The 67,072-nt window shown below is 47.3% G+C and overlaps 3 protein-coding genes across 7 annotated transcripts; 2 read left to right on the top strand and 1 right to left on the bottom strand.

Annotated features, from left to right (window-relative positions):
- Positions 1 to 11,157: 11,157 nt before the first annotated feature.
- Positions 11,158 to 38,944, bottom strand: LOC144178262 (PTB domain-containing engulfment adapter protein 1-like). 4 transcript variants are annotated; one of them, XM_077705981.1, is made up of 13 exons: positions 38,787 to 38,925; positions 34,612 to 34,752; positions 28,990 to 29,108; positions 28,434 to 28,498; positions 26,764 to 26,835; positions 26,602 to 26,700; positions 25,517 to 25,654; positions 24,358 to 24,474; positions 20,232 to 20,354; positions 19,568 to 19,672; positions 17,909 to 18,053; positions 16,421 to 16,572; positions 11,158 to 12,585 (listed from the first exon to the last, which is right to left on the bottom strand). In XM_077705981.1, exons 3-13 carry the CDS (start codon positions 29,048 to 29,050, stop codon positions 12,505 to 12,507), a joined length of 1,158 nt encoding a protein of 385 aa, XP_077562107.1. In that variant the 5' UTR covers positions 29,051 to 29,108; positions 34,612 to 34,752; positions 38,787 to 38,925; the 3' UTR covers positions 11,158 to 12,504. The 4 variants fall into 4 exon arrangements, with proteins under 4 accessions (XP_077562107.1, XP_077562108.1, XP_077562105.1 ...); XM_077705982.1 differs by lacking the exon at positions 34,612 to 34,752 and adding an exon at positions 34,914 to 34,984 and having other exon boundaries at positions 38,787 to 38,916; XM_077705979.1 differs by lacking the exon at positions 34,612 to 34,752 and having other exon boundaries at positions 38,787 to 38,944.
- Positions 38,945 to 39,212: 268 nt separating this feature from the next.
- Positions 39,213 to 58,940, top strand: LOC144178261 (uncharacterized). 2 transcript variants are annotated; one of them, XM_077705977.1, is made up of 11 exons: positions 39,213 to 39,536; positions 39,635 to 39,697; positions 39,941 to 40,069; positions 42,227 to 42,400; positions 44,965 to 45,095; positions 47,639 to 47,704; positions 48,495 to 48,537; positions 49,405 to 49,632; positions 51,107 to 51,217; positions 52,108 to 52,376; positions 56,625 to 58,940. In XM_077705977.1, the coding sequence occupies exons 1-11, from the start codon at positions 39,453 to 39,455 to the stop codon at positions 56,890 to 56,892; spliced, it is 1,566 nt and encodes a 521-aa protein (XP_077562103.1). In that variant the 5' UTR covers positions 39,213 to 39,452; the 3' UTR covers positions 56,893 to 58,940. The 2 variants fall into 2 exon arrangements, with proteins under 2 accessions (XP_077562103.1, XP_077562104.1); XM_077705978.1 differs by lacking the exon at positions 47,639 to 47,704.
- Positions 58,941 to 62,623: 3,683 nt separating this feature from the next.
- Hinfp (Histone H4 transcription factor) lies at positions 62,624 to 64,471 on the top strand. The gene has a single exon (XM_077705975.1). It carries the CDS (start codon positions 62,745 to 62,747, stop codon positions 64,206 to 64,208), a length of 1,464 nt encoding a protein of 487 aa, XP_077562101.1. The 5' UTR covers positions 62,624 to 62,744; the 3' UTR covers positions 64,209 to 64,471.
- The last annotated feature ends 2,601 nt before the right edge of the window (positions 64,472 to 67,072 follow it).

The following is a 67,072-nucleotide window of genomic DNA, read 5'->3' as shown; positions in this document are numbered from 1 at the left end:
AGTGACGGCTACATTGTCACTCTGACAGCAGCAGCCTGTTCGGCCGAGATCTATACTAAACTAGATCCCCTCTCGACCGACCCTCGACAAAACCCCACACTCCGGTTTTGATACGAAAAACCCCGCTCAAGAAGGGGGCGTACAAGAAAGAGAGAAAAAAAACATTTCAAACAATTAATAGAAACCATTGATTGGCCACAGGAACCAGCCAATCAAACACATGTCCCCACCTGCGGTCACGTGACCTAACACTCTCTCTCTTACACACTCATAGTGCGTTTCCTACGCACGCTGTTGCACCCGGCCAGAAAATACAGGCCATCTGCGGCCTAAAGTGAACCATCCATTACGTTCAGCGGGCGGCATCTGCACAAACAACAGCCAAGCCAAGGGCCCGGAGCGGTCCTCGCGCGGCTGACCTCCCTCCGCGCGGCGCCTCCCGCGACGCCCGCGTCACGGGACAATGAGGGTTGCTAATTCCCTCCCAGACGAAGGGGCGCCGCCGGCCACCTGAACAGACCACGGGGAGAGACGCTGCCAGCCGAGGCGACCATCGTCGAGGCGAACGACCCGTCGACGAAGAGCGCCCGCCGCCGGAGTCGAAGATTTTCCAAACTTACACCGCGCGCGCTTTCAACACTAAGAGATACGATCATCTGGCCTCTCGTCAGCTTGTTACGCCGAATGACCCTGCCACCTTCGACGCGACAGAGGTACTCAGGCTAATCGCCCCCATCCTTTGACACACAAAAGGACGGCCACAAAACACGCTCTCCGCGGCTCCGAACTTGGCGTCCATGCGGCTACATGAAAGGGACACGGAATAGCCGCAACCAGCGTACGCGACGCCGAACATGAGCCACCGGCGGCTTTCCTTAATTAAATGAGGAGCCCGAACATAACACCTCCGCACTAAGAATGTTGTCCGTACACTAGCTGTACGTACAACATTAACTCTCACTGCACGTTATGTCTTACTGCAGAGCCAGAACTAAAAAAAAAAACACTCAAGCCGTTACGCGAGTACAATACAAATTACAATACAGTACAACAATACAAAATTAACCTGGTACGCACCAACCCAACCAGCACAAAGCGCCGGCCAACTGCACCAAAAACGGATACAACACGGCATACTCAGTGCCTTGGCCTAGCCATGGCTTGCGCAACATCAAACAATAAACGAAAGCGCTCAGCTACAAGGCCCGTTAGAACAAACTCGCGGCACCCTCTACCATTAAAGGCAACAAACCCCCCGAAGGGTATAAATGTTCGAACTTGACAACTGAATGAATGACACCATCCATTCTTAAACGTTAAGCGCATGCAGGAACATTCTTTCACTCTAAGGAAAGAAAAAAAACACCCGAACAAACCCAAACGTACCAAACGAGGCTACTCCTGTACCAATAACAAAACGTTAAAAGAAAGTTCTCTTCACGCACTCGCGGACGCCGGTCCTTTTGGGATGCGACACAGATTGTTCGTCCCTGTTGCGGTTCACTTGCTGTCCACATTCGATGTACTGCAAGTTCATTTTTCAGTACTTCAAACACTAGTTCGCACACAAGCGCCACAAGTGGGCCCTACCTGCACATTCCATGGCCCACCATGACCATATGCCAACGAGCGCAAATAAAGGAAGGCACTCGCCATTGTACCCCAAAGGTAAACTCCCCACAGTGCTGTAACCGCGGCTCTACTTCCCAAGAAGACAGAGTTAAAACCGCCAAGCTGCGCTACTCGCTAATCACACACCTTACGACAGCTGAACGCAACCAACACATGCACAAACAAAAAAAACTAACATCAAGGGGAAGAACTACAATACAGGTAAAAACTAACAATAACGCTCGTCTGGGCGAACCCTACACATAAAAAAAACAACAGAAAAAAAACGCAAAACGCTAACAACTAAGTGTGCGGCAAACAACGCTGAACCGTCCCCTGTCTCGCACTGCATACTATTCAGCGCGTACACCTCCTTCCACGGTGGCACACACCGACCGTCGCACGGAAGCTGATTCCGTTTTGTGCGCCACCAGCTGATTCTACACGAACCCTGGTTTGGCTCGCGGTGTCCTCTGCTCCCGGGAGAAAAGGAACACCCTACTCGGCGGTAGCGCGTACGACGATGTCGCACCTGCTCCGCCGCACCTGCCCCCGCGTCCCGCGTTCTCGGGCCCGTCGGAATCGGCCTACGCGCAAGACGCCGCGGGCCGCTTGCACATTCCTGCTTTGCGCACGGAAGCTCAACGATTAGGCACGCCGTTCCGCTGCCCTTGCATGCCCCTTGTGCTGCCTCGGCGACAGACGGCTGTTCATTGTCCGCCTCCACAGAAAGAAGTTCGGCAGCTAGGACATCTGCCTCGCGAGATATCGCGATCTCATTTGTAGCAGTGGGCACGCTACGGTGTTGCTCAACAACTGGGGTGGCTTCGGCCACCTCAACTGCCTTCCCACTCTCCTTATCTCGTGGCGCCCGAAGCGCCCATGAGGGGACAAAAACTGTGAAAACATTAGTATCCTCCTCGAGTTTACCAATCCTGCGGAGCTTCGCTTTTTCGTAAGCGATCTCCGCTCTCCCTTGGGCTAATTGAACGCTAAGCTCTTCAGCTGTCCATTCGGACCAGCTACCCGCGCCCCTGCTACCCGCCAGCCTTGCTTTTTCGAAAGCGTGCTGCGCATTTCTGAGAGCTAACTCCGCTCTCAACTCCTCAATCTCGAGCACAATGGCACTAACCTTCCGGCCGGTGACGCGACATCCCGTTAGCATAAGTGGCCATGGTGAACCCGGAGAAAGTAAGTCAGGGCCTACCTGTGCCCGCTCCGGGTTCGGCCGGGTCGCAGTGTCGCTGGTGCAGCAGCTCGTGGACCCGATGCGCCGCTCTCGCCGCTGGGATGGGGCCGTGCTCCCTGGGCCAGAGCCCACGAGGCCTCCCGCTGAGGTGTCGCCCCGTTGAACCGCGGCTTACGCCGCCCTGGGCCGAAGCCCCCGAGGCCTCCCGCTGAGGTGTCGCCCCGTTGAACCGCGGCTTACGCCGCCCTGGGCCAGAGCCCACGAGGCCTCCCGCTGAGGTGTCGCCCCGTTGAACCGCGGCTTACGCCGCCCTGGGCCAGAGCCCACGAGGCCTCCCGCTGAGGTGTCGCCCCGTTTCCGTTGAATCGCGGCTGCTGCCGCACTGAGCCGGAACTCACGAGGCCTCCCGCTGAGGTGTCGCCCCGTCGATGCTTGGAGTCTGGCTCGTCGTTAGTCGGAGCCGAACCTTGCGTTGAAGGGGTCTCTCCGCAATGCCCCACCAGCTCCAGCCGATGGTCGTGGTCATCCTGTCGACTGCGCCAGTTAAATTTCGCCTCTCCATCTTCTTGGCGAACTGATGGAGACGAAATAGTGATGTTCTTTTGATGCGCGAGCCGAGAGGACGATCTCGACTCGCTCCGATGACCGACGACCGATGCTTGGAGCGGGTGAGGGATGAGGACTGCCTTCCTTGCTAGATATTAGGTTTATTTACATTATTTACAAAACTCCAACTTTACATCAGGTCAGAGTGACGGCTACATTGTCACTCTGACAGCAGCAGCCTGTTCGGCCGAGATCTATACTAAACTAGATCCCCTCTCGACCGACCCTCGACAAAACCCCACACTCCGGTTTTGATACGAAAAACCCCGCCTCCAAGAAGGGGGCGTACAAGAAAGAGAGAAAAAAAACATTTCAAACAATTAATAGAAACCATTGATTGGCCACAGGAACCAGCCAATCAAACACATGTCCCCACCTGCGGTCACGTGACCTAACACTCTCTCTTACACACTCATAGTGCGTTTCCTACGCACGCTGTTGCACCCGGCCAGAAAATACAGGCCATCTGCGGCCTAAAGTGAACCATCCATTACGTTCAGCGGGCGGCATCTGCACAAACAACAGCCAAGCCAAGGGCCCGGAGCGGTCCTCGCGCGGCTGACCTCCCTCCGCGCGGCGCCTCCCGCGACGCCCGCGTCACGGGACAATGAGGGTTGCTAATTCCCTCCCAGACGAAGGGGCGCCGCCGGCCACCTGAACAGACCACGGGGAGAGACGCTGCCAGCCGAGGCGACCATCGTCGAGGCGAACGACCCGTCGACGAAGAGCGCCCGCCGCCGGAGTCGAAGATTTTCCAAACTTACACCGCGCGCGCTTTCAACACTAAGAGATACGATCATCTGGCCTCTCGTCAGCTTGTTACGCCGAATGACCCTGCCACCTTCGACGCGACAGAGGTACTCAGGCTAATCGCCCCCATCCTTTGACACACAAAAGGACGGCCACAAAACACGCTCTCCGCGGCTCCGAACTTGGCGTCCATGCGGCTACATGAAAGGGACACGGAATAGCCGCAACCAGCGTACGCGACGCCGAACATGAGCCACCGGCGGCTTTCCTTAATTAAATGAGGAGCCCGAACATAACAATCCGTGTTGGTTCGCATCCTGCGGGTTTCTCCGGAGGTCATCCCTGAAACGCCTCGACACTTTCGGGCTGTCCTGAGGTTGAAATGGGGGAGGGGGCTGCACTTGCAATATAGTTCAACCCTAAGGGGGATACGGCCCGTTCGTCACATGGCGTTTCGTCATAGGCCGGTTTGTAATAGGCCGTTTGGTCACATAGGGTCATTTGTCATAGGCCAATTCGTCAAATGGGAGAGTTTGTCATAGGTGCACAAAGCGAGTGTCCACGTGCTGTTTTATTTGTACGCATGTGAGTCTTGGCAAGTAGGTAGGATTCAACTCAAAAGAGAGAAGCGAGGCACAGGTTTTCTTTTTTTCTCTCTTTTCAGCCGTACATCTGAAAAAGTTCAGCAAAGAATGCAAGCCAGAGTGGGCAAGTAGGGCAACCTCGGTTGATCAAGAATATCGATACGAGCTCTACAACCTTAGACAACAAAGTGAGTCAGGGACGTAGCCTAATAAAGTTCTTGGATGACGGGCTACAAAGAAGAACGCGTGGCCCCCTTTTCAGTATTGCGGCCAGCTTGGGCACCCATCATGGGAACAGGCCCACTCACCCCAGCCGACTCGCCACGAGAAAAAAATGTCTGGAAGTTTCATTTTGGGCGGATGTCGAAAAGAAGGGGAGGGGGTTGTTAGCTGCTTCAAATTTGATAATTTGTACCAGGTTGTGCCTTCGGCATTTGGTGGGTTGGCCTTCCCTTTTGCTTTTTTGCAGGTGGTGGTTGAAATTAATATTTTAGTTTAACACGCTGTCTCTTACTTGTCTTACTTCTCCTTCAAAAGAAACATGTCACACGGGTAGGGAAAAATATAGTACAAAACATCTTAGCTCCACATTGCTGAAAAAGGATTGCGAGAATCACATAGTTTGTGAGAACGCGTGCAAATGAGTTATAATAACACTTTCTTACTCAGTAACCAATACACAACATGTACAAACGACAATGAGTGATGCCTTATCACCACTTACGTCGAAAAACACACCGCAAATTTTGTTTTACCGTTCCTGTGATGAACTTGCCTAAGTGACAAAATGTCCTATGACGAATGATCCTATGTGACCAAACGGCCTATTATGAACTGGCCTATGATGAAACGCCATGAGACGAACGGGCCTACACCCACGCTAAGAATCCTCTCGGACGCAGAGGAAACCTGCAAAAGAAAAAAAAAACTTAATAAATTGCATACCTGGCATTTTTTAACAGCGGAGCTGTTGTAGCTGGCCGTAATGTGTAGCGCGTAACATGTGTGGTGTGTAACGCATTAAACATTGCCAATAAATTACCAATAATTAACTACCAATGAATAACTAAATTACCAATAAATTGCCGAACGTTGGTGAGCACGTGCCTCGCGGCGACCGCCGAGCGTCCCCAGCACACACAAAGGCTTTAGCAATAAATAAATAAATCAATAAATAAATAAAATTGCGAAAACCTTAAAGAGCGAGAAAGTGCCGAGCGCTCGTGAGCGCGTGCCTCGCGGCGACCGCTGAGCGCCCTTTGCTCGCGCCGTGGACAACAAAACTGGGTGCACACTACCGCTTGGAAAATTCCGCTTGAAAAATTTGATCTTGGGAAAATAGGCTACGGGCGAACAGCAGGCGACGAACGGTAAATGACCGATACACGGAATTACTACGTACGTTACTTGCGCTACTCATGGCGCTACATGAAGGTTGCAACTCTCGCGGATCCCTTATTTCCTGTAACGTTTGGCAAACAAAAGAATGCGTAGTACTTCCATAAAAACCTACCGAACGTTCAGAATAAAAAGAAAATGCGGGCGTGCAAAGCACGAACAGCAGACTCACGATAAAGTACGAGCTGACCGATGCAGTGCGCCTTAACTACCAGCAGGGAGGAGTGCTCCGCGGCAAATACAGGGCTAGAAAATAGCTCACTTTGGGACCCTTTTTAGTCCTGCACATATTATTCGTTTCGTGACTATGCATGCGATCTAACTCTAATATTACTGCGCGAAGGGAAGTCGACACCCGCAAGCAACTTCACGCAGGGCTCGAATCATGTTTCCGTTGAGAAATAATAATAAAAAAAAAAGATGTATACACTATTTCCGTGGTCGTCCTCGTTACATCTTTGTGCACAGCAAGTTACACGGCAGTATTTGGGCATCTTGGACAACGATAAATGCCGACGTGCACGTCAACCCCGTGCTATAGATCATGTACACAGCGGTATCCGGAGATCCGGAAATCCCCCGACATAGCCAAAGCGCACGCGGTTCCCGCAAGAGGGCGCCAGTTTTTGCATAAGGTCTATAGTGCATGCTAACGCGGTCCACTTTGGGAGAGATGTGAAAGGCAGTGGACCAAAAAGTGCAGGCCTGCACTCATGGAGAACTATCAGCGGCAATTTCTGACGTCTATGTGGGGTGCAACAGCCGGGTCTCCAACGAAGGGAGAGGGGCCACCCGCTCTGCTGTTTTTCAGCCTTGCACCCCTCGTGCAAGCTGCGCTAATTCCTTTTACACCGGAAGCGATCTGAAGGAGGTCTTCGAGGTGTTGATCAGTGTGCTGGCGTTGCCATCCGTTTGCAAAAAGCGAGAAGCCTGGAGCTGAAGCTATTACAATGAAAGGGCACGCGAAGAGAAAGGCCATTGGCGACGCGGCAAAACTGGAGCTACAGCAGGTCTCGTTGAGGGTTCCACATGGCCTCCGCTGCGATAACCACCTGCAGCATTGATGATGCTCAGCTCCTGGCCAGATATAGCCACTGCTCTCTGCACCGACAGGAGGTTACAATTAGCAATTCATCGCAGGATGGGGTGATGGGAATGCTGCTTGCACACATCAGCGCTTATTCGGAGGGGGGAAGGGGGACAACCCTGCTGCACTCCTGCACAATGGTAAGGCCTACGTGAAATGGAAAGCACCAAGGGGACAAAAAATACTGGAAGTCCACAAGGGGTGCTGCTGCCAAATGATTAGTTCATTGCACTAGAAGTTTGGCATTTGAATTCCAGTATATGGCGAGCTAACTTTTTTCTGCGACGTTTCATAGTGAAGTTCAAATCGATGCAGTACTCCGACAGACAGCTGTTTTCATGGCGATTCTGGTACAAGAGCAGTCTTTCTTTTGCCACTGTTACTTCATGCAGTGGTGTAAAGCAGCATAAAGGTTGCTTCATAAGCACGGTGCAAGCACCCCCTTACGCATGGTGCCTATATGCAGAAGAACCTTTCAGTGGTCCTCTTGGAAGAATAAAATTCCCACTTGGCAAGACAAGCTCTTTTGCCAATACTCACAGCCCTTCCATCTGCAGTTATTTTTCGTTTTATCTATCCACTGATCACGCCATGGTTAGCCTACTAGTACCGGTAACACTTTGTAAAAGATATGTTGGTCAGCACTTGATTTTTTTTTGTCCCATTTTTTTTATTTCTGTTTTAACGCGTAGGAATTCCCCCAACTGCAGAACTTGCTGCCTAGACCCCTCCTACTTGTTTACAAACATGATCACCACAATTGCTGCACCACCTGTTGATGCATTTCTGTGGCACCAGGAGGTCCCTGTTACCCAGTTCTCCAGGATGCCCTTGTGCGATGTTCTGGGTTTCTCTCGCTTCCGTGCGCTCATGGATTACAAGATTTGGTATGGTCACACATGTAACTAAAAATGTTTGGGGACATGCCAAATTGCAGCATTGTGGGATGGTCAAACAAAGAACTGACCTGACATAATTCCGACTGACGTGGCTGCGTCTGCAACAACAACGCGATTCTGGTTGTGTGCCACATTTGTAATGAATTAAATTCCCTTCAGCCCCTCCCCTTCCTTGCACAACCTTTCCACTGTACCGCTGTCCACTTGTGCCGAGGCTTTGAAGCACTAAAGCGGCCACCTGGTTTTTGAGATGACCCTACTACTGCTACTTTAGCTTGAACTTCGGTGCAACAATAACAGCACACTGCTGCCGTCCAGCTCAGCATGCATTTGCCAATATTTCTGCTTAGTTCAGTAGCTGGGCCCATGTGCACTGCATGCACAGGAGGGGTTAGCTCAGATATCGATGCCAATTTACCCCAGTTGTTTAGCATTCCCTTGTTTAGAAAATTGTAGCTGTAGAAAAACCTATTTCAAGGCTGTGATGAGCTAATAGATGAACGCCACTTGTGCTTTTTCTGAGCAATGTTAAAGGGGCCCTGAAAGGCATTTTGAGAGAGAGAGAGAGAGAAATAACTTTTATTTACATAGTGGATTAGGGCGCGGTGGGCGCAACCCTGAGGGTTGCGACGACTTCAGCCGCTCGAGTCACGAGCTCCTTCTGGAGCTGGGGGTCCGAGCGGCCCAACGCCTCCATCCACTGGTCAGGGGAATTAATGAAAGGGAATGGGTCCTCTGCACAAGCCCACATTTGGTGCTGGACCGTGGCCCTTTCACCGCAGCGGGGGCAGAGGGGGGATGGGTACAGGGAGGGGTGGATGTGATGCAGGACGGCTCTGCAGGGCAGGGACTCCGTTTGCAGTTGACGCCAGAGGCGTTCTTCCTCTAGAGTGAGGGATGAGTGGGCATTTTGAGCACACTAAATGAAGTAGCGCAATCGTTAGATTGGGTCGTCAAGGTCATCTGGGCCAAGTATTACTCTTTTACGCGCAGCGGAAAGCTCACACTTTTGTTGCAAAGTTTGTCGCTTTTTTCTCACCCTTTCCTTCATGTTGTTGGACGCCGCCATCTTCACATGTCTACATCATCGATTCCCAGATGTTCGTCATGAGCTAGACATCCTGCTATTGGGCGGCTTTTTCACGCACTTCCGGCAAAGAGACGAGTCGTCTGCTCAGTGTCGACTCGCCGGCTGATCTGCCAGCGTAGTGCCGGAGTGCTTGGACATTTTACGACAAACGAAACAAGTGTAAACAAACGCTTAACCGTTCGTATTGAATGCAACACGGCCATAACACGACATGGATATTCTCTTACCGGAGTACGTTCCATAAAGAAAGCGTTGAAGCCCCGTGGCACTTCTTTCGCGCAATCGCAGAGAACGCCCTGAGCGGAATGCCCGGGTTTGACGGATGCATTTTTTTCCACTTCAAAACAATCCAGAGATGCGTTTCGAACGAACACAACGTCACAACATGCGTTGCAAGTCTGAACCGCGATTGACAGACGATGGGTTGCCTCCTCCTGCCCGTCGTAAATTCGGCACTCGCCTCGCGCGCGGTTTGCGGGGACGAACAGCAAGTCACTTAACTCTGGTGCGCAAGCCGAGATGGCTTTTAGCCACGCACACTGCACATACCCCATGCGAGGTTGAGTCGTACGTCGCTCGAGAAAGATAATCCAGACCATGGGAAGCACTATCCACCCGCAGAAGCACAACGTCGCATTTCATCGCGAAACAAAGGCGTCCACAACACACCCACCATCGCCTCCTCTAATGCCAAACGCATCTCACACTTCCTAATGAGAGTGAGTGGTACGTCTGCAGTGCCCACATGTCGCGAGGTGGGGCCCCGAGCTAAACCGGGATCACGCAACCGTAACTGACCTTTGGGGCGGTTTGTGCCTTGTTGCCAAGGCAACCGACATTTGAGATCGTCAAAGAAAGGCGCTCGCTCCAGCGCTAGAAAGCTCGAGCCGCGCCGGAGCATGTTTTGCCAACGTTGCCGCTCTCCACCACGCGTCGCCCCAAGCTGAACTGGTCACATGATTGAAGCGTTTTGTGCACGGGTTCTGTATCGGTTTAAAATGTCTTTTTCACATGGCGCCGGCAGGAATTACCACCACCGCAAAATAAGACCCGGCACCAGCGGGGCCAGGCCACATCTGATACGGTGCTTTTTGGATAAACAGTGCGCGGTGCATGAAAGGGACCGAGCGCAAGATCCTCCCCAGCAGCTTTGCGAGTTCGCCGCCGATTAAAAGTCACGTGCTGCACTGCAGCAACGCACACCGCGAAAGAACAAGGCCAGGCCACCGCACACATGCGGCCAGATTTTTCGTTCGCTTATCCATCCATGAGCGGAGTGCGGAATTCATGGTGTCAACAAAACTTGCCCGTAGCAGACGGCAGTCGGAGGAGCGTAATGCGGAACTACGTCACCGCTGACTAGCGCAGCATCATGGGAGGGAGTGCTCGCGCGCCGTCAACAGTTGAAAAGAGGAGGAAACGCGGCGCGACGATAATGCGCGGTTTTTGATTTACGATTTCTCAGCTAATACTCATCGCTTTAACAAAATTCTTGCGGGAGGAGATTGCTAATACATTGTCTTATTTGGTTACATGTACATCCATGCATCGGCGGAAGGTATTTCAGGACTCCTTTAAGGTGTTCTACATTGCTATACTAGACTGCAACGCAAACTTTGATCAGCGTTTCGTTGCATCATGACAATTCAAACAAGCAGGTTGCACCAAATACTGGTAAAAACATCCGTAAAAACACAAAACAGTTATAGCATCAAACAAGCATTTAAGAAATGTTTAAATCGGAGCCGCTTTCTGAGCCCTATTCAAACTGTATACATTATGCAATTACACAGCAGTGGTTTTGCCACTAATTTGCTATCACTAAATCTGACATGCAGATTTAAGTATAAAACTATCGTAAAACATACTATATAGCAGGAAAGCATTCACTTTGCAATTTGCCACCAATGCTGCCACACACACGAAAATCAAATTGGACTTAAAAAAAAAAAAAAACAGCTTTATTCTCAACAAACAATGTTCCGTGTTACAGTTCCTTGAACCAGCAGCCAAGCAGTGCTCTGTTTATGTGTCAACAGCACAACCTGGCTCTCTGACTGAATTCAATGTTCCCTTTGGAAGGCTGGGGTGGAACAGTTGGGAGATGCACTCACTATCAAGCACCAAGATAAAACCAGAGTACAAAATTTTTCCTACACTCAGGTATACAACTGTCACACACTGTTGCTTCCAAGTTGCATAGCAAGTGATTAGCAGTGACCGTGTTCGGGACCATTCACACGACGCAGGCCTAAACTCAAACACGAACAACAGTTGTCAAACAATACATTGCTACTAAACGTAGCTTTCCTTAAAAAAGAAAAGCTTGGCACACTGAATGTCAGTCAATCAGCGTAACATTGCGCAATCAGACTTCCGGGAAAAAGAAGCAAGTGGCTAAACACAGGTTTTGCATATACAACTGGACTGCCACGGGCCAGCTCAGACACGAGCTTGCTACAAGTGATCTTTCCACATGCACGCAAAAGGCAACGGGCCTATGGGGATGCAGCCGACGTTATTGCTACCATTCTACATGGGCCTTTGGGGCTGCATTCTGGGGGGTGTATAGTATTTGTACAAAGTTGCATTTCAGTACCCCCTAGTTCAGGCGTGGCATTGGTAAGGGACTCAAAGATGAGGCTGTGTACGTCAGTAGAGTAGATATGCGTCTTGTATTGGGTGCAAGAATCCGTGCGATAAAACGAAATCATCACAGCTCTAATGCCTGGCTTTGTCCACTTGTCTTGGCAAAGCTAACAAGCTAAAAAAATACTATCTGGAGCTGAAAAGCATCTAACGTATTCTTCCCTGGCATAGCTCCAGGACCACTAGCGATGGAAACAAAGGATACAATGAAGTGTGCCCATAGCCAAGGTCCCTTCAAGAAGTGCCTCGCCGGCCGCAAGTGCAACCCCCCCTCTACTTAGCGGCCCCCCACACACATGAACAACTGGCACAGGGCACAAACTCAAGTGTGCAATATATTGTTAGTGACGATAATTTGTTCACGTAAAAAATAATGCAGTATTAAGGCATTGGGGAACAAAATATGCAATGCGCCGGCTAAGTTGCCGCCGATATGTGAACCTTTAACAAGCGCACTGAAACTTAAAAAAGAAACTAAGCGAGAAGCTTACGTTCCATAGCAAAACACGGGGCTTCGTTCCGCCATGCACGGGAAAGTGAAAAAGATTACGCGCGGATAATAATCTTTCACGACTCCGCAGTGCAAGCAATGTGTTGTTGACTCAATTTTCACACTCATCATCTGTAGCTGTGGGGAGGATTCAGGGCTTGCTTCCCAATGGGTCCAACTGCTCCAGAAGAAAATCATCCTTGCCGAAGGAGAGCCCTCGACTGAAGCCATCCTGAAATTGCGCAAGGACAAAATGCAATCAGGACAAATTTCGGGGAGCAGGTTGGAGCAACACATCATGTAGGTCGCAAGCAAGCACCTCGGTCATAGCGCCGGCTTAGCTGATCCCCTTACGCACCAAGCCAGGCTCCGCAGAAGCCAGAATTACCACAGACATGGCGAGGGAAGGGCCTTCAGCTACGCAAAGGAACAGCTGAGTGATGTCATTGGGCCTAATGAACCAATTTAACTCTTTCGCAACCGCGCCATAGGGCATCGATGCGATGGTATCGACGTTTTGAATCCGCCGCCAAAAATTTGTTTCAGAGACTACGGACAAGTGGCGCCCTCTGATGTGTTCAAAAAGAACAAAAGTATTGGTTTCGATTTTGTTTTGCTGTTTTCACCGCAAGGAGGCGCCGAGAAAAATAAAAGTTTGAGTCGGGGTGACGGCGTTGTTTGGCAATCATGGCGGCGGCGGCTCCGCGCGCTACTCGAAACCAAAAAGCGAAACCAAGCACTTCGGCCGCTTCTAAGTCCGATTCTTTTGACGAGAGCAGCAGCGAGGAGTCTAGTGATGATGTCGAATCGTTGGACTTCAGTTCAGACAGTGACATTTCATCGCAGCAGCCGGGGACATCAGCCACTGTGCGCACGTAAATTTCGTTTCAGCGCTCCCATTGTATAAATACAGTCTGCGGTCTTTATAACTGACGACAGTTGTTTATTCTGTTTTCTTAGTGTCTCGGCAACATACGGTGGAGATATTTTGCCCAATGCGCCACGACGTGTGAAGTTTGAGCCCAAGCGACAGCCCGGTGTCCATATCGACGCTACACGGCGGAGTGGCACCCGGAAGTTCGCAAGAGCGCTGGATTTTTTTATGATGTTTTTTACGGCCGAAGTGATCAGAATGTTGTGTGACAACACAAACAAGTACGCCTGGATGAACATTCTTGACAAGCCGACCTATGCTCGTCGTGACGGCTCATGGGAAGAAGTAACTCCGCTGGAGATGATGCGTTTCATTGCGATCATCATCTACATGGGAATTGTTGAAGTACCACGACTGCACTTATACTGGAGCACGGGGAGTATATACAGTGGCCTTCTCCCATCAAAGATTATGCCCCGCAACCGGTTTGTAGCTCGACTAGCCTTTTTACACGTATCGGACCCGGACGACTTTGCAAGTGAAGCCACTGTTGGCAAGATCTGGAAGGTGTCCTGGCTTCTGAAGCACATCAACCAGACGTCAGCAAATTTTTTTCAACCAAAGCGGGACCTCTCGGTGGACGAACGTATGGTGAAATCAAAAGGAAGATCAGGAATGAGGCAGTATATCCGGGACAAAGTGACTAAGTGGGGGTATAAACTTTGGGTACTAGCCGACTCCGAAACAGGGTATACCCTCCAGTTCTCTGTATACACAGGCAAGCGTGAAAGACCAGGACCACATGGCCTAGCTTTTGATGTGGTCAGCAGCCTGTGCTCAGAGTATCTAGACCAGGGGTACAGAATTTACATGGACAACTTCTACACCTCTGGGAAACTTTTTGACCATCTGCTGGAGCGCAAAACCCTTGCCTGTGGTACCACCCGGAAAGATCGCCGATGTTTTCCAACTGAGCTGAAGGATGTTGGGTGGGAACGAAGAGCTCAGCGCGGAGACGTTCGGTGGCTTCGCGATGGCAACATTTTATATGTGCAATGGAAAGACCGGCGCGCCGTGAACCTGATGAGTACCATTCACACAGCCAACAAGTTTGTCCCAGCCACGCGAAGGCAGAAGACAGGTGACAGATGGACTTTGATTACCATCAAGAGGCCTCTGCTTGTCCAAGACTACAATGCTGGCATGCTGGGTGTAGATAAATCGGACCAAATAATTGGAACCTACAATGTCTTGAGGAAATGCGTGCGCTGGTGGAAAACCCTGTTTTTTCATTGCGTGGACATAGCGTGTGTGAACAGTTTCATCCTCTACCAAGGCCATCGAAAAGAAAACCCAGGAGTCCCAGAGCTAGCCCAAAATGCCCGATTCGACCAGCTTGCTTTTAGAGAGCAGCTCATTCAGCAGATCTTGGATTATAATGACATCGAGCAAGACCGTGCCCCATATCCAAGTCTAGAGCCAATTCGCCACCAACCCCAAAAAATGCAGAAGTCGAAGAACTGCAAGCTGTGCTATCGAAAGAAGAAAGTAGAACAGAAAACATAACAAGTGCAGCACATGCGAAGTGCCCCTATGCTTCACGTCCTCCCGCAACTGCTTTTCTGAGTGGCACAGCAGTCACCACCCCTAGCTTGAAGGGCCATGAAAAATAGAGTTTATAACGTACAGAAATGAAACTTTCCAGAATGTGAGCTGACATTATGTGTAACGTTTTGTATATTCCAGAACTTCGAATTTAATTTTGCAGCTTTGTTCAGCTGCATGTGTATGTTTTGTTTACTTCGGTTTGGTGTGTTTTTTCCTTTGTTAACAGCTAAAATAACAAACAGTTTCCTACCTATCACACTGGAGTTATTTTTGTTCGAAAGCTTGATTAAAAATGTACAATTTGGTATATAACAATGCCAAATGCAATAAAAATTACTCAAGAAAAAAAATGTGATTGAGGATGTCGAAAATCGGCCCTTTTTTCGCGGTTGCGAAAGAGTTAAGCCAACTAAAGGGTGCAATCGCTTGACTCCTGCCAGGACTACCATTACTGGTAGTTTTCATCAGTCTTCGGTTATGGGGGGGGCTTATAAACAAGTCGCTATTTGGAAAGGCCGGAGATGCTGCAATCCAAACAACTGCTTTGGGTGAGGATAAAATAGTTCAACTCAATTTATTTTTATGCACATAATTTGCACGAGGTAAATCCCGATATTAATGCTTTGCAGTCATTCACTGAAACTAGTGTGGCATTTGGCAACAACTTTTTTTACACCCCCTGCACGAAGAGCTGATAGCCACTTGGCTCAAAGTACAAACAGGCTACACAGAGCTATGCTATGCTAAGCACAAGCCAGCGCAAAAACTTGCAAAGTACTAAGTTACAGCACCCAGTCCTTGTCACAACTTTCAATCCAGCATGGTGTCACATGTGGCAAAAAGGGGAACAAGCAAAAGTGTTTGACGATGTGACTACAACGGACAATCAACTGCCGATAACAGGAACGATTACAATACTATAATGATCCCTGCACTGCAAAAAATGCTTGTGCGATAAATATTTCACATTTATGCACAAAATCAAGCTACCCTATGATGTAGTGCTGCCTCTGCAGAGTACAAAGTACTCCATACTGGACAGCTTTTCTCGCTACCATATAGTAAGCCCCCGTTACAATTAAATCACTGAACTCTGGCTCAAGTGTTTTACGATCCCCACAGCAGTGCATCTGTTTCTAACGAATATTGCTTGCCTATAATGTGGCCTCTTTCCTGTCCTAAGAACTTTGTTATACCGAGGGTTTGGTGCACTTTCTTTCCTGTACTATCACACGGTTTCTGAGTGGCTGCCAGATTATGCCCCCACTAGCACCACAGGGGTTCCGGACAGTGTAAGCACAGCAGCAACCAAGAGGGGTCTCAGTAGCTAAGGCGTTGCGCTGCTGAGCATGAGGACGCGGGTTCGATTCCCAGCCGCAGCGGCCGCTTTTCCGATGGAGGGGAAAAGCAAAAACGCCCGTGTGTACAAGATTTCGGCGCACGCTAAAGATCCCCAGGTGGTCAAAATTTATCCGGTGCCCTCCACTACAATGCGCCTCATCGCCTGCATTGCGTCGGCGCGCTAAACTGTACAGCCAAATCAAAACCCAGAGGGGTGCCTTCCCAGCAGCCCGCAGCAGCACACCTTCATTTCGTTGAGCCTGCGGTCGATGATGCCAATGGCATTCTCCAGCTCCTGGGCGCCAAGGTCCTCGGATGAGAACTCCCCCATCCCAAAGGGGTCCTCCTCCTTGCTGGGCGAGAAGGGCTCCTGGCCGAAGAGGTCCTTAGCTGTGCCTGCATTTCCCCAAAGGGAATATTCACGCTCCTTCCAGTGCTCCCCGTGGGTTGGCCAGCACCAAATCGTGCGTTCCCTCGAGTGAAATATAGGGCCAACACATGCTGTGGCGTTCCTTTTGGAGCACAAACAGCCAGCAAACATGGCCATCTTGGACATGAAGGCTGTCCTTCCCATTTCCCACAAAAATTATTTTTTACCAAGAAATCAGTCTGCTCCTGTAAAGAGGGAAACTTGCCATCTACACATGAATCATTACGAGTGCCATAGTGTTAGCCATTTTATATTTTAATGCGCTAGCATTCTTTTACAACTCACCCCTGATGTTGATCTGTCTATCAATATTACATGAACAATTTTAATGGCCCTCTCAACATTCTTTTATTAAGTAACCAGCCTATTTGCAGGTGATTGCTTAACTTGCAAAAGTAACTCGATTTAACGACAGCCTGCTACTTCAATTTCGTGTTGCAAATAATCAGAGCTTAATGAAACCAATGACAATCGGATAGGCGTCGGCTTCATAACACGAGGGACCCAGGTTCGATTCCGACCATGGGAAACGGATTTTTCTCGGAGTGTTTGTGTAAATTGGCTTTCCTGTAGTGCGTTTTGCCATGCGCCGGATGCCATCAATGAGGCAGGGAAAGCTTGGCTTTAAAACCCCCTGCCTGCTACCCTTGCATAAAACAGTTCGCTGGCCGAAGCACAAGTGCAGAGCCAAGAGAGGCCTGAAATTTTAAAGGCAGGTCTGCACGGAAGCTCACACATGAGGACTGGTAAATCTTAGCTCATCCCCGCCATGGACTTCTACAAGCCTTCACCACATTCATAACCCGGTTGATACGCCACCCTGCCACAGTAACCTGCTTCAATCCCTCGATTCCAAAAACTGTACCTGGCTGAAACCACCTTTTTGCCTCCACCACCACTGCGTCTCTCTCCTTGCTTCATTGTTTCAACACTTTCATCTGCACAACCCTCCCTTCCAATGCCATCCAGGTGAGTTCAGTGATAGCAAAGGCTCACTGCTGCTGTGCAGCAATGTTTTCCCCAGGCACAGACATGAAAACTTGGCTGCGCTGGGAGTTGCTCTACGCGGGAACACTTCAGCAGCTGTTCACTGCAGAGATGACCATTCCCACATCAGCGTGAATGCCACGGAAGCCAGCAAAGGGGGGGAGCGTGTACTTACTCAGGCTGCTACATTGTCTTCTTCCTGCACTCTGGGAGCAAAAGAGGTGCAATCGGCTCATTTATTGACACAGAAGCCCTCCTCCCCCCCCTGAGAAAAGTGACCACCCCAGCCAAGCGGGCCCCCACAGAGCGGCTCACCGTTGGTGGTGGCCTCGTCTGCGCAGCCGTTGACTTTGGTGGCCGGCTCCGCCCGGGGGTTGAAGTCCTCCAGGTCGTCCATGGACAGGTTCTCCAGGCGCGTGCCCACCGTGGGCACCATCAGGCCCAGCAGGTCCTGCGAGGGCTGCAGCCGCACCGGGCAGCTCATCAGCGTGCCATTCAGGGAGCCCCCTTAAGTGGCCCCTTTTACCGCAAACGGGTTTGCTCAAGGCAGCTGGGCTCTGCTTAGGACATTTCAAACTAGTGGTACTGCCGATAATTTCATACGAGTACACCCCCAATGGCTTGACATTGATTAATAAGGAACAACCAGCCCTTATGTGTCAACATGAAGTGAAAAGGAGCACTTGCTAGGTTAGGGTATGAAGGCCAGGCATCTCATTGCAGGCATGAACGACGACAAACCTGTTTCCAGACGGCATTACTGACAATGTACTTCTCAACGCATAACAATTTTGCTAACTACAGCATTCTAGTGTTTTAGTTAACCTGCACCCAGAGTTCACCCTCAATCCTTTCAGCCTGTTTGCACCCATTCTAGGCAGAGGCTTCTCCTATAGGCTTCTCACCCCTTCTATCCCCCAAGCAATAAGTCATCACTGGAAGTACACACTTACAAATTTTTAAAATTTTAACAACCACTCAGGAGCAACAACCCACCCGCATGTCTGCGCCTTATGGTGTCCAGTGGCAAAACAGATGAGAGCATGCGCAAGAAGCCCTCGGCTCTGTGAGCATCGTCTACAACAGCGTTTCCCTAAGAGTGATATACCCCACTTGACTTTTGTTAACGAGAAAGTAGTGTTATTTGAAGCACATGCTCATCTCCAATGCATGTTTCATTTTTCTTTTGTATTGCTTGCCTGGCACGTGCGTCAGGAATGTTTGCGTTGCATAGCTACCCTTGGCAGATAGCAAAACGGCCTTTGCAGATAAGAAAACCAGGGGGTGTGTTGCTCTAAGATATGCATGAGTGCGAAATAGGCATGCCCAGCGGCGGGCCCAAAGCCTTAGCACATCGTCCAGAGGCGAAATAGGCGTGCGCCTATTTCGCCACTGGACACCATGATAAGGCGCTGACATACCGATCGGTCATAGCTTCTGTGATATTATTAAAAATTTGGAAGGGTGTACAGATAGATAGCAGGCCTTTCTTTTTAGTAAGGGTAGCTTACTGTTCACTCCTTCTGAGTGCTGGCCAAATGCTCCTCAGCCCAAGTTATCGACACTCAATATCTTTCTCATGACTTCCACACCATTTCTTGCAGCAAAAAATAGATGGGAACACTAGAAAAGAATGTGATGGGACAGGTGCAAAATTAATAATTTCTAGCTATAGCTGAACAAACAACAACAGGGTGTCACCTAAAAACAAACGGCTATGAAAGGCGTTTCCAGTTAAGAACAACCAAAAAGTATGTTCATCCTATAGTGCTCCTCCAACATGGCTACGCCATGCCTCAGCAGGACTTGTGTACAAGCACACCATGTGCAACATACAATCCCACAACCTGTTTCTTTTACTAATGTACATTTGGTTTAATTTCAAGCATTTGAGGTTTCTTTCAAGCTTTTACTGCTGCCAAGGAGCTTGTGCAAACATTTCTTGTCAAACCAGGATGAACAAGCGAGGCTCACATGTTTCTGGTCCACACTCCGAGGAGGCAAAGGCGGCGGCAGGGGCTCTGGGATCACGTTGCTGGCACTGGGCTTGCTGGTGCCATTGGTAGAGGCACTCTGCACCTACGGGCACATACCATTCAAGCAGGCCGCAACGGCACAGCTAGGATACTACACGCAGCCAAAGAAGTGACAGTAGCAATGAGGTGTCCTAAAAAAACATCATGCACTCCGTATTTAAAACTTCCACAGGTACATGGTCATGAGTGAGCTGAAACCACAAAGAGTTGTAGAGCGTCTTAAAAAATTGTACAATTTCCTTTCAGATAGGTGCATTGGAGCAATTTATGGCCTATGGGGCCGCACTCTTACAGGAGTTCACATACAAGGAAGTTTTCATAATTTTGAACAAATGGTTCATCAGAAAATTGTTAAGCTCTGCATGGTCTGCGGTGGTTTCAGTGGACAAATGTCATGGTATGAGCACCCCTGCATAAGCTAAGCAGTTTTCCCAGAAAAGGCATGTGAAATGGGAAGTACATGCTACATGAAAACTCCCAACATCACTTCACCAGAACAATTTATTTTAACATACGTGCAAGAGACCCCATGAGACAAGCAAGGAAGAAGATATACTTGGGCACACGGATACCTCCCACAAAGCCTCAACACCTGCACCCACCTTCACTTTAGTGGGCTTGTGGTTGTTGGCTTCCGTAGGCGAGTGGAGGTCGTCCCCGCGAGTGTAATCACCCTCCCGCAGGCACTTCCGCAGTCTGCTGTTCTCCTCTTCAAGGTCTTGGACCTAAACATGCACGGGATGAGGCCCCTAAGGCTACACTTTTGTTTAATTCAAAACAACTTGACTGACAACCTGCTCAACGCCATCTTGGCCCCCGCCAGACCTAATCACACACACAGAAATAGGTTGCACACATCCATAAAGTTAGAAATTTCCTGCAACACAACGATAGCAGGGTCATCATTGGTGAGGTGCAAACAGCAGTAATCAGTGTGTTCAAGGGACACTGAAGTCAAAATACAAGTTGCTCTGGATCGATAGACTAGCCCACCGAATACGAAGAAAGGTCCATTGGCTACACTGCACAACTCTCACTGGAAGTGCTTCAATGATCTAACATGCACGTCTTTCCTGGCGGCCGCTGAATGACACTACTCGTCCATACTTGGGACGACGGTACCGCTTTTCGAGTAAGCATGCCAACATTCGCGGGGCCTCAAAGAACAATGTTTTTCTTCAAGAAAACGTCAATACTAATCACGGGTCCCATAAAGGGACATTTTGCTTTGTGGTTCGGAGCTGCAAAGCCTGTAAGAGTCTGGGAAAGCACGACTGATTAAACTGACACTGACCACACTGCTCGGGGGTGCAATGGTAGCGTTGTATTTGGTTGCTTCAATACCGCTGTACATCACTGCTGCCCCACTTGCTTCCAGTTTATCATGATGCAAAAGCAACTGGAGTTGCTGTTTGCGCATCGTTTGACCAGCATTCGATTAATTTCTCAGCAATTAAGGCACCTTTCGGTACCAAATCAATGCTAGAATGGCTAGGGAAGGTCAGACTTCCCTTTGAAACCAACTTGCTGGTTGCCTTCAGTGTCCCTTCAACTTCAAGCAAGGGGTGCAATAAAATGTACACTGACCCACCAATACAAGTGCACAATCTTGTCTTATGGCTGTGGCTTTGGTATGGCTTTCCCGCTTAATTTAATCCAATTGCCATACAATTTAATCCAAATGTGTGCCAATTTAATCCAGATGCCATGTGATTTAATCCAGGTGCCAGCGAATTTAATCCGAGTGCCAACCAATTTAATCCAGCTACCAGAAGAATGTACAGGAGTGTTTTGGGCAAAATTAGGCACAGCTTTGCAGACTTTGTTGTGCATGGTGTGGCGAAAACGTGGTGTTTCTTGATCCATCATGTGCAAAATATCTTGTGCGAACAGCTTAACGTACATTTACTAACACAAGCAGACCGTTGGTGCCGTGTGCTGTGAGCTGATCGTCTCCGAGAGCGCCGTCAACAACAGAAGTCAGAAGTATCGCCTGCTCTTCGCGTAACAATGCCTTCAGAAGCTCCTTTGATAAAAACACATTACTTAAATGCCCTTTGAATTATGATTTTCAATTGCTGAATGCTTTGCTGCAGCATTAAACATTATGTCCACATTATAATATTGTCTGCGAGATCGTCCGAAATATTGCCTGCTAACGATAGAAGTGTCGTCTGCTGGCGTAACAATACGCTGGCAAATCTGCTGGTGTAACAATACGCGAGCAGACGATACTTCTGACGATCTCGCAGACGATCAGCACATGGCACCAAATGATCAAACGAGACCGCTCTCCTGGTCTGCACGTTGTTAAATGTCCATTAACTCTTTCGTTACCACGCCTATTCAAATCAATCAGCGGTGATCGATGATTTATATTGCCTATTTCGACATGTTGTAGTCGTTTCTCCTACACATCGTTACCACATCTATTCAAATCAATCAGCGGTGATCGATGATTTATATTGCCTATTTCCACGTGTTGTAGTCGTTTCTTCTACACATCATTACATTTATTCAAATCAATCAGCGGTGATCGATGATTTATATTGCCTATTTCCACATGTTGTAGTCGTTTCTCATACACCTAATGTGGCTAGTGGTTTGTCTAGGCACTGCACTTAAAGAATCAGTTTAAATTTTCCCGCTCCGGCAACAGTGAGATTTTTGGCGGCATTTTTTGCGAGCCGAGGTGCGTATGTTTTTGAGGAAGGGGGCGCGGCTGCTGCACTTGACCAAAAAGCATGCCGCACGTGGTTAGGCTACGTTACCGTAACTTTTTTTTTATCAAAAGGCTCCTAGCAAGTCAAGTACCAAATAATGTTGTCAGCTTTGTCATCCGACAGTGCTGAGAGGTGATAATTACTTGAAAATGACACCAGCTATTCACTAGTGATCTTAGGTTCGGAGAAAGGGTACCTTTATTCTGCCAAAGCTCATTTCTGACGGTCCCCCTCATGTCTAGCAAGTGTGCCTGGCATTTTCAGCCAGCTTCCAGCAGTTTCGGTTTCGTTTTTGCATTGCGAAATCCTTATTTGGCACTACTACGCAGTTACCCAACTACAAGCTGATGTGCCATGGCGCCTCCGTTGCCCGCTACTTTTCCTCGAAACAAGCATGCCGCTCGTGCTTCCACTTTACCCACACCTTACTTCTGCGATAACTTCAGCTGAAAGTCGAAAGATAACACCAAGTCGTCGGATATCAGTTCAGACGAGACCGCTTCGAATCGGCCTTGAACACCGCCAGCTGGTTCAGCCGCCAGTTTCGTTTCCGCACGGCGGTATTTTCGGAGGTCTAGTGTCGCTTTTTAGTAGAACTGTCTATTCTGACCGAGTCTGCAACAGGCTTGTAATTGTTTCTTTTCGAAATTGTTAGGTGGCACTGCAATGTAGAAGGCTTGTAGTGCTAAACTCACTTCATAGCACAACGGCGGCTTGGTGAAAGCTTGCTGGGCACGATTCTAGCGCATCGCACTGTATTCCTGCAAGCAGGGCTACTATAGCAAGTCAGAACATGATAATAAACCACAAATTAAAGTTCTAACTGATAACTGATGATCAGAACGTCAACTAGCTTCCACCACCGAGATTGGTTTTCAACTCCAAGCAGATTTTTTCACGTACCCTAGCTTGCTTGCCTTGAATATTGTGCTGGTCATAATCATTGACAAGGTGTTTTTACATCACTTGGGGACTAACTGGAACATTTAATAATGTAAAACCACCAGGTTTCTTCTAGAAAGCAATGCAAAAAAGCAAAATTTGAAATATAGGTTGGGCTTCACCACAAGGCACAGGCACTCCGTGTGCTAACATTTTATTTTATATCTGACAAAGTGTACTGCACAACTCCGTTTTTTTTTTCTAGGATGGGCTTTTGAAATGTTTACCTGCAAAATGAATATTCCAAATTTTTTTCTACTACTGGTGGTTTATGATATACAACTCCCTTTTTTTATTTTCTTTGGCACCTGGACAAAAATTTCGACTTTGATAATTTTTTTTGCAATCATAATTTAAGAAAACATTATTAAAACTGGTGTCTTTGGAAAGCGCGTGGAATCATCTGCATTTTGTGTCACTGCAATGTGCACCTAACCAGTATGTATAGCACCGAAAAAATGTTTTCTTAGACCCCTCAAAATCGGTCAATTTCCTGCGGTAACAAAACCACGCGCATATGATGTTTCGCACATAATGGATCAAGAAACACCACGTTTTCACCACATTACAGGCAACAAAGTCCGCAAAGCTGTGCCTAATTTCGCACAAAACAGTCCTGAACATTCTTCTGTTAGTTTTATTAATTTGGTTGGTGAAGGAATTAAATTGGTTGGCACTCGGATTAAATTCGCTGCCACCTGATTACTTGGCATCTGGATTAAATTAGATGACACTCGGATTAAATTGGCTCGCACCTGGCTTAACCTATAACAATTGGATTAAACTGAGCAGGAAAACCTGTAGTTCCCGGGAAGTGCCCAGCCGCTATACAGTGGCTGCTACCTACTTTCCAAACCTAGTTCCGGAATTTTATAGTTGGTGTAGAGTTAAAAAAGGATTGCAAAGTGCCTCATTTTCTGCCAACATAATTCTTGGCAGCTTTACATGCACGAGGTGAAATTCCATGAGAACAGTGAGATTCTAATGCTACTGTATGAAACATTGCAGGTGCCACAATGTGCCATCCAGTGGCGAGGTCACAGAGGAAGCAAACTTGGCTTACCCTTTTCTGCAGAATCATAAACTGCTTCTTCATTTCCAGATCTCTGCCTGAAGTTTCAAGGAACTTCCTGTAGGCCAAGTCAAATGCCTGGCCAATGGTCAACGTTATTTCTTCAGCCTGAAAAATGAGGCACACATTCACTCTTAGCGAGGCTAATAACAAAAGACTAGCACAGAAAAATGGTGCATTGAGAACACCACCTGCTTTGGCACATTTAGCAGCAGGCTCATAAAGGTTTTTCTTGCACACAAAAAGCAGCAACTGATGTTGGGTAAACAGGTACGGTCTACAGCGTGGCAGGAGCAAACCAGCACTATAAAGAGTAGATCACGAAGCGAGATTTTACAGCCAAGCTGTATGCTCTACCCCTTAACAGTTTCATCTCCATGGGCGAAAATGCCAAGGCACCGAGGCCCAGGACGTGACGCCGAGCACACGCATCAGGCTAATCAGGCACAGAGCATAGAGCTCAGAATTCGTTTGAGGAAACCCCAAAACAATCATCGAAACCACATTATGGATGATAAGGTGCCTGTGAACAATGGGACCTTGCACCATGTGTTCCTGTTAAAGATTATGTTTGCAGATTATCTTTGAAGGCTAGGCAGGATTAGTGTCACTAAATGGAGCAGTTCTTGCCCAAGACGCCGAGCACATGCACCGGGCTAGGCAGGACCCAGCATTTGCTGCATCTATGGACACACTTCTGCTGCCGAAATGCTGTTACACGCGTTATCTTTAATTCGCATTCGGAACGACGCCAGTCGCGCGCAGCCGCAGAGTAGGGAGGAGAAACTAAGCCTACCGAGTTGATTGATTAAAACGCATAAACTCCAAAATGGCAGTGCCCGTGAACCGTCGCAGTGTAAACAAATGTCACGTAATGCGAACTGGCCAATGATCATGGCGGCGGCACAGAACAATAGGAAAAAGAATGCCGATACTCTGCACCCTTGTCTAGTGACGCTAGCCGGGCGCAAGCGACAAGCCTGCCGAGAGGATGAGAAACATTTCATACCCTCATCCATCACCATTTACAGTGGCTTACAACAGCTTTGCTGGACATGCAGTTTCGCAGGGTGGGAAGTCAAGTGTTTTCAAGCAAGCAGCCTCTGCCAAAGCATGGCTGCAGGGAAGGGGGGGGGGCAAGGCCACACACCAGCTTCTCGCTGGAGAAGACGAAGCACGAGTGCCGCTCGCCATCCGACTCCTTGGCGATGAAGCTGAACGACTTCTTGTCCGTCTTGTCATCCGCACAGTAGGAGATCCGATGCAGCGGGTGCTGGTGGAATATCCTCTGCAAACAGCACCCACCCAGCACTCAGCAAACGGCTGGCTACCAACTGCCACACTAAGAGAGCACAGTGATGAGACAGTGCGACACACACAATTTAGCACCCACTCCCCTAAAGTGGCACGGGGAAAAAAGTGATGCTCGAGACACCCCCGACACTTAAAAGGACAATGAAGGTGACAAGCACAATGACTTGGATCCGTAGCACGGCCAACATTACCTGCCAGTAGAGAATGATAAAGTTCTGCCTGGTTATCATAATGCAGATACCCACCTTGCCCTGTAAGAGGTCACTGCACGTGATGCCTGGGCTACAGCAGTGTGGCGGAAAGCTATGGAGCTACAGCCAAGTCTGCCGCCCGAATTTAATTCTCTGCACCCATTGTAAGCTGTGCAGCACATCCGAATGGCCAGCCGACTTTTCAAATAAACCAAAGGTGGAGCCATACACTCTCCCACCGAATTCTTCAGCTTTCTTCCCCCTCCCACACGCGCCAGTCGCCGGAGAATGCATACACACGGGCAAAGCATGTTTCCCACAGCCCAGGAAGGTTCCAGGTGCCGTTGTGCTTACAAGTGCATTGCACCTTGTGGGCATAATGCACAGCAACAATGAGGCGCGTGACTGCATTGCAGGTATGCGGCCGGATGACCCGTGACAATGATGTTTTGTTATCCCCCTGAGGATGCATCATCCTCAGATGTTGTGGATGGGAATCGTGCTCCTTGCTATGGCATTACAGCAGCGACCGCCAAGCAGTACGGTGGACAGGTGTGGTCGCCTGCGCGAGACCCCCGTGTGCTTGGCACGAAAGGACAGGTGCCAGCACTGTCCACTGTACAAGAGCCCCGGCTCTGCCTCACCAGTGGGGGACTTCAGGCTTTCCCCCATGCACTGCAACTACACAAGAATGTGTTGATGGAGCAGAGCAAGGCGAGGGGTGGCCCACCTTGGTCTTGGGGTCCTGCACGGCCACTCCATCGACAGAGATGGTCAGCTCCACCTTGGGCACCTTGCCCCCTTCCGACCTCTTCAGCTGCTGGTTGAACTGCACACACACGCGGGACAGCTAAGCGCCCCTGCACTGCAGCTGCACCCCGTACGGACTCACCTTCAGCTTGCGGATGCCTTCCCGGACCACCTCAATGCCCTTGGACTGTTCCACTTCAGTGAAGCCCAAGAACTGCACGGAGAAGACAACACCGGGGGGCAGCACTCGCAACACCGCCCTTCCCTCCTGAGCAAAAGTTCGCATCGTCAAGGTGAATGAATGCAAGTGGCAGCATTTCAGCCGAGGGGGAGTTCCACTCAGTTATGCATGATGGCAGAAGGCCCCGCGCTCAAATGCTACTCAAGCCTACAGCGCCACGCAAGGGCTACCATGGGTATGCCTAGCAGCACGTATCCTTGCACACGTGGCCTCCTTTCGCTATATGACCTTGAATCTACAACCAACAAAACGTTGCCCAGCAACACTCTTTCTGGGCATTTATCATTCAGCACGGCTGACTTAACTGAGCTTCATACACCCACGATATGACCGTTCAAGGTTAGGGCACAGGGGCGTAGCCAGGGGGGTGTTTTGGTGTCAGAACACCCACTGAAATTTTCAGAGTGCTGCACTCCCCCTCCCCCTTTCTGCCTTTTTTTTTTAAAAAACCGCAGAGCTGTCATTACTGGTCATAAGTTCATCGTTGCAGGAAAAAATACCAAGAAAATGCCGAGCACTCGTGAGCACGTGCCTTGCGGCAACCGCCGAGTCCCTAGCTCTCGCAGTGGCTTTAGCAAAAAAAAATTTCAGCACTAATGCTAAAGATGAAAAGATACCCTGCTTGTTGGGAGAGGTCACTGCGGGTGCCACATTCTCTAGAAACCATTATGGATCATCGGAGACATCGCTACGAGAGTGCCAATACTTGAGTTGAATTGCAAATCCCCCCCCCCCCCTCCACTGCCTCGAGTCGATGATGAAGAGCTGGTGGAAGTCTACAATGCTGAGGATGGCTTTGCATATATCCCTCACTGCGAAGAAGAAGACAACGACCTCTTCGATACACATGACGACGATTACTAGCACCGCAACTATGCAAATTAGCAATAATACTGAAACTTAATTATGTGTCCGTCCGGCAATGCTCACCTACAACAGCTTTGCCATTCAAGTCTTGTGTGTGAGTACAAGCTTCTCTGAATTTTTTCCAAGGCTACTAACACACCACAATGATATCAAAATGTAAAAACAAAGATACAAATGACTACGATGAAAAAAAGAATGACTAACATATTGTTTAGACGCAGGCTTTCTGCCTTTTTATATTTTTAACAACAATATAAACCCCCCCCAAAAAAGATGTTTCTGGCTACACCACTGTGAAGGCGTGTACCCAAAGTAAGAAAAGTGTTAGTATGCAGATGACTTCAGGGCCTACACTCGTTTATCTGCTCCAAAGCTAGGCATAAAAAAATCCCTCCCCCGCCATGCTAAAAACTTTCCATGGTGAAAACAAGCAACACTTCCAGCCAATGGGAACCTGTGCCCTACTAATATTCAAAGAACCATGTGAAGCTGCCAAAACATTACTAGTTACCACATGAATGCTGGGTGTCACCCCCGAAGCCCCACGAAGCGTAGCTTGCATGAGCATGGGCATGGTGGCCCTTTACGAGTCATAGCTCTTGCTTCAGCCATGAGAGAAAAAGAAACAGCAGGTGCAGCCCACCATGAGCTCAAGTGAGGAGGAAAAATGATCGATTTTTTTTTTAATGGCGTTGACATCCTACCTTGACCAGGTAGGCAACATGGCCTTTTTGCAGGGCATCCGCCGGATGGATCCATCTGCGACCACCTGAGGAAGAAGGAAACATTCAAGTGACAAAGGGAATCTTCAAAAACGCCAGCCAGCCTCAAGCTATTGCACATGCAAACTAGAAGGACACCCGAGACAAAATCAAGTCCTAACATGCCCTTCAAATGGTGTTTTCGGCCCTTTTTCAGCATAGCCACAAGTAGCATTTAAGTAGTCAGGTGTTTAGAAAAGAACGATTAGGAGCTTCTTTTTTTTCTTTTTTTTTTCCATGGATCATGGTATAATGCTACCCTCGTATGCGTAGGGACACTGTCCTTTTCCTTTTGGCAGCAAACAAATCAAGATGGAAGAGCTGGCGCTGAGCAGATGAACAAAACTTGGTTTCCAGTATCCACCTATTAACCGAGCTTCGGTTTGAATGCATTTTCACCCAATAAGAGAAAAGGGGTTGGGGAGAAAGGAGAACGAAGAACAAAACGAAAGGCAAGAAGCACAGCCGCAGTGTTCATTGTGCTTCCCTCATCACTTACTGCTTTTCACAGAGTTCTTGTTATTCTGGGCCCACTTGAGAAAGGAAGACTGCTTGATCATGATGAATGGCTATTTACATGCACGAGAACACCGCAGAAGGCACGTCCCAACACCACACCTGCAAGAGAGCAAACGGTCTTCTTCTTTTGTGTTCGAAAAAGAGATAAGAAGAAAAGAAAAGCAAACACATTTCCACAAACTTGCAATGCGAGGCTTGAAAAATTAACTTGAAGGAGCACGTGAGAATTGAAAGAAATTAAGAATACCCAGCAAACAGAGAGGCAGCTACAGCTTTGTTGCTCGCTGCCAAGGTTATCCCAGGTCATGCAAACAGAGGTGAATGTCAAGACGAATGGGTGGAACCCTGATATTGTTTGCAGCAGAGGCAGCATTGGCGTTATTACCACCAATGAAGCTATCAAAGTCCTTTTCAGCCAGCAAAACCACCAGATGAATGCAGTTCAAAAAAGGTTGGTTGTTAAAGCATGACAGTGGCATACAGTTGAACCTGGACATATCGAACTCTAAGAAGATACAAAACGAGCTCAAAAAAACCAATAATTCGATATACGAAATGCAGTCCACACAACAACAAAAAATAGAAGGTGGTGTTGCATTCTCCTATGCAAGCAATAATTCAAATCGTCCGGGTTAGACTGGATTTATATACAGTTAAAACTGGATGTTACGAACCTTTATGTAACGAATTCCTGGATTTCACAAACTTTTTTAATCCCCCATTGCCAGCCCTATTGAAACCCATGTGTTTGTGACCTCTATGTAATGAAGGCATTGCGCTACGCTGATGATCCATTGTTTTCCGCACTACTGAAAAATCGGCTGGAGAACTGCACTGATTTAGCGAACTTCATCCGCACCGTAAACTACCATGCATTTCCAGTGTCAGTGCAGCGGCTAGGCCTGCCTGTCAGCGAGTAGTCGACCGTCTCCACTGCTATCTGCGGTTTTGGTTCGTCGGTGAAGAGTTCCGCATCCAGAAAACGAAAAATTTTGTCTTTCCAAGACAAGCTCGCAATTTTAAATGCCATCTTTGCTGGCGAGAAAGAAGAACATCACCGCCCGGTAGAGTTTCCCAGCTGCCACCCTCTCAACAATTCTGAGTGCAGCAAAGAGCATCAAGTTCGCGAAAAGGTGGCCTTTCAGCGTAAGTTCGGCCCTTGAAACTGGTTAAAGCACCGAACAGCGTCGAAAGGCAACAGTGATACTTAGGTTACGTTTGTGAATACAGAGGTAAGTGACCTTGCCTTTCTTCTTGGGAGTGCCGTGAAGTGACTTATAAGTTCGTAGGAAAGCAGCAGGCACAAATTACACAGTTTTTTGCTCTGAAAAAATCCTTCAAGGGTGAGTTCACCATCACTGATGTCTAGTGTTTTAGTGTCTATTCTGCTTCATTCTAGCGAGCTTTAACTCTAAACCTGCATGTAACAAAAAAAATTGCGAATTTTGTCAACTTCGGTACATCCATGTTTAACTGTAGTTGAAACATATGTAACAATACGCAAATGTTCCGAACCATATTCGGCAAAGTGCAAGCATTCCTAAAGAGAATGCCATACCAGAATGTACATACCACCTTCCCTTCAATGAATAAACGTAGTGGAAATAAGACTTTAGTCCCGCAAGACTTGAGCAACAGCATTAACACTGGAGCACGCAGGGCTGGGCAGCCCAGCTGTGAACAGCTGCACACACCACAGAAGACAGCCAAAAACGACTTCACTCCGTGTGCTGTGTGGTGTTTTTTTTTTTCCTCCCCCTTCCGCTTTCTTCACTGCAGAGTGGGTTATGTTGTCGGACCATTGTTCCTCTTTGTGTTTTTACTTTCCTGTCTCCGCTGCCCTAGACAAGCTGCAGTGACGATGCAAAGGGGCCTGTGTCAACATTAATATCGGCAGCCCTGGCAATCCTACTCAACCGCGTTGGCACTCAAGCTGTCCTGCCCTGACTGCAGCATTCTATTGCGCATTCCGTCACACTCGACAGTCAAGGTTGGCGAAAAATGCCGTAAGGTAGGACAGAAAGCTTCTCGATACCCGCCCCATTGTGTAGTTTTTTGCTGTGTACCAACGTTTAAAAGTTTTGTCATGCCAGAATATTCCCCAATTCCACTTGCCATTTTTAAGGCACACTGCAAAGTCGTTTGGCACAACGCTGGCTGCACTTCTTGCTGTGTGCACGCACCTTGCTACCCTAAATTGGAATGGGATTCACAAAACAGCAATGCAACATCAGTGTTACGTTTCCCCGCTTTGCCCCTTTTGCATGTTCCGATTTTGTGCGGAATGACCAGGAGGATACTGAATAAAGGCTTGAAACAAATCCTTGCAGTCACAGAGAGAGCTTTGGCTTTCACCTTGTGACATGCTTTCTTTCTCTTATCATGCCCCACCATTACCTTCCAGCCCTGCTGTGTGTGTTATACTCTCCACATCTGACAACAGGTGAACACCCGCAATTGTTTTTTTTTAAACATGACCCGTCTAAAGCTGGTGCATTAATAAAATACGTACAGTTCTCATCAACCAGGTCGGAAGCAAGAAATTATGCAGTTTCAAATCCTACCAGCATGCAAGAAAATTTGCCCTTGTACCAAGGTACCAGAAAAAAAAAATTACGGTTGAAGCCTGCGAAACCAGGCCCCTATACTGTTTACAAAGCACTGGTTCTAGTTATGCTAAATTCTCGCACATATTAATTTTGTTGTTGCCAGGCACCCAGAAAGATATTGAAGGCCCTAACAAGCTGGCACGTGATCGTGTATTGTGAGTACAGTTGAGCTCAAATTTTGGTGTTTTTTTTTTCAGTAGCACTAGAGACAGACGAGCCACGTCACACAGTTGCAAAGTCAATAACATCAGACCAAACATGCCATTTGTAATTCTTTAAATAGGCGTCCACATATTAAAAGGAACTACACAAATAAGATTTCCATGTACAACAAAACATTATGAGGGCACATAAGCTTTCTCTTATGGTGCAGGAATGTGCGAGCCTCATTTCGGGCCGAGGTATATTGAATTTAGTGTTGTACAGTCTCATGCTGCTGAGTTTTGTGTCGCTGAGTGTATGATGACGTGGAATAAGCAGGAACACAAGTTTTCATGAGTAGGCTTTACTAATACCCCTGTCACGCGGGCCCTTTTAATCCCGATTGAAGCAAAGCGCGATTACTTTTCGAGCACGCTCGACGCATCGCCGCTGCTACACGGCATGTTTCAATCCCGAATGAGAAGTCACATTGGTTGCAGTGACGTGTGCCAGATGACACCAGAAATGTCTTTCACAGCCGGCGCCTAGTAACATTGCGCGGTCGTAGGTATACGTAACCGTATAAATGTTATTGCATGTTTATTTGAGTCTACTCTTATTTACCCGATTCCAACACGCACCCGATTTACGCGCCCGAAAGAAAAAGAAAAGACTTTCGGTTTGTAACCGAATCCAACAAGCATGCGATTTCAAGGCCTGTTTTTCCCGGAAAAAAAACGTGCGCGTTGGAATTGGGTAATACAGTAATTTTATACAATTTGCGGCGTTAGTTGAAGTTGTCATCTTCTGTGCCATTACTCAGCGGGGACGAGAGTATCACAAGAGGAAACCTCAATCACTCTTGAGGAACCAAGGCCGCATTCGAGCGAGATCAAGCTCAATCGCAATTTAAACTGGAGTGCAGCAAAAACCAATCCAGATAGAGCTTGATCCGGATCAGCTCAATCACGATTGAAAGTGCCCATGTGACAGCGATATAAATACCCAATGTGGGAAAGCCAGCTTTGCAAGGACCAAGCTTAGAAGCCCGTTCACACTTGGAACGAAAGTGTCCAAAAGTGACGAAAGCGACGCGATTTCTGTCGCTGCTGTTGCACGACGAGGGCGATTGGTCTCAACCAATTTTTGTCACCGCCCTCGTGATGTTGCATTTGACGCGGAAGGACGAGGCAAGACTAAGACGTCATATCCCGCCAAAGCACTTGGATACTGCTCGTGAAGTCTTGTTCCAAGCGAGAGACAATAACAAGAAAAGCAAAAATAGGTTGTCGCCGTCACTCGCGTCACATGCAAATGTGAATAGTAAGTGGGGCGGTCGCTCCAGTCGCACTGCTCGCTTTGGTCACTCCCACCGGGAGTGTAAACGGGCCTTTACTGCGAGCCATTTTAACATTGGTGCTTGGGAGGCATACTGGGGACAATAAAGGCAGTCGTATGAAAACACGAAGGACCTGGGACCAATTTTTGAATCGCCCACCAGCATAATTTTGCCGACAGCTTCCAGCCACACTGTTAGGCTACACCGATGTGTGGATGATCAGTGTAACCAAGCCAAGCAACACGCTAGTGATGCTCACAGACTCGTTCAAACACACCAAGGACAAAACTCGCACTTCTGTGACAGATAATTCAGAATGTCACAGAAGTGCAATCTAAAGCTGTGAGCTGGGAAATGGCAATTGCGTTTTTACCCTCAGATAATAACAAAATTACCTCATTTTCTTTGTCTTTTCTGGGGCTTTTTTCACGGGCAAGGTGCAAGGTTACAGTTTTGGCGAGGACACTCAGTGGTAATGAGTGTGCGTGGTGATAACGTCCACTTGTCGTGCGCCGGACAAGTGCTTTCTCAATGGCAGCAGCATCCTTTGGCATGGGAACGCCGATGTTGAAAACAAAAAGAATTTCTCATTGCCTAAGCAGCCGGCAGCTGCTGGCTGGGCTGGCATCACAGAAATGCCCAGCCATGCTTGACTGCCGGCATTGCAGTAGTTTCCAGAGGTTTTTAACGCAAAGCATCACTTGGCTCCTTGTAGTGTGAAAACCCCACAGCCATCCAAAACCTTTCACGGGTGAACGACCCCAATTCCCATTGCCTGGCGATGTGTCATGTGGACCCAGTGGGCACTGCCTCGTGGGTATTCACTGGATTATACAAGCTAGCCTCGGGCATGTAGTTTGTATCTGAGAAATAGAAAAGCACTACTGTCACTGCTACGAGGTCTTCATGTTCCGAAGTTCACTAGCTCGCATCTGTATCATCAGGTGAGACAGTGAAGTGAAGCCGGAGGCGTTAGTTTCCTGCTGACAAAGTACGAGACAATTGCAATGCAGTGAAACATGTGAAGAGACCTGCTGCAACGGAACAACAGTCGCCCACCAAGCTACTGACAACGTGAAAGGCAGAGTGGGCAACTGCGGAACGAGCAAGGCAACGTGCACCCCCCAAGGCCCCGTCAAACAGACAAGCAGTGAACACAGCGGTGTAGCAAGCACAGCTACAGAGTAAGCAGGAGTTGCAATAATTTTTTTTGGAGGATTGTTTTCAGGCAACGATGACAGTATGACTTGAACAGGCCATTGATGCTTCAGCCATAAAGCAAAGTGCTATGAGCGTACGTGCAGCATGCAATTGCACATTAAGTGCAGCATGTAATGCTGTAAGCTACGCACAGAGAACGATGCAGGAAATGCATAACAACGCACTGCCCACTTGTTCACACTGGGTCTATCATTCTTGTACTTCTAACAGACTAGCCAAAAATGCGCACAGCTTGAGGCCAGCCCTCCCAGCGGTGACAGTCTTCGACACAGCTGCAACAGCAACGGCATACCTTCTGCGCAAGTTCCCTCTCTCTCAAGGCTTCCCTTGTGTCAACCCTGTGTACGCCGTCGTACAGCATTAGGCATAAGATATGCCCGACCCATCTTCAAATTTTTGTGCAAAGATATTACTTTTGATGCTCCAACAGGTTCTGGAAGTAGATACAGGAAAGTGGAACTAAGCAAGTTCAGCAGGCATTTCACGTCTGCAGCTCAATCCTAAAGGTAACATAAAACATTGCATGAAAACAGTTTTAGCCTCCGTAGGTGTTAATTACATGCAAGGAACTTGTGTTTGAACTAACAGGCATACCTGGGCAGGATGGATCTTTAGGGAACATATGGTGCAGCAGCTGAGCCAACGTTGCAGCTGGCATGCTACTACTGTTTCAGGAGGGTGGGTGTGTGGGAGGGAGGTGGTACAACGATCAGGCAGCTACATTTGATACCAAATATACTTTAGGACGTTCAGTACAGCCCATTTCATTTTCATCCATGTAAGAGGTATGTTGCTCAAAGATTAGCCTCATATAATTTGCTAGATAGCCCTAGCAGGTAACGCCCCACACAACTGCAATGCTGCTGTACTAAAGCCGGTATCGAGTAGTAAATATGTGCAGATGGTTACAACATATCCTGCCCATGAGTCAACAAGCGAACAATTAGTCTGCTTCCTGTTTTTTTAAGCATGGCTTTGACCTATGCTCAACTTGACCACAGGGAAGGGTGCCTCAAATAGTTTTATGTTTTATGATATTAAAAAATTAGCAGCTAGGCAGGTGACAATGAATATTTTTCATTTGTTTCTTTGCACATAGCACCCATTCCTTAATGCAGTACTATTCTTGAAAACAATCAAACATATTGGTGTTTTTCTGAAGCAATTAGTAAACAAAAAGCTCCATGACGACAGTTTGTAGCAATTCTAAGTGAAAACGTTATACGTACAAAATGCTGTTTGCATGTGTGAGACTTGATATAAAGTCTTTACCTAAAGCATGAAGATGGTAATCATGATAATGATTATGACAATGATAACCCATGATGGGCATTATCTTAATAAGGTATGCCCCTTGCCCTGGCAAAAGCAGCGGCTGTCCTTGTTAAAAGGCAATTAGTTGCAAGTGTAGGTTAATCTGAATAAGGTGGCGTATTGGGTAGTTTGGTAACTGTTCAACATGGAGCAAACAGTGCGGTGATAACAGTTCATGTTGTCCAGTGTTTTCCCCATATCGTTTTCTCCACGACAGGTGCACCTGCTAGACGTAATAGAGGATGTAGCATGTTCTGTAGGTGTAAAGTTTGTTGTAGTGGTTGCTTGCACCCTCACAAGCCAAACACTCAAATAAAACCACATTAAGCACTGCTACAATGTCAACATGCTATTGCACTGTAGAGTTCGTGTCCCACTGCAGCTGCTAATATTGTGGAACACAGCACAATCAATAACATAATTAACGAAGGCCATAAAATTAATCAGTAATTAATGTAGGCCATAAACAACCAGTGAGGAACGGAGCCTGAATTAATTGCTTGTGCATAACCACTGCAAGCTGCTTCGGAGGCATTAAAATGAAGGAACGTAATATGACAGCATGACTCCCACAACTCCCAGGTGAACGAAAGCAGTGAAGGCGGAACGACCCGAGAGGGTACCAATAGATGCTCCTATGCATTTTAAATGAAGCTGCAAACATTGGCCCACAAGTTCAAGGGTCTACGGCAAAAATATAACATCACATTCAAGTATTAATGCTTCTCTTAATGGTCAAGCGCTGAAGAGCATCGGGGTTTCCCAAGGAGCACTTTAGTTAAGCAGACTCAAAATATTCCATTTGAGGTTTCCCCTTCAAGAACTTGGAACCAGAGTTCGCAGACAGCTCTACTGACCCACACTGTATTTTTAGATGCCCGAACAAATTAGTGCATTTCCTTTTTTCTTCCCATTTAGGCTACTAGCACTGGCTTTAAGCCAGCACTTTCACTAAGTGCTACAGCTGGCTTGAAGCCAGCATTATCCAGGAATTGAAATCCTCTAAAAGGGGACAGTTGGTTAATGCAAACAAAACATCTCAGCTCCAGCATCCGGCTTAACAAGACCAAGAAATCAACATCCTCTGCCCAACACGCATGCACAAGTAGTGCTTTCCCCTTTTTACTTTTCCTGTTTTTCTTTTTTCAAGGGCACGCAAGCCTTCCGAGAGATTTGAGAGAAGAAGTTGATTGCTCAAGGATTTCCTCGGCTAAGAGTGAAAACAAGGGTTGCGCAAAGAGGGGAAAGTGAGAATCCGGAAGACCCACAAAGTGAGGGGAGAGGGACGCACCATGGGACGTGACAGGAGTTGCTTGGCACGGCTCTAATGGAGCACACAAGTATTCCGCACTCCCGTGGCAAGATTGGAGGAACTACGTGAAGCACACAAAGAATACTCTCTCTTCCTCAAACACACAAGGCCCAACAAAACGCTGCGGCGTAGACCCAGAACATTATTTTCTGGCCAATAAGTAGAAGAAGTGTTTCCATGCACGGCTACAATGGCAGAACTCATCACTTGATTTGCTACGCTATTTGTTGAATGCTGTTAGCATTGCACCAGCCGCTCAGAAAATATTTGTTCTCAAAAGGCTATTTTTCACAACCTGCACTGTATAGTTTTACCATTCACCCCAATGCATTACCAGAGCCATTATATGAATTATGCCCCCTTGTAAAGATTAGACACGCGCAGCTTAAATACTATCTTAGATAGCATGAACAATAAAGCGAGATATTTACCTCCCCTCAGAGTTCTTATTATTTGAGCGCAGAAACAGCACAGGACACCTTAACATGGAAATATTCGGTTCGGCGAAAGCAAACGGCCTAAAAGTAGCCCTGTGGAGGAAAGTACATCCAGAATTAGACTTTCGGAAGTTCAGGAAAGCCAACCGAATACACACCCCTCCTATCCGCGCCCTTTGCACGAGGACTTTGACGGAACATTAGCAAGAAGCGTGCGACAAAGTACGGCCCAGCTGAGAACCTAGTTGAGCCCTTGCCTCGAAGTCTCGACAGGACAAAATCAAAGATGCACAGCAGTCACGTCTATGGCACAGGGCCAGATAAGTTTGGCTCCAGCGGGTTCAATATTTCACGGCACAGGCGAAAGCCCGCGCCGCGTCATGCGACTTGCAGCCGATCTCCCCTTTCAATGACGGCCGTCACGGCAGTACCAGACGGCGTGCCAGCTAGTCAGTGAGGCGAGTTATCCGTCTCTCTTCCGCCCAACGAAGAGAAAGACCGCAATTAACGAACAATGCGTCGATAAAGGGGAGCGAGTTGAGCACTCGAGTGAAGCTAACGTCAGGCCGTCGACACAATAGCGCCGCTTGGAGAATCAGCGGGGTGCTCGAAGGCCGCCCGAACGTCACAGGTCGCGCGGCTTCAATCAGCGCGCTGCGACAGGTTCCTTGCGTGTCTTCCGCGAGCTCGGCTGGTCTAATTCCAGCCGCGATCGAATGTTTTGCGGCACAGCTGCACGGACTGCGGGACGGGGCGTCAGCGCGGACAAGGCGGCAACGCAGGGTCCCACTTCTCACGGAATGACTGTCCGTAAAACGCTTCAGCGCTCGGGTCAGCGCTGAAAGAAGCGGACGGAAAGAGCGCCAGCAAAACGGAAGCAGCACCAAAGACGGCGGCGTGCGCCCGTGCTTCGCACGAAGCCCACCCCGCCGGCGAATTTATTGCGCGTACGCAGGTGTCCGAGATGCGCTCGACGCCCAGAAAAGTTGCATCACACGCAACTTCTCAGAAACAACATCTGAAGGCCAAATACTGACGCACGCTGAGACTATTACCTGCTTGCAACGAGCCTCCGAGCTCTGTGAACCCCACCTCCTCCCTGAACAACTCGGCGGAATAAGTTTCGTAGCAACTTGCAAGACGCCCTAGCCTAGCACTGCCCAAAGCGCAAGGCCAGGAGCGTAGTTCACACCAGTGAATCGCAAAGCCCGCTCTTTTATCAATTATTAGGCTTATTTCGCGGGATAGGAAGCCCGTTTCTAATGAGAATTACACACAAGGAAAAACAAACACCAAAAGCTGTACGCGGAGTGGCAGCGAGGTGGGACGGTAAAGCCTATGCAGAATGCAAAGTCTACCTCTGCCATCACTTTAGCGGGCGGAAAAAGCACACACCGAACTTGCCTGTGCTCAGAAGTCGCACTCCAACATGATGGCACTCACAACAGGCACTCAACGCAGAAACAAAATTCGCCCATGACGCCCACGGTAGTTGCCTCCGTTGCCTCCGACTTCCCAGCTGCGGAGCTCCCCTGGGACCTCAGAATATTTTTGGGCAGCTAAATATCACCATTAAAAACAAAGCCTTGAAGCGAGTGTTACAGCTAGCGCCAAAGAAACACCGTGGACAAAAGCTGAGAAACAACAAAGTAACTCAAAATTGTGTGCAAATATAATAACAAAATAAATTTTAAAACTCCTAAAAATATAAGGATTTAAATTTTAATGGTTATTGTGAAACTACTTACCTAATTATTTTTGGAGTGCTCGCTTTATGCTCGCTTTATTCTACATCTATTATGTACAATAAATCCAATGCTATGTTTGAAGTTAGGCCAAGCCAGTCTGCAAGCCCGTGCCTCTTGCGTTTTGAGGACAGGTGATGGCTTCGTCGAGTGGATATCGTCAACAGAAAACACGAAGAAAATAGGAAAGTACTGTAGATATGAAGATATGGACAGGGTCCCCATTGCCTTCGCAACCTATTGTGTGTTTGGCTAGAAGTAGATCTCAGTGCACTGTGCTTGATCGTGGCTGAAATCGGTGGAGGGGCAAGCCCAAAAAATCGATATGTCTACAGCGTACTCGGACGACGGATCTTTACCGGACAGGAGTGATCGTACCGATCACGAGCCTCTTGATCAGCGTGTTCAGGTGTGTATAACACACGTGATGACATTCAGTTCTTTCCATAGTATTTTGCGACATGCCAAGTGAAACAAATCGTGGCACCGGCCACTTTCGCTTTGCAGTTCGAGCTGGAGCGTCTCAACACGGCCACAGAGCTTATAAACAAGCTGGAAATTGAATTAGACGTGAGTAAGCGCCCCGTAATAAAATCTGTCTTGGCACGAACCTTATCGATACATAGTCTTGGCAAGCACAGGTTAGAGAGCGTTGATCAACCTCCCTTATAAATTGTCTTGCAGAACGTTGCTTGCTCAGTCATGTGCTCGTACCTCTGTCGGTTTGTCAAATATTTTTTCCTTGAAGCAGTCTACTCGACCTGCGCACATGTGTTATCGCATGGGGACATCAAAGCGCTTTGTACGTTACAGGAGGCAAGATCCAACTTTCGCCTCCTGCTTTCCGAGTCGTCGCAGAAGATTAACCAACTTGCCAAAAAGCTGGGCAGTCACGTGGAGAAAGCGAGGCCGTACTACGAAGCCCGGATGAAGGTGAAAGAGGTGAGGTTTATGTGCGAGAGTTCTAAACATTTGTAGTGGGCCCGGAGGGCGCAGGTGTTCGGGAAGCACGAGCCCCGACTATAGCCTTCCTTACCTACTATAAGATACCTCGTGCTTCGCGCGAGTAATGCAGTATGATTAAACATGGGGTGCTCGTAAAAGTCGCGACACTGGTGATCGTCGCCTGTCTGCATTATACAATCTTTTTGGGAGATAAAAAAAGAGGAAAGGGGGGGGGGCAGTCGTTGCGTTTGGGCAGTGTTATCAACGCCCTGGTAGCCAGTAAGCTGACCACAAGGAGGAGGATATAAATGCTACAAAGAATGCCCGGAACCTGGATTGCGTGAAAAGCGGTGCCTGAACTTCGCATGGAGGTTAAATATTCCTATCTAATACCAGTATGCTGTCATCAAAAATTAAGCTGGAAGCGATGTGTGTCGTGCCACAAACCGGGCGGAAAAACTGGGGACATTCCAGACTCAAGGAAATGTTTGCCCGACTAGCAGTGCTTCTGATGTATATACACAACTTCACGGATCTTATAATGGGTCGGCTTAGGAAGACAATTCATCAAATGGCCACTTCGTTGCTTTATTATCTAATGAACTGTCTCCGTAGCTGCACTGTGTTTTTGCATCACATCACCACTCGGTCATTTTTTTAGCATTTTTGCAGCAAATAGTATGCACGTTTACATTCTGCTGCAACACTGGTATTACAGCCCACCAAGGCTGCTTGTTTTCCTAGAAGCAGAAGTTACTGGCATCATAGAACCCTGCAGGATTTGCTGATTTCATCGAGTATAGGCTGGCAAAAAAAAGGGGAGGGGATAGGGAGTCAGTCTACAGCTATGCATTGATATCCACAAAGATTGCTCATCTCCCCAACAGAACACTTTCCGGTGTTGTTTAATCTCCCGCTGTTCACTGATCAGTCGAATACGCAATGACCTGAGCACACGACAGGCTGACGGAGCCAGTGGGGGCCGCAGGGCGGCTGTGGCAGGCAAATTGGGCATAAGCAATTGATTGGTTTATGGTTAATTCATTACATCGCTTGATATGCAACTTTTGTAGACATGCCTTTCATGGGCATGATAGCTCAGGTGCAACCGACATTCCTGTTTTTGCTTAGGAATAGCGTTCTTTTAAGATTTTTAACAGCAGAGCTGTTTAAGCTTGAGCTTGGTCAGTTGGCGTTAGCAAAAAAAAAAAAAGAATACTCCTTCGGCGTGAGGCGCCTGGCACGACCTTCACGGAGTGGATTTAGCAATAAAAATACCGACCGCACGTGAGCATGTGCCTTGCTAAGAGCGCCCGGTGTCGTCCAGGCCTCCGCATGGGCTTGCACCGCGTGAGGAACTCCTACCTTTGTTGCTGTCGTCTTCGTGTGGTGGACGTGTTGCACGCCGGTCGCTACAGGGCTCCCCTCTGTAGAGCCAAAGGCCGTTGTGTTGCCCGGGTGACGTTTTTGGTCGGTTGAGCTTGGGAATTCTGGGGTGGGGTCGTTGAGACGGGGAAGCCCTGGGTGGGTCAGAGGGAGGCGACGTAAGCAGGCTGACTTTGTCAGTGGCGACGACGTCTAGGCGGCCATTAATGTTGAAGGTGACAGTCTTGGGTTGCTGCTCGCCTTTGAGGAATGTGCATAGATTTGCTCTTTCTGCTCCCTCTCTCCTGGGATCCACTGTCAGTGTAGGGAGAAGCTAGGTCCACCCCCAGCTCTGCTGTTTCTCCAGCCTTGCACCACTAATGCAAGCTGTGCCATTTTCTTTTGTTGTTGTTGAGAATGGTTAAAAACCCCAGTTATTTAGATACAACAAAAATCTTCCCATCGTTTTTTGAGAGAGCCTCTGGTTGGGTTACCGGACGATGCATTGCCAAGTGCCTGAGTAAGGGCTCCCGTATTATTTTACTCCGTGGTTTTAAATCTTGTTCTGTGGATGCAATCTGCCCTTCACAGTTATTTCTGTGCCATATACGCAAGCATAGGCAGCCAGAATACTGAAAGACGTGAAGGTGCTGCTAGCCCTGAGCAAAGCTTCAAAGGGGCTGAACGCACGCTGCGAAGACGCTGACACAAGCCGGACTGAAGCGAGGTTGATCCAGTTTTGTACGAAGGCCTTTTGTGGAGAAGACAGGGGCCCATTGCTGTGCGCAGCTGGAAGCGGCGGCGCGCAAGGCGTCAGTGCGTCACGAGCGGGCCTCCCTGGCCCATGGCACGGCCCGGCAGATGGTGGCCCTGGCCGAGGAAGGCTTGCGGCGACACAACGGCTCCCCACAGGGCACGCTGGACCCGGTCTTCCAGGAGATGCTCAACCAGGCCACCGTGCGGGTGGGTGTCCTGACAGCACGCTCGCTTAGCGGTGAAAAGATCAGCTTGCCCACTAAGGGAGGGAGGGAAGAGTTATCCAATATACACCAGTTGTGAAACTCCCCATATCAAAAACCGGCCCATGGTTGGCCCCCCCTGCACTGGAGGCAAGCATGGGACAAGTTGATGAACCTCTCGTCTGTCGGCAGAAAGTTGATTGTACTCAAGTGCTTGTGGCTGCTGCCGTAAGTCATTAAAGAAAAGTCGTGGAAACATTATTACACATTAACTAGATTAATGTTTTTTAATTTGGAAAGCCAGCTTTATTTTATTAAGTTGTGTTGTTAAGTGAGCATTTAACAAAGTTAGGTTTCTGTCCCCTGGGTGCCGCACCAATGCATTTGCCCCTCAGCTTCAATGAAGCAGGGGTGTTCGTGCCGCCTGCATTCTGAAGCGGAGTTTCGCTACTGGTGTATACTGAAGAACACTGGTGATGTGGGCTACTAACAGCTTCACATGAAATGTGTGTAATGGTCACAAAAAAAAGCCAGCACAGCTGGAATGCAGACAACCGGAAGACTTGACTCGCGTGTGCAGTGAAGTCTTCCTTTCAGGTCTTCCTTTCTTCCGTGTTATGGCTGTGGGGTCTTTTCTTCTTGGCTAGTCTAACCAACACGCCCAGATAGCCACTTTATTGCGTGGTGACTTTAGATGCAAGGATTAATGCCAGGCCTGGAGTCTCGGAGCTGCTCGCTTGGGTAGCAAGTGACTTTCTATGCGCCATGTGGGGCCCCAGGAAGCGTGATGTGGGTAAGCGCAGCTCATAGGTTGTATTCACTGGTGAGGCACGCATGCAGGCAACCATGTCAGTGCGCCGTCACTTATTACGTTGGGCTTCACAGGATGGCCGAACCAGTCCGTGCTAAGCACAATGTGTGTGTGGGACGTTTCAAACTCTACACCACTGAACGCAAAGTAATGCCTCGACTTCAATGTGAGTGCGATTAATAACATGTCTGTTGACACCACCATTGAGAATCGGGTCGAAACAGGGCAAACGACGTACGCTTTTCTTTTCTTTTTTTTTTTTTTCGGTGTGCGGGTGCAGTGGCACAAGCCGCACCATGTCCATGGCGCTTTGGCGATATCCGTGACTGTTTCAAGTGTTGCCAAGTGAAGAAATTGACAGCTAAACTTTTCATTGAATACCGTTTATATACGTAGGGCTCTAAGTATTTTTTAATATCTGAGAATGAAAACACCTGAGGTTTCATGTGTCTTTTCAATGCGAGGTGTTCTGTAGTATGACATGTATCTGGTATGCGTATATGCGGTCACCACCAAAGTCCCATTTCGCAGATTAGTAGAGCCAAAGTAAAAATGTGTGTGTGTGTGTATGTGTGCGTCTTTTCTGGGGATGGCTGCCGTCAACGCTACAGAGGAATAAAGTTTACTCATGCCTTTCAACTAAATTCTGCGTCACCTCTGTGTCATGTGCTACAGAGCTTTGCTGGTCATCCACCTTCACAGAGGAGAATGGCTCTTGATTTTGTTTTTATTTTATTTAAATTAAAGTGATATCACTATAGCAGTTCTCCTCGTGTTGCAGATGTTGCTCAAAAGCTGCGAAGCGGTTGATGGTGAAACTGGAAGAAACAGTAAGAGGAAAGTAGACACAGTGGCCAGGAAGAGGAAGTGCTTGATGAAGCGCTAAGGAAGGGAGGAAGGGACGTTGTGAAGGGGCATGCTGCTGGCATGCAGCTTCACCTTGATTCACTCACAGCACTACCATTTCTCGTGAAAAATGATTTTGCTTGCACATTTGCCAAGTGCACTAAATTTTTGGAATGCTCTGTTTGTCCTGAAAATGTGAGCTCTATTTCACCTGTGTGGGAACTCCACTGGATTAAAAGTACTTGCGTAGAGTAGTAGGTTTGATATGTAAAAGCAGGGTCTTCCAATTTTTTTTTTTTTAGGTGCCATTTTCTTTGACGAAGTTGCGACATCTTCATTCGGATGAACTTCTCATGTTGGTGGCAGCATAACATGCCTGCTTATGCCAGGCTTGTGCTTGGGTGTTATGGTATGACAGTGCATCTGAAAGCAGCAGCCAGTAGATTGGAAAGAGAGGCAGGGGCTTTTAGGGGCGAAGTGCCTTAGGAACTGTGGCTATTGGCGACTCCTGTCGTCGTCGTCATCGTAATCGTCGTTGCAATCATCGTCTCATGTAGTCATGGTACTGAAGCACAGGGAAACTCATTTATGCCTCGCGCTAGAACGTAATGCCTACTAAAAAACACTGGGACACTCGTTTGCGCCTCGTGCTAGAGAGCTTCGTGCTTTAAAGACAAGAGACTTTTAAAGCAAAGCTGTATACCTCTACCCCCAACGGTTTCATCTCCGTTGGCAAAAACGCCAGGGTGCCAAGAATACACTTATGCACTGCATGCTTTGGCCCTCCCTAGACTTCACGTTAGTGGAGATGGTCTGGGAATTTTCCTTTTGGCGTGTGGGAAGACGCGTGGTGGGGCAGTGTGGGTGGGGTGCACATCCAAAGGACACTGACGAGTCCGGGGTGGACGCAGGTGAACGAGGCGGAGCGTGAGCGGGTGCAGAGCCGGGCGGAGCAGGGGCGCCTGTGGCACGCCTGCCGGGGCCAGCAGCAGGTCGTGCTCGACCTTCACCAGGCACTCAAGAAGTCCATCGTCAGGGCCAGGTGCTGTGCGCCCCCGCTCCCTCGCTGGCACGGTCTGGGCCACCGACTGGGGAGAGGGAGCACGTGCACTCCTCGTTACCTAGTTATCACGCACTCGCTGGCTGCAGCTCTGTGGAAATCCTCAGAATGAGGCCCCACTTCGGCTCATGCTCTCTTGTTGAGCCTGCTTTAGCACCAATCCAGAAAAGGATTGGTTCGTCTCTTGAAAAAGCCACATTCATTTTGAGCCTGTGTTCACAGTAGGCTGGGCACGTGCTCAGGCTAACTGATGTGTAGTGAGCTAAAGCTGGCCTGTTATTGAGGACCGACTAGGTATCACTCAAAATGTAAAGACAGGGTGTTACGCATGACTATAAATGAACACCTTCAACATCTTTTTCCTGAGCAAACCACTTCTCCATTTGCTCATGCTCAATTTTGCATGGAGTTTGCATTTTGTGGTCTCTATTTTTTAATGCCAAGAACAGAAATGGCACTACTTACCTGTTATTTACAAAACCCACCATGATGGCTTAGTGGCTAAGGCCTTATGCTACTGATCCCAAAGGCCCGGGTTCTTTCCCGGCCCCGGCAGCTGCATTTCTGGTGGAGGCAAAAAGCGAGGACACCATATTTAATTGCATTCGGTTCCTTCTCTTGTGAACTGGTAAAGCACGTCGTTCTGCTTGCCGCATGTGGCGCCGCCTTCCCAGGTTGGTCATAAAGTCCAAGATGGCCACCAGCTCTCCCATGGGGGAAAATCATTTTTATTTATTTATAGATAAGTAGATATAGATAAAATAGATATAGATATAGATTTATAGATATAGATAAAAAGGGACCACAAAAAGCTACCTTTGTGCTAAATTTTAGCTATAATGGAAATGCGGTTTACTCGGGGAAAATTGTTTAAGACATTGTTTATCGTCGTAACACCTTGTATAATCTGGCTTAACGTAAATGTCTTGTTGCAAACGTTCTCCAGACCTTGTGCTTTAAAAACATGACTCAGAATTTTTCAGCCCTCATTAATATTTTTTTGTAATTAACGTGAAGCCTTATACGTTACATTTAGCTTTTTTTTGCTAATAAATATTTTCAACCATTAAGGAAATTTTGAATTGTGCTTGGTGTTTGGAAGGGTTTTGTTTGGCTGTTTCGAAGGTTTTATCCAATTTCTTGTTGCTTTGGCATGAATGTTCTGTTTCTGTGCTAGTTTGTCTGATTACTTGTTGGTCAACTAATAGTGCATGCAGTTGTTATAAATTGGAAAAATAATAGTCTGAGCCGGGAGTCATAAATTACCCCCATTCTCCTTACAGCAGTCATAACAATCAGCCCTAATAAAACCAAAGTTTGAAAGCCCCAATACATACATGCAATCAAACATCCTGTAAATGCACATTGTGGTTGGCTGACAAAAAAAAAATGAGGAGATACGTCCCTTTCTCTAAATGTGTTGTACTACACTGTAGTCATGGCAGAGAAAAAGAATTTCATCCAAATGTTTCACCATGACCATGCATGTGCTGGGCATAATAAGCTGTGTGACACTGACTTGAGAAAATTATGTACCGCATTTAATGCTATTTAATGCTATTTAAAACAGTTTAATGAAGTGCAAAATTGAATTAGTCATACAGAAAACCAAGCTAAAATGCATTGGTTTAATTAAGGGGGGACGTGGCAAGTAAAACTTTTTTTTTGTTATTTATGGACCAAATCAAATCAAATTAGGAGCATTTATATATTTAACTATCCTAATCACGAAACTTAAATAAGTTTAAAGATAACCTATAATTTTTGGGTTACAGGACTAAACAGAGTCCCAAAGATTAATTAACTAATTAGGCAAGAATGCAATGAGATTTTTTTGTCAGTGTGATCAGGAAGATCTATTTTGTGCCGAGAGGCTATTAGATTATTCCTTTATTTCCTTTTGGTCTCCAGAAGAAAGAGAGAAGTTTCACTTTGTTTTGACGTGAAACTATTTCTGATTTCGAAAGGAAGGTGTAGCTTTTATTATTTTTTTTATACCGAAAGGGTATAGAGGAATAATCTAATAGCTTCTCGGCACGAAATAGACCTTCCTGGTCACACTGACATAAAAATCTCGTTAAGCTCCGGCCTAATTAGTTAATTAGCTTAAGGCAGCTTTAAGGTAACTAGTCTTGTAACTCCAGAAGTATAGAAGATATCCTTAAACTGATTGCAGTTTTGTTGTTAGGATGGTTGGTTACATAGATGTGCCTAATTTTATTAGATTTGGTCGGTAAATAAAAAAGTCCTAATCCTTGCACTCCCCACCGTGCTTTGCACCAGCCCATAACCACATCCTTGTAGCGGTGGTCGTCACACAGCGAGTGAATATTCTATGGGGCTGTAGTGCTTTTAGGTGAGCAGCTATAACATTTTTGACTGCCAAGCCACTGTAGTAGCTTGCTTTATTGTGTCGGTAATTATTGAGCCGGCCACCGCATGAGAGAAGCAGACTGGAGCTGAGCTTTATGGCATTGGCATTGTTCATTTTTATTTTTTCCCCCTCTCCCCACCCAACTCTTTAGTCTGTCAGCACGCAGAAGCTTGCTACAAATTAACAATTTAGCAAACCAGCATGAGCTTCAGTTCCTGTGAGTACCCTGCATTGTTTTTGCCCCCCGTTATTATTCTGTCCTTGTTTTTCTCTAAATTGTCACTCTCTCTTTGGCTGTTCCTATGTTCTCCCCTTTACTTGCACCAAGCATGTTTTATTTTGTTTGGCTTGACTTACGCGCCCTACCTAATGTTGTGAGAGGACTAAGTTGGGCCTATGAAGGCATTGAAATGAAGCAGGGCACGTTTTATGGAAATGACCATTGGTGATGTATTTTTTTTATCGGTGGGATTTGCATTTAGGCCTTGTAGTACCTATGCAAGCTGCGATTGTGGAGTCCACTGTTAAGCAATCTTTAAATTATTGGTAAACTAAAACGAGCAGTCTCGTGGCCTTCGCATTTCAGTAAAACTTGTCGGCATACACCCATTCTGTTGCACACTGTTGAGATTCCAAATGTTACATGTGTTCCAATTCCCCGTATTGTGCCCTGTATCTTGCAGCCTAGTGTAAAACCAACGTAAAGAGTGGTCCTACCTACCTTGTGGCACCATAGCATTGCAATTCAATTCACCAATTAAAGCGAGCTGTTTGTTCGTACTGCTTAGATTTGTTGTGTGCAAAGAGAATTTCCATTTCCATGCTCGCGTGTGTGTGGAGCAGTTGTTTGAGTGAGCTCTCTAAAGTTTTTATCTTCGGCACAATGCCTGCCAAGTGGAGAAAGTATGCAAGGGTTGTTAGGTGTCCCTGTTTTAGCCTTGTTTGGAGACCTGTATGTGCTACTTGGGTAAGCAAACTGAAGTCTGACTCTGCCCTCCTGCTTACAGGCCATACTTTGAAATGAAAGCCCAGCTGAATGAAGCCCTTGAGGTGAGTTTGCACTGGCTGACCTAGTGGTGAGTCCCCAGATCTGGGGGAGGGCAGGGGGGTAAAAAAACTTGCTCAATTCCTAACTGTAACAGGGAAGATTGAAAGATTGGCCATGAGTTTTACGTCTAATATATGTACGCACCTTTGTAGTCTTGACTGCCTGGCAGTTAAAAAAGAGCAAGAAAATGGCGAGCGTTTGTGTGTGCATGCCTTGCAGCCACCGCCCAGCGTTTCCGGTCATGTTTGTCAAGCCAGGCGTACCCACTTAGGGTGATTGGCCAAAATTGCGGTGACCATCCGGCAGTTTAAAAAAAAAACACGACAACGTCGAGAGCTCGTGCGTGCGTGTCTCACGGCCGCCACCCAGCGTTCCCGGCACACATTTGTCAAGCCCAGCATACCCACTTTGGGAGGTTGGCCAAGATTGGCCAAAAGAAAAAATACTCCAGTGTGCGCTGTAGTCGTGGCAACACTGGCTTGGGACGAGAAAGACACGTCATAGCATACACCCCTGCAAGGTGATGTCCAATGATTATTATCACTTCCAAATAATTGAAAGAAGCTCACACTTATAGCAGGAGTGATGGAGTAAAGGTCATTGCGGCAGCGAAAAAGGAGCAAATCAGCTGCAATCATGTGCTTAAACCTTCATGATGGTCATGAAGGCTGCGTACAGCTTTGCTACCTTCAAATCTGTGAGCATCCTTCATTTTTTTTGTTTTTGTTTCTAACGTAAATGAGCGCAATGTGTTGCGACGTGTGCAATTTTCGTGTCCTCTGCTCAGGCATTACTGTGGCACATGCTGCGTTTCAAAGGTGATGTGCCAAGAAGTGACACTGTCTCGCCCCGGCGTGCCGTAACTGCAGGAGCAGAAGAAGCGTGTGTTCCACATGGAGGAGGACGTGATGCGGATCAAGTTCTCCTACACAGAGGCCCTGCACAACCTGGAGCAGATCAGCAACCAGATGCACCAGAGCCGCCTTCTGCACCCAAGCAGCAGCAGCGGCAGCGTCCTGAGCGAGGAGGAGGGCGGCTTTGCCCGTTCTGGGGGCGACAGTCTTCTCGTCCGCTCCCCCTCCCTGTCCAGCTCGGAGGTGAGGGAGCGTGGTCTCTGCTTGGGGCCAGACCACGTTGTGCCAGCTAGTTTGTGGCATTACGCTGTGGCAGCAAGCTGAGCGGTGAAGGGACGAAACTGAAAAGAAGGTCTGTCAGTGCCGTGGTCAAGTATTATTGGCTGATGGAGCTGCCGTTTTGCCCTGCGGGCAAGAAGCCCTGGTACTTTTCTGATTGCGAGAGTTGGACTCAGTTGACATTTTGGGGCACCCTCTTTCGTTCCATGTCATATGGTTTCTTTCTAACTCCTGATGAAGTGATTGGCCTCCTAAGCAACACTGCAGAAAACCAGGAAGACGCACTGGAGCACTTTAAATGTGTGCCCAGCTTCTTGCACGACACAAACACGTTCTTGCAGTTGTGAAAGTCCACTCCCATGAAGTAGCTGGTCATTGACCCGAGCACATAATGGATTTAAGCGACCGTTGTGCACGAAATAACACACACAGTGATCTAGCACCTTCATGCCTACACCCTCGACACCCTTTTATACTTATCTAACAACATCTCGAGTGCTAGATGCTTTCTCAGGGTGTATATAAAGAGACAAATGTGAGTTCTTTTTATAAATTAGGGAAGGGATGACTTCTCCCTTTCAAGTTATTGACCAATTGCGCTTAACAGCTGTTTGAGCAAGCCAGTCGTTACAAAAATGGTATTCTGGACCAGTGGTGTAGCCAGAAATATTTTTCGGGGAGTGTTATGCGCCCCCGCAAAAAAAAAAAAAAAAAAAAAAAAAAGAGGAAAGATAACCTGCACTCAAACATCATTTCATTCTCTTGTCTAATTTTATTTATTTATTTTTTTTTCAATAAAAGGTAATCAGAAAAAGTCCGAAATGTGGGGGGGCATGAAGCACTCATAAAATTTGGGGGGGCTGTTCTGCCTGCTTTCAAGCAGGCTTTCTGTCCAGCCAATTCACAACTTACTTTTTTGTTGCCCTGGAATATCGCATGAAAGAGGCCTTGTCCACGAACAGCTGTATATTATATGTATCCATATTTCTTGACTTGGAAAAAGCATGCAACCCCCCTTGGTAATATGCCATCCTACGTGACCTCAAATATTTCACTATGTGCAAATATATGCTCAACTGTCTAATATACTAGTTGTCAGATTGAACATTTCAAGTAGCGTTAAGGGCGATACAATCAGTACTTGTATAGACAAAAAAAATGCTGTTCCCCAGGGTGGAGTACTCAGCTGCACTCTTTTTATAGCTGAGGTGAACGCATTGGGAAAGGCATTGCCATCTACAGTTTTTTTTTTATATATATATATACACTAAAGCGATGTTCACATCAGTTTTAAGTCCTGTGACCTGTCTTAGCACATGAAGTTTGCGCGCGCTTAGTGAGTTACTATGTGGGCTCCATAGGTATATTGTTGCACACCTGTATTTGCCCTGTCGTGTATGAATGGGCAAAGTAACCTTGCTTCTCTCATGTTTTGTAGATGCTGAAAATTTACGAAGACATATGCAATGAAGAAACATACCGAAAACTGCCTGAACCTCGGACAATTGTTCAGCGGCATCCAGCGGGCATCAGAAGAGCATTCTCTGATGTAATGTTTCTGATTACATTTAGCTCAGAGGCGTTTGCATGCTCTTTAATGTTGTGCTTGCTGTCTGCATCACTTGGCTCATTGCACGCAAATGTAACAAAGCTCCTTATTTGTTAAAAAGCATGCCTAATGCTGACTAAGCTGTTTATCATAAATATTATGATGGTGGCTTGGTAGTCTCAAATGTGGGAAATGGTGAATTCGTGTGGTCTTGGCAGTTAATTGTAGCACAGGCTCTATGCCTCAGTTCCTCTTTCGGTTCTTTCAAGCACTGTGAAATGTGCGACAGGAGAAGTGCAGAGCTTGTGGTGGTTATGTGCTGTTATGTGGTGGTTGCTGTTATGTGTTTTTTGTACTTTTTTAATGTCACACACTTGGTGTTGGTTCACTTGTTTGCATTGGCATGTCCTTCTAACACTGCGAATTTGTATATAAACTTCCTTAGGATCTAGTTGGAGGTGTTTAAAAGCTAAGAGAATGGTTCAAAGATGGGCATAGCCCCATGGGCTAGCATTTTGAGCTTGCTTATAAGCAGCAAGAGCTTCAAAACAACTTCATACCTTGTAAACATTGGCTGCTTTCAAGTTTAAACTTGTAGGAGCGAATATGAACCGTATGCTAAGCTTCTTTGTGAGGCTTCCTAATTTACTGTCTGTTGTACCCCACTTTTCGTGGAACCACTCACCCATCTCTGAAACTCCCAGGATTGAAGGTTCACTGGATCGCAGTGGCTGCTGTGTCACAAGTGGTCGTATAAATGGAATTTTAAGAAAGAGGTCAGCACTTTTAGTGGCATCCATTCTCAGTATTATGTAGTTATTGCTCCAATTGGCATGAAAACGTGGCTTCATGAATGACACCTGGACTGAACTTGTCACTTCTGTGTGCAGGGGGGCCCCCAGCTTCCCATACGAGGTCCAGTGGGACACCAACAAAATGGGGGAGCACTGGTGTCATCACATGGTGACCGAGTGTTTTCATCTAAGCCAGCTCAGTCGCCAGTCAGAGAGCAGAAAGTCCCCAAGTCGGCCGTGCCAACTTTGAAACAGCTGGTCGCACGTGTGATTGATAGGATGTTCCCAGAGACCACCCAGGCCAGCAGCAGCAACGAGGACATTGCTCTTGATCTGGCTGCACCAGCTGCTGGCAGAGTCAGCAAGTAAGTGTTGTCACAGTCTAGGAGCCAAGTACAGGCATGGCCTTCCTACTTCTACTTCCTTAATATTAAGGGACCCCTGCAACACTTTTCTTTCAGTTATTTTTCAGGCTTTGCACCTGTTCTTCATGTCATACTGAGATAGATGGAAAAAGAATTATCAAGATCTGTAAAGAAATGAAACAGTTATTCAATTTTTAAATTTAAAAGTACATGTATATTGAACATTGGGCTCTCTCTCAAAAATCAGGAGACTGCTGCTTGCCACTCTCCCCGATGACATCGCATCACAGGACCAATGAGGGCAGCGAAAAACACCGCGATCCAGAAGTTTTAAGCTTAAATAGTTGTCTGACCTGAGAAGCACCTTCCCGCGCTTCTTGGCAGCGTTGTTCGGCAGCACTGTGCCAACTGCGCCGGCAAGTAGAAGGTGGAGACTGCCGAAGTCACCTGCCCGTCGCTGCATTACAGTGATCTAGAAATCTAGGTCACTATAGTTGCGTTGTTTGTTGCTAGTCTTGCTTTTCTTAACCCTACCACATTCTTAAACCTGTTTTTGGTTTTAAAAGGGGGCCTGTTCATAACAACACTTACCTTGAAAAATGCCTCGAGTGATTGAAAGTGTGAAGTGTGTGCGCTGCCTTGCTACTGAGGCTTGATGTGAGCGCCACTTGTGGGTTCACGGAAAGATGAGAAACACTCTCATATCCTGGTTTAAAAAAAAAAAGAAAGAAAACTTGTGAGATGCTCACACCAAAAAAAAAGAAAAAAAGCCTCCACGGGGTTGAACTACCGACCTTCAAAAGAACAGTCTGGTGTGTTTAACACTTGGCCATTCCAGCAACGCGGTGAGGTGCAAGAATTGCGTACAGTGCCTAGGTGTCAATGATTATCTACGCGTGCATAGTTTTTGTCGTTTTTCATAAATTCTGGCAGTAATAACGTTTGTTCATCATGGACCGATCTCGTAGATGAGCCCCGTCATGCTAATACATACAAGAAATTTAGCCAGAGCTCCCTCGTTTAACTCATACAAAGCTATCACACAGTCGCAATGTCCCCAATGCAGGCCAAGGTAGTTATGAAAGGAATGAATTTGTCTCGTGTGATTTCTTTTTTTTTTTGGTGAACGGAGCAGCGCTTCCTGATGTGAAAGCATGTCACCAAACAACGAGACGGAACTGAAAACCTTGAAGCTGCCATCAGCTTTGCAATGCTCGCTGACTACACCACTTCTTGTGTCGACACTAATATCTGCCGAGGATAGACATCATCATATGGAACACAGATGGATGTTTTGGCATGCATTTTAGCGAAGCGTTAGACGGCAGGCAATGCTGAGAGCGGTTCAACGGCTTAGAAGGGCACATAAGCGCTCAAAGCGGGCAGTAGTGTCTGCCCTCTAATATCTGCGGTTAAGTTTTTATGCTTCCTTTAAGGAAAAAATATGACCTAAAAAGCTATTTAGGCTCATTTTTGTCAATACATCGACATATAAAAAATATTGCAAGCTCAGTCAATCACAGGGTGCATAGGGCCCACGCGTTGCGTCGTCATATCCAGAGGCTTCGGGTGTGATGTACCGTATTTACACGATTGTAAGTCGACTCGAATGTAGGTCGACCCCCCAAAAATGGCACCTCTCAAAAAAAAAAAAAAAAATGCCAGCGCCGCTTAGAAAATCGTGTCACAAAGAGAAGCTTTTCCGTCGACCCACACGGCGGCTCTCCACAAGAGTGGTGCGCTCGCGGTATGCGCGGTATTTGTTAAAAAAGAAAAGCTTTTGTATAGGCACCCGGAATAACCATGCGCCGTGGGTTGAGCGGGAAAAAACATTCGCTGCGAGATGACAACTATCGAAGCAACCGGCAGCGGCCACTGCCGCCACTGCCGCGCGATACCAAAACAAACATGGCGGCTGACGGAAGCGGCCGCTCGCGAGTTCTTTTGAGCGACTAACCTCCCACCATCGCGCTCGGAAGTGTACTGAACAATGTGATATGATTTGGGCTACGTTAGCGCCGCGCATTGAATCAAGGGATTTGCTAATACTCATTTTGTTTATTAGAGACGAATAAAACGCTTCTTGACGCGTTTTTGCACGCGATTCGTGCGCGGCGACGCCCGCGTCAACGATTCCGCGCGCGCGCGGCAGCTTCTACTGGTTTTACCTCGGTATTACGCGTGACGAGCGCGGCAGTGGGAGAAGCCTGACAAGGAGCGCGCCTCCCATTGGGGAGGCGCCCTCTTCATGCCGGCAGCTTGAAAGCGCTCGGGAGTCGGGACAGCTGGCTGGCGCCGCCGGAGATGTTTAGGCTTACCACGGTGGCGGCGCGGATGATGCTAGTGTCGTTTTCGACCACATTTCTCCTTTCCTGCTCAGACGCCTTTGTTTGTGCCTTCAGTGATATCTTAAAGTGCTGTTAGAAGCGGTCGCTGAAGCTACGCGCACCTCTTCGCGGCTGGTGACGCCGCCATGTTGCCGCCGCCGATCGCGTAGCGCGCGCGGGTGGCATTCGCGGCATTGTCAGCGCGGCGCATTTTCGCGAGCACGAAACGCCCCATGCGGTTCACGCTTTAGACCATAATCATGGAAAAGAGGGTGCAAAGCTGTCCCCAACTCGTAGCACCCCCGATTTCTCGTTTCTCCTGCCGTTACTAGCGGTAAACGGTTCCATTTCGATTCTAAGTCGACCCCCCAACATTGGATTGTCATATTTGAAAAAAAGGGTCGACCTACAATCGTGTAAATACGGTAGGCAGTGCTGCATTTGATTGTATTTGCAGATGTGAAAATTGAATAACTCTCTTATTTCTGCACCGATCCTCATCATTCCTTTTGCATCTGTATCGGAACAATATGAAGAACAGACAGACGTAGGTCCCGAAAAGGACCTATAAGAAAAGTGTTGCAGGGGTCCTTTAACCCATTCAATGTCGAGGTAAAACGGAGCCTTCTATGTCCACGGGTGAGACAGTTGCGCATTTTGCGCATTTTTGATACAATGCTGTTTTCCTGCGCCAAGCTGCTCCAAAAGCATGAAAATTGTGAAAATTGTGCCAAACTGCTCCAAAACAGTCTGAAAGGCACTGATTTTGATGCTCATGTGATGCAATTACTCTTTGTCTCCGTTTTTTGTGCGCTTTGAAGTTTTCGAGGATTGTGTAAGTTGTCCAACTAGAAAGGAAGTCACCTTAACAGTTTTAACAACAATTAGCATTTATTTCCTTTATTGAGCACTGTTTTCTATATTTCTATTTCTATTCTATTTTTGTTGCTTCAGGCTACATACCAAAATTGTTTGGGCTTGCTCCATTTTTGTGTGTGCTGTCTCATGCACCCCCGCTTAGGGCCATGTACGGTCGATGGGCGTATACAAATGATGCTGCTGCTGCTGATGATGATGATTACTTGTGCAGTGGGGTGATGTACAAATAATGGTAATGGTGATTATTGTTGGAGTAAGGGGACGTACAAAGAATTCTAATGGTGATGATGATTGGTGCAATGGGGTGATGTACAAACAATGATGATGATATTATTGGTGCAGCAAGAGGGCGTACAAATAATGATGATGGTGGTAATGGTTGGTGCAGTGGGGTGACATACAAATAATGGTAATGGTGATTATTGTTGGAGTAAGGGGTCGTACAAAGAATTCTAATGGTGATGATGATTGGTGCAATGGGGTGACATAAACAATGATGATGATGATGATTGGTGCAGCAAGAGGGCGTACAAATAATGATGATGGTGGTAATAGTTGGTGCAGTGGGGTGACATACAAATAATGGTAATGGTGATAATTGTTGGAGTAAGGGGACGTACAAAGAATTCTAATGGTGATGATGATTGGTGCAATGGGGTGACGTACAAACAATGATGATGATGATTATTGGTGCAGCAAGAGATTGATTTGATTGATTGTAGGGTTTAACGCGCCGACGCAACGCAGGCGATGAGGCGCGCCATAGTGGAGGGCTCCGGATTAATTTTGACCACCTGGGGATCTTTATCGTGCTCCGAAATCTCGTACACACGGGCGTTTTTGCTTTTCGCCTCCATCAGAAAAGCGGCCGCCGCGGCCGGGAATCGAACCCGCGACCTCGTGCTCGGCAGCGCAACGCCTTAGCCACTGAGCCACCGCGGCGGGTGGTGCAGCAAGAGGGCGTACAAATAATGATGATGGTGGTAATGGTTGGTGGAGCAGGGTGATGTGCAAATAATAGTGGTGGTGGTGACTGGTGCAGCGGGGTGCCGCTAGCCAGCCTGGAGGACCTGTCACCGGTGGTGTCCCTGGACGTGGAGGCCTCACTGGCGGCGCGGCGGCTCACGCGGGACGCGGCCACCCAGCGACTGCAGCCGGTGGACGAGGGTGGCTCAGACACGGACAGCCTGCTGAGCACGGGCACGGGCGGCACCCTGGACGACCGGCAGATCGACTTTCTGCTGCTGGACCGTGTGCTCGAGAGGGACTACCAGGAGGTGCTCAACTCCTGCAGGGACTCAAACTTGTAGGGCGCAGCAGGGAGACGGGGCCTGTGGTGCAGCATAATTACTGTGCGGATACGGCTGGCTAGCTGACGTCACACTGACTTTGCAGCACCGAGCACGGAAGGTGATGCAATTTCTCTCAGGCTGGCTGATTTCCTTTTACTGGGCCACCAGCCAACCGTGGGGCTCGGTAATATTGGCGCACTTTTTGCTGTGGATGATGTGTCATTTTTTTTAGCAGCAGGAGATGAGCAAAAGATGCAATGACCTGTCTGTTTTTTTACTTCACATTGGGCCGTGCTTTCAAAAGCCACCATGCCTGGTTGTGTTGCCGGTAGTAGGGTTTTGCCAGCGCCAATAGCCAGCTGCCATTTTACTGCCGGAGAGCAGTCTTATGGTGCCAGGATATCTTCCACTTCACAGAGGGCTTTACTGCCGTGCTCCAGCCATTTAGGTGTACGATTCAAGGTTTGAGCCACACTTTAGAGTCAACACATAAAGGAGGCCAAGAACAAACACCAGAAAAGAAAGTTTTCACTCAGTGTTGCTAGCCCCCTCATTTTCGGTGAATTTAGAACCAGGGCCCATGGAAGCTAGAGTTACTCCTCCATGCTGACTGCCAGTAAGCATGCTTTCACAGTGGCCGCTGAAGAGCATCGTCTCTTTTTTTCCCACATTGTGCAGTGTGTGGTGACAATGACAGTGTAGCAGATGGGGTCAGTGAAGTTGGCCAAAGACAGCACAGTGAACTCTGCTTTGTTTAAGGCATAAAACCAGGCTCTATTCAGGGATGGGTCCCTGATTGCAAGACAGTGTGTTTGTGGCAGCTGAATTGCAGTGCCGTTCGCTGCAAAGGTGGAGGTGCAGCTTGTGATGTCTTTAGCTTGTATTTATTTTGTATGTATTGCAGAAGTGGGAGCTTGCACAAAATAGTCTTTGGAATTGATTCTGGCTGGGGTTACCTTTTTTTTTTTTTCCCCACCTACATGCCTAGGTGCATTATGTTGATAGCACCTCACTGTGCATATGGTATTTGGCTGGTTGAATGCGTGGGTAATTGCTAATTGCTTAATTTTTGTAACTACTTTTTTCCCCACATTTTATCCTCTGTTGTGCTGTTCAAGTAAAGCTGGTATGTTTGATCTGCAGGCATTTTCTGTTGAAGTGGCGGCATGAACTAGCTCATGCTTTATGTTCAGCTGCAGTTGGTTTTATTGATAATCCTTGCCCAATTTCCCGTGCTTTTAAACATTTTAATTTTTTTTTCGATAGATTTTTTAGATCATCATATTGTGGCATTCTAGTCAGAGAAGAAAGTTCTAAACTTTGTCAGGTTCCCTTCGGTAGCCACGTCTTCTTTGGGTCTACATTATGCCGTGTGATTCTCACACGCCTGGTGCTTATGCTCTGTACATAACATTGTGAAGTGCTGATGTTTGTCTGCGTAAATGAAAGTTTATAGGTGCGCTTCAATGAACCCAAAGATTTAATGCAATGTTCATGTCTAAGTGATGAGAAAACACATATCCCTTTAGTTTTCGTATACATTATCAAAGTAAGCGCACTGGTCATACGTGTGCAAAACAAATGTAAAAGAAGTTCGCAGTTGTCTGTAGATTCCTGAAATATTGTCGACGGACTGCTCCGTAGCTTCTATGATGGCATCAACATTTTGGGGGACAGATTAGGTGCATGCATAGGTGGATGAAATCGTGGGATAAGTCTGCATTTTTGCTGAAATGAGTGTGTCAGAAAACTTGATAAAATGTTAAAATATCCTCACCTCCAGGTAATAAAAGTATGAATTAAGCACTGTTTTCCCAATTTTGTTTGTTGGTACACTATAAGCTTTTACACCACGTGTTAAAAGATGTGGCTTCGAAAAGTAGATGATGCTTTGTAATTTCAAGAAGCAACCTCTTATTTGTGCTCTAGTTGAGCATAATGTCAAATGTGTGGCTTCATTAGCCCTGAATCGCTGTCGCAGAAGACTCAGTGTCACAGAAAACTTGTGATGCATAAAATGTTGGAATATCCTCACCTCCAGGTAATAAAAGTATATGAATTAAGCACTCTGTTTTCCCCGTTTTGTTTGTTGGCACACTATAAGCTTCTACACCACCTGTTAAAAGATGTGACTTCAAAAAGTAGATGATGCTTTGCAACTGCAAGAAGCAACCTCTTATTTGTACACTAGTTGAGGGCCTGTGGTTTCATTAGCCCTTAATAAATTGGTCTGACTTCAGAGCGCTAGTTTGATATAAAAGAAAAACACGGAGCGGAGATGTCACATTTCGTGTTGTCTGAGTTCTTTTGTTTCTCTCAAAGCCTGCAAGTACATATGCGAAATTTTCTCAAACATTTTAAACAAGAGCTGGAGACTTCTGAAGCTGCATCAAAAAACCCGGAGTAACGTATTTTCCTAAAAATTTTTTACATTTGGAAAATTTCCCTCTATAAATAGATCCCAAAGAACGCCAGCTAAAACACAATACACCTTTCCTGCCACTTTGTTTGTTCTATTGTTTAAATTGTACGTGGAGTGTCCGTCTTTCATTGATTTCTTCTTTCTGTAGCTTCCTCTGCTCAAAAGCGGTGCCTCGTGAGGCCAAGGAACATCAGTACCATCTGCAGACACCGTTTGCTCAAAAGTTCCTTACCAAAACTAGTTCTACCACCGTGGAATCAACCCATGGAGCTACAATCAGGCTTGGATGTCTTAGTATGAAGGCATGCGGCACACTCTTGATCGAGACATTCTTTTTTGCGGGCACTAGGGCAGGGGTGCATTTTCAGAAGAAGTAACATTATGCAAGCAATGTTAATAAAGAAAATAACATACTGGCATGGCTATTGCAATTGCTAATTATGAAGGTGATTCCGTATTGTCAGCTATCTAATTTATCACAACACGCAAAGATGGTACCGTATACTTCTTAGCACTGAACAAAATATCATCCGCATCACTCTCGAAATACGAGCCATCGGGTAATAGCATTTGAGCGGCTTGCTTGTTCTATGTGCCGAATACGGCATTTTTCATTTAGCCATTATTTGTTCAAACCTTTCGGATCCCGATGGTTTCGAATTTACTAGCTTTTACTGAGCAGACTAATATTGATTTGGTGATTGAGCCTAGATAAGTTTTTTCAATTAATACTAGTTGTAAAGCAAAAAGACATGCTGAATTCAGCAGTTTCCATAACGGTTTTATTAATCTAGATCAGGGGTCTCCAAAGTCCGCCCTGCAGGGCTGATGTAGCTTGTAAAGCCTCATGATTAATAAGCAATGGGACCTGACATTTTCATTGCAGCCTGGCCTCCTGTTGGCTAATTGTCACATCAACTCTGGTATTCTGCACTTAATGCTTTTGGACTTTTTTGTAAATGTTCAAAAGTAATGCACACAATCAGCAGCAAAAGACAAGGACCTCAAGTGCATTTTGGGCCAATAAACCCTTATCTTTAGCTACAACTTCTCACATAAACTGGACTTCGTTAGAGGGGATGCCAAGTGAAAAACTTCTCAGCTAACGGATATTCCAGTGCTCTGCCAAGGGAACGTTCAAGCTAAAAATATTCCTTTCGTTGAAGCAAAAAACCAGAAAAAACACCCCACAGAATGGATGCCTTAATCTCTTCTCTTGCCACCTGCCAAATAAATGATTAAGGATGTGCAAAATCAAAAACGACAACACACACCACCTTCCGTCCTCCGTAGGGGGGTGCATCAAACGAGCGAAGGGCCCTGAACACTATAAAGCTGAAAATAGACCTCCGTCCAGATCCATTTGCAAAATGAGGCAGTTGTGTTTTTTTTTTGCGATGAATGTACATATTCAAGACTTGGTGTGCTCCTGAAAAGGCTTTGAGGCCTTGGTTGTGGAGGGCTACAGGTTAATATTGGTCGCTTGCGATTTATAATGGCCAGTGAACACAAGACTCAGATCTGTTTCATACTTCCATCACAAGACTCAGATTTGTTTCATACTTCCATCATACTTCCATCACTTGGAATCGCAATTGGGGCCACCTTCAGCCATGCAATGCCTTAGCCACTGCAGCCAAGGGTTATCTGCTTTCTTTAATACGTTTATGTTATGAAGGTGCTGTTTGCTGAGAAGCCCTACTTACATGCACCGAACAGAGCAAATGCAATAAATTAACCCTTGGAACTTTTCCGGTTTTTCTAATTGCCATCACAGTTGTGTTAAACAGGTAAGTCGGTAGACTAAATGTGCCTTTCTCATTACGTCTCTGTTTCGTATTTTTCTTTAGCATCAGGATATGTGTGTAGACAAATTTTTTGCTGGACCGAGTGTATACCACGTATTGTGGCATGCATGGAGAATAAAAAAAAGGTACAAATGAGAGAGCACATCGCTTCTGACAGCATTGTCTGGCAGCTGGACCCGAAAATCCTGGGCATGTACTGTAATTTGACGCACCTGAGACTCCGGCCTGCCTTTGCATTGGATGCCTGCTGAGTGGGGAAATGTATGTTTATTTAGTTGTTCACTTCAACATCGTTACACAGGTGAGCGAAAACCAAGTGGCAAGTCTAACCTCTAGACTTCTCGAGTTCCATCCTGCTTGCGCCATCAGCTCACCGTTAGCGATACGAGCCACACATACATGCTTTTATGCCAATATATTTCTTCAGAAGGATAGTGCAAAGTGCAAGGGAAAGATTGGTTCCACGGGAATTAAATCTTTTATTTTTTGTCTTGATTCTGATTTAGTGGATCTTGTAGAGACAAGAAGAAAGATCGCACGATGCATGCTGTGGCATAAAATTTGCTCTCCGCTTGTTTGCACACAGAGTTCAAGACGGAATTGAATAAATGCCCATGTTGAGATTTCGGAGCTCGATAAAGATTCCCAGGTAGTCAAAATTAATCCGGGAGCCCTCCACTACAACGCGCCTTGTGCACCAGTTGTAGTTTTGGTGTGTAGTCTTAGTTGTATTTTGTTAAATTTTTGAAGGATACATGGTGTTGTATTATTGAGCTGGTGCAGCCATACGCTCAACGCTATCAATTGTCAGCAGCGAGCCACGACTGTTGCTACACGACGTCAATTCCTTGTGAGTTTTATTCTCTGGGGTTAGGCTGCTTTGTTGCGTAACCCAATAAACGTGTTGCAATTAGCCAGTGTGTGTGGCTGACCAGTTCTTTCACTGTCAAAGATACAATACATAGTATTATTCATTGAGCATGGGCCCTATTCTCAAAACTATGCTGCGCTTGCACGAAGCATCTAGATCCCATTGCATATTTCTAAGGCTGCGAACTTATGCGTTGACATTTCTGTGTATTGCGGCCCCGTACATTTGTAGACGTGTTCCCACCTGGGGTGCATACAAGCGCCTTGTCCCTTCTTGATGGTTGAGACCCAGCAGCCTCGCTGCACCGCTAGTTTTTATTAATCTTCGGGCTTGTTTTTACACGAATCCTTCAACTTCGAACATATAGAGTGTCATACTATAATTACATTCTGTATAATCTTGTAAGCTCTTTTTAGCACTATGCTTTTTAGCGGACAGACGAGAAAGGGGCAACAGGAAAAACGACAAAAAAAACTTATCTGCAATTAGGCAACTTCAGTAAAAAAAAAAACGTGCTGGATGCTTGTAACTAGTAATATTATTGTTAAAATACTAGAGTATTTAGGGAAAGGCGTTTTTTTTTCTTTCTCTAGTGAGAAATTTTTGAAGTAAAGGAACGTTCTAGCTAGCGAGCTTACCATGTCAAATAAAGCCAACCCGAGCCAAGGCGGAGACAAAAAGGAGGGATTTGTAAGCCTCATAATCCCGTTGTAGTTATAGCGCAGAATTGGTTCTTTAGTGCGGTCGTAGGGTCTGTATAGTTGCACAAATGATACGCACCGACATAACCGGCAATGTCCCCTACAAGCACGAGCAGCTATCTCTCCGTTGTGAGTGGGACCAGTGCGAGTTTTTGAGCAACGACATCCCGGCGTACTATCAGCACGTAAGGAAACACCTGGACGATGACCTGGCTTTGTTCGAATCGAACTCGTGTCCTTGGAGAGACTGCAATGCATTGGTGAGGAATAGCAAAGAATCGCGCACACATATACTTTACCACGCCTTCCACGCCAAAGTAAAGTGCCACGGCCAGAACCTTCTGGAGCGACAAAAGACGGACCAGCGCTGTATGTTGGGTAAGCAAACTCGCAACCTCATCCCGGACACACCCGAGCTGTTCGAGTGCCAGTGGAAGGAGTGCGATAGCAGTTTCGAAAACCCTGAAGCATTCTACGAGCATGTCAGCTGCCACGCCGACGAACTGTATAGCAAAGAGCACGCTTCAGCCGCGGCCCAGCAGTGCGGGTGGAATTCCTGTGACGCCCGGTTCGCCACGATCTACAAAATGAAGGAACACTTTCGCACGCACACGCAGGAGAAGAAGCTGGCCTGTCCCGACTGCGGTGGCATGTTCGCTTCACGCACCAAGCTTCTTGACCACTTCGCCCGCCAGGATGATCAGCCGAGCCTGAATTGTTCGTACTGCACTCGAAGCTTCAGCTCGGAGCGGCTTCTGCGGGACCACATGCGGAACCACATAAACCAGTACAAGTGCCCGCTCTGCGACATGACCTGCCCGACGCCTTCGGCCGTCAAGTACCACATGCAGTGGCGCCATTCGAGCCAGCGCCCGTACGTTTGCGACCAGTGCGACTATGCTGCAAAGCACGCGGGGGACCTGCGGAAACACCTCGAGTGGCACGTCACCGACAAAAGTGAAACCGGTAAGACGTGCCCGTACGTGGATTGCGACTTTGCTACCCGCAGTAGCTACCTGCTCCGTAGCCACATCCGTACAGAACACCTCAAGTACCCCAAGAACGTCTACATGTGTCACTTATGTCAGAAGCAGTACGCTAAGGGAAACTCGCTCTCGCGCCACTTGGTCTCCGAGCACCGATTCCAGTGGCCCTCTGGCCACACGCGCTTCACATACTGCTGCAACAAGGACAACATCTTCACACTGCAGACGGTACGCTACGAGAGCATCGAGCTTGCCGAAGCAGCCATTGCTGAAGGTGCTGAAATGGATGGTGCGAGTGGTTCGCCTGAAGTCCTGTCCTCTGCACCAGTTGTGTTGGTGGGTGCTGAAGGAGTCCCCAGTGAGACAGCGCAGCCCGTCAAATTAGTGCAGATCGTCCAAAGGAAGGAAGATGGCTCCACTGTGGTTCAAATGGCTCAAGTCGTGGCTGAACAGGGATCGTTTGGGTTCACAGAAGGCCTGCAAGCTCAAAATACTCCGTGTGAGGCCCCTGCTTCCAGTGAGGCCCCTGCTAGTGCACCCAGTTAACTGGGAGATATGTGGAAAGCTGCCACATCGGGCAGGGACAAAATGATGGATGCTGTTTTGTGAGAGTGTGGCCAGGATGGTATATGTGCACTTGTTTTTCTGGAGGAATGCAGATTCTCTATTGCTAGTGACTGCTATACTTGATGCTTTTTAAACTGTTGTTATATGGCATTTAAATGTTTTGCAAATTATAAGAGGAGAAGTAGTGTACCACATGCATGAGCCAGGGTGTGTTTCATTTTAGTAAATTGAACTGAACCCCATGGTATCTGTCTCGTTATTTCTGCCAGAACTAGGTGGTAGCCTGTTTTAAAATTTTCATGAAACACTGGGACTAGTCATGGCAAGATAAAGGTGATAGAGTAGTTGTCAATTTAGAGTAATGCAAAATGCAATTTTGTGGTTTTTTGTCGTCATGATACAGCAATTTGGCACCTATTTTTACTCTGCTGGGCTGATGGTTGGGAAAAAGTCTATGTGGCTTTGTGCAGAAAAAAAGAACTGAAGCTTGAGGCTTTTAACATTACAGCTACCTGCGTCTCATGAAGGTGGTAGTTTGCGACACCATTCACACTCGAGAAATCTACTGCCGTCAGAGGGCTGGGAAGAAATAGTGCTTTTGTAGGCAAAAATATATTGTAGACTAATGCCAACATTTCTCCTTTTGCTTTTCCCTGTTTGGGTCCTTGCTGCCAACTATATGTATTTGGCAAACAAATCTTATCTGGAGACAACTAGCGTCACTAAATAAAGGCTTTTAGTGTATCGGCACTCTTTTCCCTCATTGTTATGTGCCGCCAGGATTTTCATTGGTCAGTTAGCACCATGTGATATTTGTTTACGTATTGGCGCAGCCATTTTGTTTTTGAGCGCCTCTCCTCTCTCTCTCCCTCTGCTGCACGGATGCTAGAGCGGCTGGTCACACTTTGCCCGTCACAACCGGCGGGGGTTTTGCTGGAAGAGATGGCAACACTGCAAGCCAAAAACAAAATGGCCCCCAGACGCTTCCAAGTGCACGAAGTGGCGGTACTCTTAAGTGTAGCTTATTTAGTGACGCTAGAGACAACCAGTGCAAAGGTGTCAGTGCACCAGAGCTGGCATGCGTGCATTGTGAACTAAGCATTGCAGGGTGCTTGGGCTACTTTTGTGGCGTCGTATCAGGAATTGGCCGTGGTCAGCATTGCCATGAGCAGTACTAGCAGGATGCCCGGTAGAGCCTTCATGCCTACTGTATATCCTGTGGATGTCGCTGGTTAGTCCTCTGCCCCTCCTATCTGACCTGAGTGCAGGAGTTCTGTTCCACCCGACAAGGACTGGGAAGGGGTGGGACATCCATCTCGCACAACACATTGGCAAGGCACATACATTACAACTGGCAGTAAAAGCTGCCTAGCTGAAGAGTGGTTTCCAGGCCTCTCTGCATCAACTAAAGCAAAGCCAGCAGTGTTGGCTGATGCAAATGACGGTTAAGCGGCGTCTCCCTGTTGAGGCATCCTGTCCATCACATGACCCTGTAGAACACTGCGAGAGACTGTACAAAACCAACTGCTGGAGCCCTGCGAGGTCCTCAAGTCTTAAAGGGACAGACAACTGATTTTTGTTCACTATATTTTGTTTATCCCAAATGAAAAAGTATCACCTTAATCCGTAACAGTTTTGCTGAACTATGTATATTGTATAAATATGAACACCTCTGGCAGCAGATTATCTGGAGATAAAAAGAATCCAAAGAAACGCCCCCTAGACAAATTTTTTCAGGGAGCACGGGATAAACTCCAGACATTTCTAACTGCGATTTTGGTGCTCGTCTATTATAGGTGCAACACATATGACACTTTCTACTTCGGTCTTACAAATGCGCAGTAAGGTTACTGCGCTTCAGATGTGCAAATTGAAAGTTACTCACATGCAGGAACATAATTAAACTTCTTGCACTAGAAACCGTGTCGAAAGGAACAATACATAGGCCTTTAATGAATGCTGATTCAATATTACAGTTTATTTAAAATACCCTACAGGCCTCTTTGCAGGGAATTGAGTAAGGGGGTTACAAAAGTGAAGCTTTGCGGTTCATACAGCACAAATTTGCGAGTAACAAATGACAGCACAACAAGTAATGACTACAAGGTCGCAATATAAGTTTAAGTCAGAAGATAACAAGAAAAAAAAGCCGCCCGCCCGCATCTTCCCACGGGGGGAACTCGAGCAAATGTGTCGCATAGGGGTGGTTGTATTGCGTGAAAGTTGTGTAATTGGGTAGTTTGTGGTTACCGTTTGGATGTGGGGAGGGTTTGGAATGCTTAATTATTTCTTTCGTCTTTATTATTCTTATTTAAAGTTTCGTGATTTTCAGACACAGGAAGGACAGGTGAAGGTATTGTCATCATTATTTTCTTTTATTCCTTGGTGCTGTCGTTGTATTGGACGGAGAGAACGACTGCTTTATGGTCGCTAAAGTGGACTGTCAAGGGATCTTTGAGCAGCGGTCATGCGTTGGAGTAACTGGTGAAGATGAGGTCGATGCAACTGCCGTGGATGGTGGTGGGTTGCTTGTTGTTGTTGCTGGTGGAGACGCAGTGCAGGCCGTGGCGGGTCCCCATGTACTCGACCAACCACTCGTCCTTGCGTATGTCAACGCTGAAGTCTCCGACGAGCACGAAGGGATCGGACTTTCGCAAGCGCGCGTACACGCTGTTCATTGCACGGTCGACGTACTCGGTAATTCTCCTTCGAGCGAGGTTGGGTGCTAGGTAGATTGTCATGACGGTAACCCCGTCGCCGACGCTGTAGACCTTGGTGTGTAGAGTGCTGTCAACGTAGTTGCCAACGGCGATGGCGTGCGAGGTATAATCGGCGTAGACATT

This window comes from Haemaphysalis longicornis, unplaced genomic scaffold, assembly GCF_048455015.1.
Source record: "Haemaphysalis longicornis isolate Haplotype H1 unplaced genomic scaffold, Haemaphysalis longicornis Haplotype H1 scaffold_4, whole genome shotgun sequence".
In the NCBI taxonomy this organism is placed as follows: Eukaryota; Metazoa; Arthropoda; class Arachnida; order Ixodida; family Ixodidae; genus Haemaphysalis; species Haemaphysalis longicornis.
This window is presented reverse-complemented; position numbering and strand designations above follow the sequence as displayed.

What these genes read in the sequence shown, in the direction of transcription:
- LOC144178262 (XM_077705979.1), bottom strand. Translation starts at nt 29,050, where the DNA reads ATGATCAAGCAGTCTTCCTTTCTCAAGTGGGCCCAGAATAACAAGAAC. An exon ending in TGCAGGACCCCAAGACCAAG is followed by an intron (nt 25,655 to 26,601) that starts GTGGGCCACCCC and finishes TGCTGTTTGCAG; the next exon opens with AGGATATTCCACCAGCACCC. An exon ending in GCAGGCTCAACGAAATGAAG is followed by an intron (nt 12,586 to 16,420) that starts GTGTGCTGCTGC and finishes GCGCAATTTCAG; the next exon opens with GATGGCTTCAGTCGAGGGCT.
- LOC144178261 (XM_077705977.1), top strand. Translation starts at nt 39,453, where the DNA reads ATGTCTACAGCGTACTCGGACGACGGATCTTTACCGGACAGGAGTGAT. An exon ending in AAGTCCATCGTCAGGGCCAG is followed by an intron (nt 45,096 to 47,638) that starts GTGCTGTGCGCC and finishes CCAACTCTTTAG; the next exon opens with TCTGTCAGCACGCAGAAGCT. An exon ending in GCTGCTGGCAGAGTCAGCAA is followed by an intron (nt 52,377 to 56,624) that starts GTAAGTGTTGTC and finishes TGACTGGTGCAG; the next exon opens with CGGGGTGCCGCTAGCCAGCC.
- Hinfp (XM_077705975.1), top strand. Translation starts at nt 62,745, where the DNA reads ATGATACGCACCGACATAACCGGCAATGTCCCCTACAAGCACGAGCAG.